This window comes from Talpa occidentalis, unplaced genomic scaffold, assembly GCF_014898055.3.
Source record: "Talpa occidentalis isolate TD23 unplaced genomic scaffold, MPIMG_talOcc4v2.1 talOcc4.16, whole genome shotgun sequence".
Taxonomy (NCBI): domain Eukaryota; kingdom Metazoa; phylum Chordata; class Mammalia; order Eulipotyphla; family Talpidae; genus Talpa; species Talpa occidentalis.
In genome coordinates this window covers 6814794-6882210 of record NW_023601653.1, presented here as the reverse complement: position 1 = coordinate 6882210, position 67417 = coordinate 6814794, and the positions used below count along the sequence as shown (strand labels likewise).

At 51.4% G+C, this 67417-nt stretch overlaps 4 protein-coding genes across 5 annotated transcripts; 1 reads left to right on the top strand and 3 right to left on the bottom strand.

Annotated features, from left to right (window-relative positions):
- Positions 1-18275: 18275 nt before the first annotated feature.
- Positions 18276-24285, bottom strand: LOC119248192 (apolipoprotein L2-like). The gene is made up of 3 exons (XM_037515169.1): positions 24252-24285; positions 21726-21852; positions 18276-19221 (listed from the first exon to the last, which is right to left on the bottom strand). The coding sequence occupies exons 1-3, from the start codon at positions 24283-24285 to the stop codon at positions 18375-18377; spliced, it is 1008 nt and encodes a 335-aa protein (XP_037371066.1). The 3' UTR covers positions 18276-18374.
- Positions 24286-32251: 7966 nt separating this feature from the next.
- Positions 32252-33022, bottom strand: LOC119248191 (apolipoprotein L3-like). The gene has a single exon (XM_037515168.2). It carries the CDS (start codon positions 33020-33022, stop codon positions 32252-32254), a length of 771 nt encoding a protein of 256 aa, XP_037371065.2.
- Positions 33023-45302: 12280 nt separating this feature from the next.
- LOC119248246 (apolipoprotein L2-like) lies at positions 45303-52753 on the top strand. 2 transcript variants are annotated; one of them, XM_037515223.2, is made up of 5 exons: positions 45303-45462; positions 47395-47504; positions 48531-48637; positions 49341-49464; positions 51211-52752. In XM_037515223.2, the coding sequence occupies exons 2-5, from the start codon at positions 47494-47496 to the stop codon at positions 52037-52039; spliced, it is 1071 nt and encodes a 356-aa protein (XP_037371120.1). In that variant the 5' UTR covers positions 45303-45462; positions 47395-47493; the 3' UTR covers positions 52040-52752. The 2 variants fall into 2 exon arrangements, with proteins under 2 accessions (XP_037371120.1, XP_054552037.1); XM_054696062.1 differs by lacking the exon at positions 47395-47504 and having other exon boundaries at positions 51211-52753.
- Positions 52754-58999: 6246 nt separating this feature from the next.
- Positions 59000-64768, bottom strand: LOC119248190 (apolipoprotein L2-like). Its single transcript, XM_037515167.1, has 4 exons — positions 64738-64768; positions 62831-62957; positions 60480-60536; positions 59000-59846 (listed from the first exon to the last, which is right to left on the bottom strand). The coding sequence occupies exons 1-4, from the start codon at positions 64766-64768 to the stop codon at positions 59000-59002; spliced, it is 1062 nt and encodes a 353-aa protein (XP_037371064.1).
- Positions 64769-67417: the final 2649 nt, after the last annotated feature.

Here is a 67417-nt window from a genome sequence, read left to right as displayed (position 1 = left end):
GACTCAGGAACGCCAGGGCTGGAGGAGCTGAGATCTCCCTCCCCAGTCCACTCACTTCACAGGGCAGAAGAGGTCATGTGCTCCACCCAGAGGGCCCAAGGTCATGCGCTCCACCCCGAGGGCCCAAGCATCCACCCAGCGAGCGACATGACTGTGGTCTGCCTGGGACAGCGCGAGCCAGTCACCTGCCACCAGCCCCAGCAGGCTGGCTGGAGACCCCAGGAGCTCTGTGTGGCCTGATGCCTCACTTCTGGGGCACTTGGAAGCCGCAGGACAATGCCCAGCCTCAGGAACTGAGCACGATCACCCCCATTTTCGCGATGAAGAATGGAGACTTGGAGAGGCGGGTTGGGGGAGCCTCTGTATCCCAGCGGCGGGTTTACCTTGCTGTGGTGCAGTCTCTGCTCTCCCTGGGATTCCGGCTTCCTCTTTTATGTCCCAGCAGTGCCCAGGTGGATCGATTTAGGTGAAAATGGCAGGTTTACATAACTTCCCACGGCGCTGGGAAAGCAGCTGGGGCCCACGGTTGCAGATCTGGGTGTGAGTCCTGTCTCTGCCTCTTGGTGCTGGGAGACTATGGCTAGGCCAGTTACAAAATATATATTTGTGACGAAGTAATAAAAGTCCATGTTACAAAATTCTAAAGTGTATACAGCCAATAACAAATCTCTCCCAGTTCTGCTCCCTATAGGCCTCGAGTTTGCCTTTCAGGACTTCCCTGTTTGTCTCCAGGTGTGAAGGGTAAACACGCAGGTGTGAAGGGCAGAGCCACTTGAAGGAGCAAGACCCAGTGCAGGCTCAAGTGTAATGGGAGAATGAAACAGGGTAACCTCTCGGGTCTGTGTTCTGTTGTCCTCCACCTTTTCCTCCTGAGAAGGCTGGGAGGGAAGATGTGGCTGAGCCTCCAAAGATGCCCACCCCTCGCGTGCCACCTCCCTGTGCAGGCAGGTGGCTTCTCCCCTCAATGCAGGCGTCTGGGCCTGGGTCTGGTCATGTGACTTGATCTGACCAACAGATTCTGCCGGAGCATCTCTGTGCCAGTTACGGTTCCAGGCCAAGCCTCGCAGGGCTGGCGTTTCTCCTCTGGCCCCTGGGAACCTGGCTGCTGGGCTTTAAGGAAGTCCAGGGTCTCCTGATGGGGAAAGCTGCCACTTGGAGAATGGAGGGAACGCGCGAGAGAGCGAGACACCATGTGGGGAGGGAGGCCCTGGGGAGAAGTGTGAGACCAGGGACAGCCAGCCTCAATGTCCCAGGAGTGTAGGAAGAAGCTTTCCTGGCCCTTCCGGCCCAGCATAAACTCCAGCTGAACCCAGCTGCCTAACTGACCCCAACTCTTTCCCATAAAATCAAGAGAAATGATAAATCATTGTTGTTTTAAGCCATAACGTTTTTGGGTGATTGGCTGTGCCGAGTAGAAAATGTTACACAGTTATCTACAGGAGGAGGTAGCCCTGTACCCTTCTACAAATGTAGGCTGAGACATGTTAAAGAAAAAGAAACTCCAAAGCTTCATTTTGAGTTGATAGTTGCTAACTCCCCTCCACCCTAACAAAGCCCCAAATTTGTACAAAAATCGGATCCTTTTAGGGGTGGTGTGGTTGAGAGACAATTAGCCCAGACTCCAGCCTGAGTGTGAAAATGGAATAAACCGATCAAGCTAATACTCTTTCCTATGACTGACTCATGAAGGGACCTGTGCCTCAATGATGCTAACAAGACATGCATCCATTCTGGGGGTGTTTCTGGGATGGATTTCTTAGAGTCAAGGAAAAGCAGCCTCTCTTTTTGGACCTTGGATCTGTAGCTGGGTGGTGAGGACGATATCTGGTAAAACGTTTGCAGACACTACCATGAAGGTAGAGGATGGTGGGGCAAAAAATGATGGGTCTCTGTGGATGTCTGTGTGCTACTCAATCAACCAGCCTGGAGCTGTCCCACCCCCAACTTCTCACCTAGTGACATGATAAATCCTATAGTTGGTCACGCCAGTTGAGATGAGGTTCCTCTTACCATGTACTGGAGGACATTCTTGTACATATGAGTGCACACAAATGTGCACACACACACACACACAGAAGGAGAGAGAGGGTCGGCATATTTCAACCTCTTTCCACTTTCCACTCCCAGCAGGAGTGATTGGCTCAGGGATGGACAAAAACCCCTCACCCCGTTCCCATCCTGTTTAGGGGGAACTCGATTACAGGGATTCCTCTGGTGGGCAGGGGTGGGTGAGGAGGTGCACAGCACTTAGAAGTGTCCCTTCCATGATCCTCCACATTTCAGGAGAATAAACATTACATGGCACATGCTTACACTGACAAGTTTTCGTTGTTTTTCTGAGATCCACATTTAACTGGGTATCCTGTATTTGAATTTATTAAATCAAGCAACCCTAAGCCATTACTAAATAATATAAAGTTTTCTGTATTTGATGACTGCACTGAAGTTATCCAAGATAATGGTCGTCTTTCCAGGAGACACGCTTGGGAGCCTTTGGGGCAAAGGGTTAAAATGCCTGTGAATTACTCTCAAATGGTTCAGCAAAAATGTTTATGGTAATGAAATTAACAAGAAGAAATGACAAAGCACATGCAGCAAAATGTTAACTAATGATAACTGTGGGCGAGGGCATGCAAGGATTTATGGTACCAGTCTTTCAAATTTTCTGCAAGCTGGACAGTTTCCCCAGATAAAATTCTAGGGAAAAACAAACAAGAAAACTGAGACGAGGCAGCAAAGAGCAGGAGAGGCATAAAGGCTTGAGTGTTTGGGCAGCTGCCGGAGCAGGTGTCTGCTGCTGCCCCACGAGCCAGGAACAGCATGGGTGTGGGCCAGCCAGGATCCAAACCAGTGAACTATTTTCCAGTAATTCCATCTCTAGGTCCCTGGCAGCAGCCATGGGGCAGCAGCGAGTGAGGAGGCCCAGGGAGAATAGGGTGAGTTTACAGGCGTTTCTCATTCTCTTATGATGATCTTTGACTATTGCCTCTGAAAGTCCCTTCCCGCCTTATTTCCATCAGTTTGTTTGTCTTTTTCTTGATTTGAGGAATCCCTTTTATATGCTAGATATTAATTATGTGTTGAAAATAGCTTCACTTACTTGAAGGCTTGTTTGTTTTTCCCCTTTCTGCATGGAAATGAATCATTGGATGAATTTTTATATAGTCAAATGTTTCCATCTTTTTTCTTGACTGGTTAGTGCTTTTTGCGCCTTAAGAAATCTCTCTCCATAATTTTTGCACACAACACTAATGATAAAGGACTGATCACAAAAATCTACAAAGAGCTGATGAGACTCAACAAAAACAAAGTAAATAACCCAGTGAAAAAATGGGCAGAAGAGCTAAAAAGAAACTTCTCCAAAGAGGAAATGCAAATGGCCAACAGGCATATGAAAAAATGTTCAGCATCACTTGTCATCAGGGAAATGCAAATCAAAACTACCATGAGATACCATCTTACACCAGTGAGAATGGCACATATTAAAAAAAAAATAGCAACAACAAATGTTGGTGAGGATGTGGAGAAAAAGGAACTCTCCTGAACTGCTGGTGGGAGTGCAAACTGGTCCAATTACTATGGAAAACTGTGTGGAGATTCCTCAATCTGCTAAAGATGGAGCTTCCATATGATCCAGCAATTCCACTCCTAGGTATTTACCTAGGACAGAGAAACATTAATTCAAAAGGGCACCTGCGGGCCTCCCCAGTGACGCAGCGGTTGAGTGCTGGGTTGCGAAGCTGCCCGCAGCCTCTGCGGCACTGGGTTCGATCCCCGGCTGCTCCCCGGCCACCGGAGGAGGGTCCCACAAGGCGCGCAGACCTCTCCTGCCGCCCGCTGCTCCCCTCAGCAGTGTACTTCGGTCCTTCTGCCTGCTCTGCTCCCCGCTCTGGCTCTGGTGAATCCTCTCACCCTCCCGTGCTTCTGACTGTACCCAGTGCTTGTATAAACAAACAAACGAACAAACAAACAAACAAACAAATAAATACATAAATAAAATAAAAATACATGCCTCTTTTAAAAAAATAAATAAATAAAAAATAAACAAAAGGGCACCTGCACCCCTATGTTTATAGCAGCACTATTTACAATAGCTAAGCTTTGGAAACAACCCAAATGCCCAAAAATAGATGACCGGACCAAGAAGATGTGGTACATATACACAATGGAATATTACTCAGCAATCAAAAAAGATAAACTCATGCCATTTGCAGCAACATGGATGGAGCTGGAAGGGATCATGCTCAGCAAAATAAGCCAGAAAGAAAAAGGAAAATACTGGATGGTCTCACTCATAGCAGGAATTTAGAAAACCTAAATAAGGGACCAGGAAAAAGACTAATTATAATAAAGTAAAAATCAAAATCAACAAGCAACTGTAAACCAGAGACACACTATGGGAGGGGAGGAGGGAGAAGGATCAAAACAAGGGGGGTGGGAATTGTATGGGGACTATAACCAAGATGAAAATACATACATTGTGCAAAAATGAAAAATGATGTAAAAAATATATAAAATAAAATAAAGAAAAAAGAAATCTCCACCTTAATATCATAGAGATATTGTTATTTTTCTTCTAAAAATTCTTAATATTCTGCCTTTGATTCTGGAATTGATTTTGTAATGGTTTGTGACTAGATCTACCTCCATTTTTGGAGGCGACTATTCCCCCATTTGCAGACCAGGTGGGAGACAGACTCCTGATGGAGAAGCCCACAATGTGGGAGGAGAGAGTGACTCACCAGAAGCGGTCCCGATGCAAAGGCTGATGTGGGTATCTTCCCAACATGCAGCAAGCACGGTGATCCTTAGGTGAGGCTGCAGGGAGGAAAGGTGAACCCACCAGGGGGAGGGGTGTATGGTTTCAGTAACCATGGTGATCCTGCAGGCGCCACAAACCCTGTAGGTTGTTGATGAATCGAGACACATTCCAAAGGTGGCCAGGAGTCAGACTGCGTGATGCCTGAGGTCTGAGCCGAGAACACAGCCCTCTCCTGCCTGCTCCCAGCTTGGCGCTGCCTGGACTAACTGGACTTGGGTGTCAACAGGCCCCAAAGTTGACCTGAGTCTGAGGTTGTCCAGGCTGCATGTGGCATGAAGACTAGGTCTCTGGGTCACAATGCTTGACTTTACTAAAAGTAGCAAAGGAACCACCATCCCCAATTTGGGCTTCACTGAAAACATGATCTCATGGCAATCCACCCAAGCAAGTCACTGTGGGGCCTGGGTCCCGAGGCAGCTGGCACTCCAAAGATGAATGAAATTTATCACTTGCATGGAGCTGCCGAGCTGCCAACGAAGCCCCTGACAATGCTCCCACAGCCTGTTTTTGTGGCCCCATCTCCTACAATTCCATTCCTTCCAGCTACACAGAACCACCCCCATGGGCTGCGAGCATCAACTCTTGAGATCTGGGGAAACACACTGTGGTCCAGCCATGGAATGGAATACCACATAGCCATTAAAAAGAAGGGGTACATCTGAACCAGCTGAGAAAAAAAGATGCCTATATGTTTCTTTTGGCTGAGATAAGGGCAGGGCCTATGCAAAGAGGCTGCTTTCATGACATCTTTGAAAGGAGATTGCTGGATGCTTACGTGTGCACGCCCACCGGTGATGGGGTTCATGGGGTGATCTCCTGTCAGGACCCCTGGGGGATATGACAGGAAAATGCTGGTGCAGCAGAAAAGCTTTTGCTTCTCTTTTTAGACTCTCTGTGCACTGCCATCCCCACCATTGACCCAACTCCGCAGTAGGTCTGGGTCATTGCATGGCCGGTGCAGCAGCAGGCTCCATTGTTTCCCCACTTTACAGGTGAGGGAAGTGAGGCACAGAGAGGTTAAGTAATTTATTTGAAGATACACAGCAACCAAGGGAAGGTGCTGGGATCAAACTTGAGCCATGGAGTCCCTGGGTTCCCCTTTTAGCTGCTAGGTGACATGTCTCTCAATGTATTACTTTTGTTATTATTATTTCTAGCTATTTTAAAACTCCACAGTGGTATTCTCTGTAGTGGGTCATATTTTACTTCTTTATATAAAGAAACAGAAACAACTCTCCTCTGATGAATTGCTCCATTATCTGTAATTCTTACTGTCCACTCACCTCCCTCCCCAGGCTCCCACCACAGCCTCAGGGGAAGCACAGGTGAGAGGAGAATGTGGCTTGGAGTCAGCTGACCCCCTTCTCACCCAGCTCTGCACTAGCTGTGGGTTGACCTTGGCCCACCCCCTCCAATCCCTGGCCTCAGCCTCCATCTGTAGAGCTGGGACAACACCAGAGCCCGTGACCTCCATGGGTCCTCCTGCTCAAGGATTCTCTGGCTCTCTCTGGTCTATTTTTGCCTGACACCTCTCCCAGGGGCCTGTGGGCCTGAGCTAATTTCCCTGACTGGCTCAGATCCAGGCAGCTCAGGTGCAGAGCGCCCAGCTAATGAGGCCAAGGTCATGGACCAGTTTGAGACTCTTGGAGAAAACCGTGACTCTGCTGCAGGACTTTGCCTCCTGCCAGTCACCAGTTCAGGCACAGCCGGCCCCGGGGGGATGCTGGGAATGGAGCTGACTCCAAAGTCAATCACATCAGCTGCTGGGAGCGCAGGTTCCAGTTGACCTTTGTGACTGCGGGGCAGTGTGTCCCCCAGTCAGCCGACAGGCAGGGAGTGTGTGGGGTGGGTGGGGAGAGAACCAGACTGCTTGTCGAGTGCATCCCCCTGCCTGCAGGCAGCTCAAGCCAGGAAGATGAGAATCAACTCTTTCTATAAAGCTAAAGTAGCAGCCCGTGCCAAGGCCGCCTGCTGTGTGGCTTCTTCCCTCGTCTGTGGAGTCGTGTCCACGCCGCCAACCAGGATGAGGTGAAAAAGGACTCTTCTACCTGCCACCAAGACAGGTGTCTGTTTTGTTCACTCCTGCATTCCTGGCACCCAGACCCATGCATGGGATGCATACAGTAGGAGCTTAACAAATAGCACTGAAGCGAATCAATTCACGTTGCCCTAGAGAGAGCTGTGAGCTGTGTTCAAAAGGACTCAGCACCACCGATAAATGTGTCGCTGTGTGAACGTCAGTGTGATGACACACACCTGGGTGGTGTAGGCTGCGACACGCCTAAGTGGATGGCAGACCCTGTTAGAACCACCACAGATGGTGTCTGCCACGGACTGAAATGTCATTAGCGACATAGGCCTGTGGCAGTGATTATTGAGTTCTTACTATATAACTCAGGCTTTGGGCAAAGCACACAGCATGTATCGACTCGTTTAATCCGCATAACTGTATGCAATGGGCACTCCCATTATTCCCTTTCCACGGCAAAGAAAACTGGACAGAGGTTAAGAAATGTGTTCAAACTACATGGATAGTAAGTCCAACCTCAGAGCCCATTCTCCTAATCACAACTAATCCTGCACTCCAGGACTTGCTTGGCGTGCAAGTATCTGTCTAGGAGGTGCTGGTGGCTAAAAAATTTATGAGGCCTTCAGTGGTTAAACCAGTACATCCTCACTATGAAATAGTACTCAGCAGTCAAAAAGAACAAGCTGCTGAGACAAGCAGCAACCTGGTTACGCAGAATATAAAAAAGCAAGCTCCAAAGTTTCAAACTATATGATTCATTCTTGAAAGGAAAAAAGTGGAGAAATGAAGGACAGATTAGTAAAGGGAGGGGCTAAGGAGGGGTGGAGGTATGAAGAAAGCAGTCCTGGCAATCACAGGGCAGCCCCACGAGGGATCCTGTGCTGAAGACAACATTCTGCAGCTCGACTGTATCAATGCCAACTCACTGTCGGTAAGGACACTTGGGTCCATGATGACCACGCACAGGACGGTGGTCCCAAGGCTCTGCATCTAGCCCAGGTGTGTGGTAGGACGTACTGTCCAGATGTGTAATTACAGTCTATGATGTTCTACAGGGATGAAATGGCCAATGACGTATTCCTTAGAACAGATCCCTGTCATTAAGGAACGTGACTGTGTCCTGGTTGTGATGCTGAACAGGAGGCCAAAGACTGCACTTGGGGCAACAGAACACACTTAGTAACGCACAACTCCAAAGTTAAAAACGGACGGCCAGACCAGTGTGTGTGCTTACATATAGCATTTACATGTTTGATGTATTTGCTGACATTTAAAGCATTTTGCAAGATATTACTACCGAGGAAAACTGGGTCAAGAGTGCATGGATCTCTTTTTATTATTTTGTATATCTGCAAAATGAAAAGTTTAATAAAAAGAATGGAGCTAGCTCCCGCCCTCAAGGGGCTTGTGTCTAGGGAATGAGACCCACCTGCCTGCCCAGGTCACTTTCACACATCACGGTGTGGTGCCTGCGGAGGGGACCCCGCCTGGCCGGGCAGGGAAGCCCTCCCATTCAGCCTCAGGGTGGGGAGCCCTGGAGGGTCAGCGGTCAGAGGGAAGGCCAAGGATATCCGAGGAGGCCGGTAGGGTGTGGGGCCTCTGGGTTTTCCTTTCCCCAAAGTCATCCCTGGGCCTGAGAGATCTCAGCCATTCCACTGCCAAAACACATGCAGGCGATTCCCCAAGTTGTACATAAAAATGTTAAGTGACGGACAAAATTATCCTCTTTACATTTTTCCTCCACCTTTGGTGCCTGCTGCTGCTGATCTGATAGAGCCCCCAGTGAGAGGAGAAAATGAATGAAGATTCCCTTGTCAAACATCACACCAGCGAGCCAGCGTCTTTGTTCAGCCTGTCAAGATCATCTTTCACGTTCAATTTAGTAAAAAGGCAGATGTTAATGCTTTTCCTGTTAAGAGATAATTTCTTTTTTAAATGCATGGATTTTTTTTTTTTTTTTCTTGCTAGGCCTAGTCCTGGTATATATATAGGAACAGCTTAGGGATGGAAATAGTGAGAGTTAGGGGGGAGGGCGAGTCTGAAGACCCTGCATTTGAAGCTCCTCTCTACCACTTACTAGTTATGGCCTTGACCTTCCATGCCCTTCAGTCTTGGTTCCTAGATCTCTGTGATGAGGCTGAGTCCACCCAATGGGACAATGACGAGAGACTCACGAGGTTGGGGCGAATTCATGCAAAAACATTTGCCGTAGGACCTAGTATATTGCCGGGCATGTAGGGAGTGCTCTGTAAGCGCTGCACGTATTTGTTTACAACAAATATGTGCACCTTTCACATAAGTGCCTTTCCCAGTGCTTTACAGATCGCCCAATTTCTGGGCCTCCCTGGAGGCACAAGGGGTTAAGCACCGCACTATGAAGCAATCTGCAGCCTCTACAGCACAGTTCAATCCCCTGCGGGCCAGGGAGCAACCCACATGGCACAGCAGACCTCTCCTGTCTCTCCCGCTGCTCCCCTCAGTCTGCCTGTTCTGTTCCCCACTCTGTCTCTGGTGAATCCTCTCACCCCCCGCATCTCTGGCCTGTACCCCAGCTCTTGTATGCACAAATAAATAAATCTTAAAAAAAAATAGCCCAGTGGCTTAGCTTAGAAAGCCAGGTCAGGCTAGGCTATGCTGCATGAATAAACACCCTTCTTGGTGGTTCCCAATGCACAGCTCTCAAGCTACCCATGGTGGTGCAGGGGCAGCTCTGTTCCTGGGGTCTCTCCTCCTGGACCCAGGAGGATGAAGCAGTGAGCTCTGGAGCAGAACTGGTGGTCGTGACAGAGGCAAGGGCTTCAGTATAGCAGGCTGTGGCGGGAGACGTTAGGTCCACTCAAAACACTGATCAGGTTACACAATGTTTTTGAGAACCACTATCAGCTCAGGCTGAGCTAGAAAGGGGGGTGCAGGGGTGGGGGGTGAGGGTGGGGGTGGGGGTGGGAGGGGCGGGCAGGTGACTCCCCCAGCAGCTCGGGGAGCCCCAGGGCAGTGCCTCCGTGGGCTCCCCCATCTGGCTCCCAGCCCCTTCCCGGAGCCAGGCCCCGCCCCACCGGCGGCTCAGGTGACCGCTGACGCCGCGAGGCCATGGGCTTTGTCCTCCGCCTCCTGCCAGCCCCTCGATGCCCGGGCCCATGGCGCCACCTCCTGGCCCGGCCTGCGCAGCAGCCACGCGGGTGGGGGATGCTGCTTCCCAGTCAGTCCACCACGGGTGGGCACCCCGCAGGCCCACTGCTCCCCACTCCCACCCTGCCGGCCTCTTTCAGGTCTGGACCTCAAGGCTTCTCTGTCCCTCCTGCCTCGGGCCTTTGCACAGCGGGCCCTCGGCCTGGAACGTCTGACGGTCACCCCCTCACCGTCCTCTGCAAGCCAGGGTCACCCGCATGTGTAAGCGCAGATGCCACCTCCTCCGGGATGCCTTCCTGGACTGTCCCGGAGTGAAGTGAAGTCCCCCCAGAAAGGGCACTTCCTTTCGTGCCGGGTTGGCAGGCAGTGGCAGGGATCCCACAAGAGAAGCCCCTAAAACGCTTCCAAACAGCAAACAAACGCTTCCTATTCCTCAGGAGCAGGACCCCTTGCCTAGCAAGCTGCCACGCATCCTCTCTGGGGCAGAGAGCAGGCGTCTCGCACACGGTGGCCTCGGTGGGTGTCCACGAGCTGATATAGGCACAGGTACCTCTTGACCCAGGCGGCCAGGAAAGGACCCTTCTGTGTTCTGCGTTTGCCGGGATGACACATGCTTCCCAGTGTCGAGGTGAGAAGTCAGACCTCGCAAATGAACCCTAGAGGCCCGGAGGGCAAAGGCCATAAGGCTGGGTGGGCAGTTTCCCGGGAGGCCTGTGGATTCCGGAGCTGGTTGTCCGCCCGGTGTTGCTGCTGATATATCAAAGGAGTCTGAGGAATCTAATAATGGTGTATGCATTCCGGCAGAGTAGGTAAAGGAGGGGCCACTGTTACTAGGAAACCCCACAACTGCTGCCTTTGGGGGTCACCAGGCATGCTCCAAGAGCTCCAAGAAACCATGCAGAGTCTACAAGACCCACAACCTCCTCTCCACCCCCAGGGGCACGGGATGCAGAAATAGCACGCAGATGAGGCTGGAATCCTGGCTGTGCCACCTTGGCTGAGTTATCTAAGCTTCCTGTGCCTCAGTTTCTCAATTTGTCAAGTGGGGACAATCATCCTATTTCAAAGGGTTATTTTGAGGATGAGGGAAGAGGAAGGCCCTGCGCCTCCTCCCCCATCCCCAAGCCCCAGGGTCACTGACCCACGAGGCCCAGCTGTTACCAACTCTGCAGAAGCCAGCTGCCGATCTGAGGACCGGATTACTGCCTGATAACCCCACCCTCCCTCTAGTAGCAAGATACATGCAAAAGGGAAACTGGGATCAGAAGGAGTAAGTCAGCATCATGCTCGACTTCAGCCCTACCCTTCGGTTGGCCAACTCAGAGGACAGTCCCCGCCCATACCTGTGCCCTGGCCCTGGCATGCACAGCTGCGTGTCCCTGGTTACTAAATGCTGGCCTCATGTCCCACCTCTCCTCCCACCCCAAGTCCCGCTCTGTGCACGCAGCCTGGAATGGAACAGGGGCTCAGTGAAGAGGGGGTACAACTCTTATTTTTGTTTTTATACTCGAATACCTCTAGTAGAGTGATGTCAGTACAACATGGGCTTCCCCAGCTGGTTAAAGTTTTGAAACCAATTTGGGGCAAGTCTTCAAAAAAAATCAAATAGTCAGGAGACTTGGGCTTACTGTCCAGCAGGACACACAGGAACTTGTTTTCTTCTGCCATCACCGTCAGTCCTGCGTAGCTCCCTTCTGCCCCGTCCCGGGCTGGGGGAGCTTTTCTAAGAACCTCTGGCCTCCTTCAACACTAAACTCTTGGGTGAAGCTGTGAGCGCAGATGAGGAAGCTGCAAAGATGTTTCCTGCTGAATTAAAATCATGGGCTCAGGAAAAAGGCTACACCCTAGATCTGATTTTGATTTTGATGAAAATAGTCTCTATGATAAGGCAAGGCCTACCAGGACTTGCACCTGGAAAGGAGCCCCAGGACTTGGCATGACCAGCACTGACTGCTGGGGATGCAGGGTGCGAATGTTGACGAAGCTTTGCCTGTGGGGGGATGTTTTTCATCAGGATGCCGATGGCCATGGTTAGTGCTCCACTGATGCGTTCCCATGGCTGTGAGGTGTCTTTCCCAACCTAGCCTTATCATGAGCCCCATTAGTTACGCAGGGTCTTGCAGGGGTTAAGGCTTCAGCTTTAACGTCAGCTAGAAGACCAGGAAGAGCTGCACCGACTGTGGTTTTCGCTGCTGTCCACCTCCTGGCCTGTGTGTTCTAGGTGACCATCATGCCATTCCCTCTACTGGCAACTCTTGATTCCACCACGGGAAAGATCCTGATTATCCTCCAAAGCCCAAAGCTGATGAAAACCTCCTGGGAGAAGCTGTCCCACGGCCTCCCTGGCAGAATTGACGGCCCTCAAGTCGGCACTTCTGTGGCAGTCTGGATGCTTCGATCTGGCTGTGATAGCAAACACCGGCCTCGGCTTCCCTTAGCCAATGAAAGGAAAGAGTTTGAGGAGAAGGAAAGTCTCAGTAGCTTAATTTGTTGACAAATTGAGGAGGGAAGCAGACTTGTGTCTGAAAGACCACTGTCCTCCTCTTTGGCCAAGGGGAAGGCTATTTACCCAGAGTTCCACGGGAGCAGGAGGGGGAGCAGGCCAAGGGCAGCACGTCCATCCTTGCAGCACAAGCATTTGGAGGTTTTGGTTGACACCGGTTTCCTTTCGCCATCACCTGGTGGTCAGCAATTCAGATGATATTGCCCCAAAGTGATGCTCCTTTCCCTGGTGTAAGGGCAGGAATGGACACAGAGCAGGTTTTCTATGATCCAGCAGACCGGGTAAAGGAGGAGTCAGAGTCCTCAGTGGTTTTGCAGGTTTTTTATTGGGATTACCAGGTACACAGCAGGCAAGAGTGCTGGGGGGTCGGTAGGCTAGCAGCCTCCCAGCCCCCAGCAGGTCTTCACTCTGGGCTCTCCGGCCTTCTCTTGGCTTCTGCTGGCATCCCTGTGACGCCGCCCTTAAAAGCCCAATCTTAACCCAGGTGAATCCCCTCTACCTAGGCCCACACCCTACTCCAGGTGCCGCCATCAGGCACGCATTCGGGACCGCAGGGTTCCCTCATCTATCCTAATTGGCGGAAGGGCAGAAAAGTCTGACATTTTTTCCTTACCCTACACCTGGGAATGGAAGAAAACAAAGTTTGTTAAACCTAGAGGGTAAATGGGAGAGCTTTTCTGGCAGGACAGAGACAAATCCTTTGATGTATCAGTTTCAGGTCTCCCATGCAGGTCTTGAGTTAATGTGTGCGTGTGGTGTGCGGGAGTGCTCTGGTTTCATTTGTTTGCATGGGACTGTCCCATTTTCCCAATACCATGTATTGAAGAAGTTACTTTGCTCCACTATAAGATCTTGGCTCCTTTGTTGTAAATTAGTTGACCATTTGTGTACGGTTTTATTTTTGGCCTCTTAATAATGTTCCATTGATTTGTGTCCCTGTTTTTGTTCCAATACTCAGCTGTTTTGATTACTATCACTTTGTAGTAGAGTTTGAAGTCAGGGAGCGTGATGCCTCCTTTTGTGTTCTTTTTTCTCAGGAGAGTTTTTTGCTGTTCACGATCTTCTGTAGTTCCTAATAACTGTTATGATAGTTTGTTCCATTCTTGAGAAGAAAAACAATGAGGTTTGGCTAGGGATTGCACTGGATTTGTATATTGCTCTAAGGAATATCGCCATGTGAGCTATATTCATTCTCCCAATTCATTTCAGCAATATTCATTCTTCCATCTCTTTGTGTCTTCTGTTTCTTTCAACACTGTCTTCTAATTTTTGCTGTACAGTTCTTTCACTTCTTTGATTAAATGTATTTCAAGATATCTAGTTCTTTTTGATAGTTATAAATGGCCTTGTTTTCCTGATTTCTCTTGCTGCTACTTTATTATTTGCTTATAGAAATGCAACAGATTTTTGTATATAAATTGTGTAAACTGCCACCTTATTTATTATTTCTAATAGATTTTAATGGAGTCTTAGGGGTTTTCTATGTATATTATCATGTCATCTGCACATACTGTCCCGTCCAGATGGTTGGGGCACTGGTGCTGGCAAGGGGCGATAGGCAGGAAGGAACCAGGGCAGTAGGGCACAGAATGGTCACTTCTAAAGAGCACCAGTGGCTCGAGCCTCCTGTAATTCTGTAGATGCCCATGCTGTGTGGTGGGATCAGCACGCCAATTCCGTGCACCCCCTGCTATGTCATGCCTAGTTTTTGAAGTCCCCAAATGTGGATGTGCACCCAAGTCAAGAACAGCAGAGGTGCTCGGTACAGCAGTTACCCTTCCTCTCACGGGGTGGACGATCACCCCAGTCACCCTAAACACAGTTCCGTTACAGTTGGTCCTACCTCTTTCTGCCGTGCAGCTGCTCTTGGTGCATGTGATGGTCCTGCATTTATCTTTCAGAGGTTGTTGACTTTGTTTAGTTACAGTTTGGTTGTCAATGTGTGGAGGAGGCAAGCCCAGCCACCTCCACTCTGCCACCTACTTGCCAGACTTATAATAGCAATTTCGACCTTTCTAATGATGAAATACAGTCTCCCATGTATAATATTGGATTCTGGAGAGTTGTTCTCTGCTTGTGATGTCACATTTCCTTGAGGATTCAAGTTGTCTGATAATTTTGCTACTTTAAGCTTCTCAGTTTTTGCATCAATAAAAAAATAAATTTCTCTTTAAATATCTGGATAAGCAACTTAATTATGTGAGTTTCTTCTCCTTTGCCAGCAGGTGGCGCTGTGGTCTCAGGTCCTTTGTCCTTTCCTGGCTTCTGTAGGTGCCCAGACAGGCAGGGTGGGGCAGGGTGGGGTCCAGCCTGTCTCAGTGTGTTTGGGGGAGGGGGTTCTGGATCATGTTGAGGCACCACCGGTATCCCTTCTCTCTGGCGTTCAGATCCTCGACTTGGCGAGGTGTCCACTTCATGAGGTGAGCACCAATCTTGGGTGGCAGAGGAGGGGAGCCCATAGTAGACTTTGATTCACGGTGGTTTGAGAGCAGAAACAACCCAAATGTCTCCAGCAGGATTAAACAAAACGCCGCAGAGCCGTGTGTTATTAACGATTAAAAAAATGAATGACTGACATGATGGAAATGACACTCAGAAGCACTGTGCGGGCAAAAGAAGAGTCTGCATCATCATATCAGTCCACACACACACACAATCATGCTATATGTGTATTTGTCACTGTGGTGACAAGGTGCCAGTCAGGTGTTGCCTAGAGAGAAACACATTAGAAAGTCAGAAGGAACTTTTGGCGGTGATATGCTTGTTCCTTATCTTGATTGTGATTGTGGTGCCATCTGCTAAAATTCTTAAATTGTGCACTATTTTATTGTTTATGCCTTTTTTCAATTGTACAGAAAAATTCACCACAGTGCTATTGGTTAAAAACAAGCCAGTTTGGTCTTCCCTTTCACAAATTCGGGTTTGGCGGCACAGCCACATCCCCCCAGATCCAGGGCTGTAGGGAGCGGCCAGTCTCTGCAGCGGGAGCGCACAAGTGGGTAGCCTGTGGGGATCTTTTGTGCGAAGCTGCATGAGGGGGCCCACAGGGTGGTGGGAGCCCAGGGGAGCATCGGAATTGCACTGAAGGATGAGGAGGCTCAGTGAGGACGTGACTGTGCTGAGGGAGTCGTGAAGGAAGGGCCAGGCTTGCAAGACAGCAGAGGGAGGGGTGCCTAGAGGAATACCCGGGGGTGTGGGGAACTTCCAGCACTTCAATACTGCTGAAGGGCACAGGGAGGAGGGAGAGACAGGAATGGGGTGATCATAGAGAGGCTGTGACTGGGAACTTTTATACCCTGAGTGTACCCTAACTCTGAGCTCCAGACAGAAGGGTCTCCTAGGCCCAAAAAAGGGAGGGGTGTCGGTAAGGCCTTGATGGGTGAATGGTGGAATAAAGAAAGGAAGGAAGGAGATCTGTGTCTCACCCCCAATCTTGGACTCCCGCCCATCCTGGCTCCAAGGCTGGCTCCTCCTTCAGTTCTTTTTTTGGGCAACACTTTCTCCTAGACTGAGCTAGACTTCAGCTCAGGCCCATGGACAGACATGGCCGTGGACAGGCACAGATCCCGAGGACACATTTAAATCCAGAAGAGTGGGCTCTGGCAGCCTGGCCAAGCATGAAGAGAATTCAGAAAAGGCCTGAGCAATCCCAGACTTGTCACATTCAAACTCAAGGTGTAGTAAACCAGATGAGGGAGCGGCTCCAGCTTGGAGACCGCCGATTCCATGTGTTTGATCTCCGTCAGCTGTTGGCTGGGCCCTCAAGGGCAGATCGTCAGAAACTAAAAATGGACGGACCCGTCTTGGCTCCCGTCCTCTCTGAACTGTGTACATTTTGAGTATGTTTTTATGCTCTGAGCTTTCCTATTCCTCTTCCCATGGATCCACTTTTTGTTCTTGTGAACCAGACTCAGTTTCGGTTGCTTGCAACCAAGGAAAGTCCAACTGATACAAGTGTTACAGAGGAATTGCATGAAATGCACCTTTAGCAAAATGGAATTCAACTCTAAGTACTCAGCGGGGGAAGGGTTCACAGGTCATTCAGTTACTGAGTGCCTGGAACACTCAACGTCCTTGTGACATCTATGAATGAATGTGAATTATCAAAAACAGATGAAGAATTGCCCAAGAAGTGTAACACACTGGGTGATCAGGCGAGGGAGTGGCCATGACTATTGATGTCGTTAGGAAGAACTGCAAGACTCAATGTGCAGGCCTCAGAGAACACTCACTGACAGGGTGTTTCGGGGCCTGACAAGTCTCTTGCAAGGTGGTATATGCAAAAGGACTTAAGCAGTGACTTAGGAGATTTTCTGGAATAATTTCGTATGTCCTCTGTCTCTTGCTTCCTACCTAGGCTCTAGTTATGGTCAAATGTTTGGCCTTTACATGCTCCACACATGGAAATACATGAAATTAATGTCCACCAGAGGAAGCTCCTCCCTCACCACTCAGAGATGGGCGAGATGACCAGAGGCTTCTCTAGTGCCGCCCTGGAAAGAATGAATTCGAGGACTCCGTGAAGGCTCCTCAGAAGGCCTCAGTAACCCACAGGGGTGACCACATCAAGAATGTTCTCAGATTGAATTCTCCTCTGTTGCTTGACTCCCCAGTCCTGGTTGAGCCTTGTTTGCACCTCTGCTTTCAGGGAACTGCAGGCTGGAATAGGCTACTTATCCCCCTGGAATAAGGGGGCATTTGGTGCTAGGAGTTATATGAAGCCATTGACGAGTTAGAAGGAGGTACTTGAGGGTTATTCTGGCCCAGTGTGGAGGATGGGCAGGGGCAGTACCACAAGGGAGGCCCTCCCAGAAGTCATTGTAGGAGTCTCAGTGAAGGGAGAGGGTCGCTGGGGTGAGGATGTTGCTGTCCAGCTGTCTCTCTCTGTCCCTTCTTTTATTGGAGATGCTCTCTCACACCTACAAACAAGCCCTTCTGCCCCTAGTTGACCTCATGTGCCACATGTCAATCCAGAACCCAAGGAAGACCATCAACACAACAAAGTCTCAGGGTATCACCAGATTTATTGAAGCGGTCTATAAAGTGCAAGTGGAGGAGAAACAGACAGTCATGAAATAACATCTTTGCTAGCAATTCCCCCAATGGGTAAGGAACCTGAGGCTCAGGGATGTGTAGCTCTTGATCACAAGATGGTTGATCTTGAGACACGTCAAGTTCCTTGCCCTGTGCTGGCATCTGGTATCATTCTCCACCCCACTCCTTTTAAAAAAAAATCAGTCACTGCTTCAACACAGCCTTTGGAATTTCACTGTCCTCAATTTCTCCAAGGACAACCTGGTTTGGAGAGCAGCAGTGATTGACCACTCTCCCACCCAATCTGCTGTTCTCACCACCACCACCACCACCACCAGAGGTCACTCTGTAATCAAGGTAAAGCTGCTAGAAGACAAAATACATTCACACTGGACAGCTGGGAGTAGACACTAAAACTAGGGTCAGGCCATATTTTCTAGCATGTCAGACCACGGGGAGGGTTAACAGAGGAGCCGCTGTTGCTTTCCCGTATCCCAACAATTTCAACTCTTTCACTTTCTCTCATCTTCAATTTTGTAATGTTACTGGTCTTCCCATTGCCTGTTCCTTCACCCCACTTTATTCTTGCCCCCCGTCTTGTTTAGTCCAAAATAAATGGTTTTCTTAACCTTCTCCCTCTAGTCTCCTCCCTTATTCCAAACTGTGTTCCTGCCTTTTCACATGCCAGCTTCATTAATCCTACTCTTACTCAGCTACAGAATTGCCAAACTCCTTAACACCCAGGTCCAGGTCTATAAACTTCATTTTTTGCTTTTTTCCACATGAACAAGGAACCGCCACACCTCGTCCAACACAAGTCCCTGCTCCTTGCGTGGCCCTGGGAGTCGCAGAGTCAGGAACTACAGCAGACTGTCATAGATCTGGTTCAGCTCTTCCAACTTCTTCTCTAGCTCTTGGGCCTCCTGCCTCAGGTTTTCAGCTGACTGTGTTTTTGCCCCTTTGTGCAAGTCCTTTGAGTTTTCCACTAGGCTGACTACATCCATCAGAACAGTGGCGCCAGCAGTGACTACACCGAAGATCCGGGCTCCTTTCGTCATTGCCAGAGCAGTGCCTCCAAAAGCTTTCTCGACTTGACGGGTGCCTTGGGCTGACAGTTTCCCACCAGACATGAGGCGTGCAGCACGGCCTGCTAGTTGAGGCTGGGATTTGACTAATTTGATAGCACGGGCGTTCTTCTGAATGCCATTCAGGCCCCTGAAAATCGTGTCTCCTATGGAAACTATCTTGGATGAGTGGTCACATAGAAGTTCCTTGACCACCTTCTCTTCATTGATTCCAGCTGATAGGGTATTAGCTTCAGCTTCTACAAAGGACATGTTCACCTTTTCCACGATGCTGGTGGACACAGTGGTCACAGTAGCTGCTGTTCCCAGTCCCACCCCAGTTGCTGTCAGTGCCAGACTGACCCCTGCTGTCACTGGTGCCAGACTCAAGCCAACAATGGTCAGAATGCCAGACACAATGCCGGTGGAGTTGGCCACTAAATTGGAGATGGTACAGTCCCTGTGTACCTTGTCTGCCTTATCTGCAAGTTCATGGAGCTGGGCTATGTGCTTCTTAAGCTGCTGCTGAATCTGAGGATATGATTTCAGAAACCGCTCCCTAAACTCCTGCTCATTTTTATCTTCCGTGGCTGTGTCTGTTATCAGACCACTCAGAACTTCATATATCACATCTGCTTCATCCCTGTAATAATGAAAGTCAGGTGCTAAAAACAGGCAATTTGCTTATATGCCAAATGGTCTCAATACTCACTACAGTTCAAACTTTAGAAATTATAGAGCTTTTACAATATGTCAAATGGAAAACAACTTTACAAGGTTAAAGAAGGTATCGATCAACAATAAATATTTCAAACATCATAGATGCTTCCCAGTATTTATTCAATCAGAAAATAAATAAGTAAAAGTCATTTTAAGATGCTCTTAAGTCATAGTAGGTATTTGCTCAAGGGAAGGTCAATACTAACAGCAGGTGTTTGTAGAGTAAAAATGAAGAGAAGTAGAATTGGAGCAGAAACAACTTTGCTCAGAGAATCTGAGTGTGCAGTGAAGAATTAAGCTGACCCACAGACAGCCCTGCCTTTTTTCTTGCCATTGATCTTGACGTCTCTAGAATGTCCTGATTGATAGGAATGTCTTCACTTGCTGTGCCCTTGGTCACTGATCTGTCTAGCACTGAGATATCTGATGAGGGCTTAGGGACTTGTGGTATCACTCCTGACCCCTGGGAGTGGCTGGAGGCTACATGTCCTCCACTTCTCATGTAGAAGTTTTCTCCTACCCCTCTTTAGCAAGAATCCTCCTACTCCTGATGTCCCCTCTAGTGATTGTCTACTCACCTACTCACTCTCCTTGTTGGCTAAAGAGGTCTCACTAGTCTCTCTCATCAATTACTATGGTCTTGACACTACCACAAAAGTCCTGAGTAAACTCTGTTGTACTGTTTTAACAAGTGTCAGGATAATGTTTTTCTTTAACAGGGTGTGCTCCACAGGTTGGCTATACTCCATGTGTATTTCACACACTCAAGGAGAACAGTAACATCTCCTGAGGACAAATGACAATATTTCAAATGCTCCTAGACTCTGTGTTTCTCCCTTTCATGATTTTGACAGGTATCTGTTCTTTGTAATTAACTGTATCTGTGAGCATAGCAGCTGTCAGTGAGTTCTGAGTTCTTCTAGGGAATTATTGAAACTGAGAGTGGTTGGGTACCCTGAAATTTACAGTTGGTGTGAAAAGTTCAGTTTGGGGGATTGTACCCTCAGTCATGGGAGTCTGGCACACTGGATACATAGAATTAAAAATAAATCAGAGCCAGAAGGCACAATAATGATTATTTTGCCTGTTATCTACTCTCTTCCAAGTTTGATGCCCATTGATCTTCTCAGTCAAATGTCACTAGGTCAAGTCATGGCCCCAAATGACTGGGAAGCAGGATATTTCTACTAACTATGGTTTTCCTTGCCCTCTCCAGATGCCTCTCTGACTTCTGACCCACCATCCCTGAACTTTCAAGTGTCACCAGCCTAACTCACACCTTAGCTGCTGACAGTTTTATTTTTGTGTACATACCCAGGCCATGTGCAACTTTATAGAGCCTCTTAACAAGCCAGGGGATGTAAAAACCCATCTCTCTGAATCACTAAGTCTGAAAGTCCTGCTTTTGTAGTAGGTGGAGAAATTCCTTTCTTCATTGGAGGGGACTAGGCAGTCTCCTCAGCAGCCTTCAAATTACACAAAGTTGGCAGCCTCACATGCTGACTATGGAAGTATCGCTGGGCCACACTGCCTTCCCATGGGTGAGGGGCTACTCTATGTAGAATAGAAGAGGTTTCCAAATAATAGTCAACACTTCCCCTCAGCCACCCAGAAAGATTATGGAGGAAACAATCACCTACTACTCTCCATGCCCAGCAATGGGAGGACCAAATCAGGGAGGAAAGAACCATTGGACCAGATGATTGTGTTTGATTCCCCACTGTTGACCACACAGTCAGCCTTAAGGCCTTCACCACCATCCTATCAGACTGAATTGATCTTGTCCTTGGATAGACTATAAATCTGAGACACCAAGGAATAAGTTCAGAGCCCAAGAGCTGGCAAGGAATAGATCAGGCCCTAACTCAACTCTGTCCAACTCTGCTCCAGCCTTTCTACTTTAAAGTACAGAAGGTTTCTGTAGTTTTTGTAGAATTCTTGGGGATTCCAGCCACAATCCCCAGGAACACACCTGATTGTGGCAATATTTTTTGAATTGTTCCAAAGGAAATTCTGCTTGGCTTTTATCTCTAGGAAGAAGGTTTTAGACCCTATTTCTCTCCAGAAAGCTTACAAAAAGTGAACACTAACTGTGCACTACTATGGGTCATTCATTATGCTAAGCACTTTACCTTCATTTTCTTGTTTTCTTCACAACAACATTGAACAGATAAGAAACTAAGGCAGAGAGTGGGTGAGTCATGCCAAGGTCACACTAATGCTCACTGCAGACTTCATCTCTTCTCAACCCAATGCCATGCACTGCCAGCAAATGGCATGGAGAACATAGTCCTCATGGATTGTTAAGGAGGAACATCCTTAACCACAATCACAGGGTACTGCCTGGATTAGGTGTGCCTGCTAGGAGGAAACCAGCCCAGTGAGGGACATCTGGGTGACATTCCTGGGACACCCCGTGGAGGTTACCTGGACAAAACATTTTCATTCACAAATGCCTCCCAGATTTTGGCGTCAGCCAGCAAGTCTTGTAGGTCTTCACTGCTCATTGTGTTCTGGATATACTTAATGGCATTCACAAGAAAGTCGCTGCTGTCTAGATGGAAAAAACAGAGAGGGTGGTTGAGGTGGAGAGAAAATGGTGTTGAGTCTCAGGGGTCAGTGATAATCTCCTGAACAGCTGTCACCTGGGTCCTTTGGATGGCGTCACCTGGTGTTATGGACTTAATTGTCTCCCTAACAGGCAGGTGTGTTGAAGTTCTGACACCTAAGTGGCTGTAGTTGGACACGGGGCATTCCAAGAGGTAGATGAGGTTAAGTGAAGTCATGGGATGGACCCTCGTCTGAAAACACTGTGTCCTTACAAGAGGAAGAGACCAGATCTCTCTCTCTCTCTCTCTCTCTTTAGACACACACACACACACACACACACACACACACAGTGCTGTGAGGACAGAGAAGTCACCATCTGCAAACCAGGGAGAGTCTCACCAGGAATGAACCCTGGCAGCAACTTGCTCTAGGACGCCCAGCCTCCTGAAATAATTATCTGATTTCTGGCATCTAGATGTTTTATAATTCACACGTTTTTATCCTTTAGAAGGAGAATACTGCACATAACTTACCCCTCCAGCAGGGTGAGGACAGCTCCCAGAACACGCGTGCCCGAGTTCTCACAGTGAAACCAGGGAACACGCACATCCAGTGGACAAATAATGTGACGACTGTGAACAGTCTCAGGTCAGAAGCTTGCTCGAGGCAAGACGACCGCCCACTGAGCTACAAAAAGATGAGTGGTTTTCGGGAATTGGAGATTATGGGATTGCAAATGGAGTCCAGGGACTAGCACACACAGGCGTGTCCAGGAGCATATGTGAAATGTGTCTCCTGCTCTACATGAACCAAGATGTGATCTTCCTTCACAGGAGACGAGAGTGAGACTCAGACGAGCGACCGCCCACAGCCGCCAGCTGAAGGCAGAACTGAATCCCAGGTCAAGGGTCAGCCATGTCTTTGGCGTTTGACTCCGAAGCCTCCTTGTCTTTAAAATAACTCCTGTCATGTCTGCATCCTACCCTGTAAATATGTGTGTGGATGCTGTTGCTATTGTAATTAAACCTGATGTTGCAAAGGGCCCACCTTGAGTAAACTCGTGTGAGAGAGGACTCCCGCTAGTCACGGCCTCAGGACAGGCAGAGGGGCTTCCCGGGGGGTGGGGTGCCGACTCTGGGCTCTGACCCTGGGGTCCACCTGCCCCTCCTCTCTCCCAGGATGTTGTCACAGGACTCAGCTTCCTACTGGCGCCTCTGAACCCAGCTGGTCGCCTAGTCAACAAGACACCATCTCCCTTCCTAGGGGGGTTGTCCTCAGGCACCCCTAGCCTGGCCTCCTGGCAAGAGGCCCACCTGCTGGGAAGTGCTGGCTTCTGCTCCCCCCACCCTCCCACCTTGCTCTCCAGCATGACTCAGTGCAATTGCTCTGCTGGGTGGGGCATGGGCGGGTCTGACTTGCTAGCCAGGGCAATGCAGTGAGGGGGGAGCCCTGGGAAAGTGGATTGAGGAAACCGAGTGCTAATTTTGCAGGGGGAGGGTTGTTTATTCTATTTTTGCTGCTGCACTGCAGGGAGAAGGAAACCAGGGCTTGGACGGAGGGCACCACAGTCCCCCCTCTGTGTGTTCATTGATGGGGTGAGGATAGAGGAGGGGAGGTCTGAGAGCCGAGCTCTGCAGGGGTCTCTGAGAGGAAAGGAGACCCTGCCGTGGGCGGGTGCCGGGTCTCGGGTGTGTGTACCCGGCAGACAGCGCGGGGGCTCGAACAAGCCGCGGGCAGAGAAGGTGCTGGGGGACGGGGCGTTTCCACCTGGACTCACACACTCAGACGGCGGGGACAGGACAAACACTGAGGCTACACGGTGCGGGTAGGCCCAGAACCAGGCCACATGTATCCATGTGTGATCCCAGGGAGCGCAGGGAGTGACTCTCCCCAGACAGGTGAGTGGGGTCAGGCGCGCCAGGTCACGCAGGTAGGAGGGAGCTGAGACTAGACAGGGGTCCTGTGGGACCTGCGAATGCCTGCAGAGGATAGTTGGTCTTCTAGATCCTGCCCCTAGGCAGGTAACTTGGATAAGGGTGGGAGGCAGGAGAAGCCCCCTGGGCTGCTGGTCCACCTGCTCTCTCTTCTCCTCCCCCCCTGCCTTGGGGCCCCTTTATTCTTCCCTCTACTCTTTACCAACATTCCTGAGGACTGTCCTGGCTTCTCTTCTGGGTCATTGGATGGGTGTCGGGGAGCGGGTTGCCACGGCACCTGGAGGAGGGGACCAGGGAGGAGATGCCCCCACAGACTCGGGGTTGGGGGCTCCCCTGGACACCTGTTGGGGGCTGCAGGTCACTCATCAATCCTCTTCACAGTTCTTGATACCCTAGAGGTGAACTCAGCCCGACGGCGCCACCCCCAATTCCGGGCCCAGTGGGAACAGAGAAAGAAGAGGCTGACTACCTGCGTCGTCCCCACCGCTGCAGTCTGGGTCCATGGCGCCGGCCGCGGGGTCTCAGGGCTGCTCTGCCAGCTCAGCAGCCAGAGTGCGGGTAGGAAAGGTTGTTTCACCCTTAAGAGAAGGAAGACAAACCATGCTCGGGCGTTAGTCAGCTGTGGCCGTGGGAGCAGCAGGAAACACCTGCCTGTGCTTCTCTCTGGGGGGCCCAAAGGCCAAGATGCGTTAACTGGGTGTTTCTCTGTCTCCTGAGCCCGGCTGCTGCTGTTTAGAGAGTTTCTCAATTCACTGTAGCTCACGCCAAGCCAAGTCAGATCCTGTCATGCAGGGGTGAAGGTAGGGGTGGGAGACCAGCAGGAGGAGACACCCCAACCAGGGAGGCCACCTGAGAGTGATAGAGCAGTCACAGCAAGCCCAGAAGAAAGGTGGGACAGAAGGTTCTGGAAGTTATTTGAGGTGGGAAGCAGCTGTGCTCAAGGTTAACAGTTAATGCTGAGGGGGCATCTGTGCTGTGAGACCCCCGGGGTCCCCTCTAATGGATAGGGGCTACCTGCCTCCACATCAAAATGGAATCAATGAGCAGAAACTTCCTGTTCCCAAGTGACCCTGAGCCCCGGTTGCCACAGGGCTGAACCCAAGTCTCACTGACCCCAGCCCCGTGTTGGGGAGACCGTGTCACTCCTGTGACCCACAAACACTTTTGCCAGAGTGGGTGTCACCTGGAAGCAGCTCTGGCTCCTCAGTGAGGCCTTGCACCCCGGCCCCGCCTCTGGGTCTATTTCCTGGGTCACAGCTTTGGGCAGGCCCAGTCCTCCTGCTTCCGGGGCCCTCCCTCCCTGGGGCCCTCCCTGGACGGCCTCCCCCAAAGCCCTGCTGGGGAGTGGGGGGGAGGGGAGCCCTGGCCTCCTGAGGAACTTCCCTCTCCCTCCTCCTCCCCGAGACTTTCATTTTTTGCAATAATTGCACACAGTGCTCCCCTTGTACAGAACTTTGCCCTCATGGGGATTATTCACTTAAGGCATCTGGAAGTAGTGACGGGGTCAGGGGGCAGCAACATATAAACATTCTCAAACCTAGAGCCACACTGTTATGTCAATACATTTTACCGATTCACAGTCCCACCCTGTGTGCGGTGTCCCTCCCGGCAGCCTTACCGGGTCCCAGTGATTAAAAAATCATACACCGAGAGCGAGAGGTTGCTCTCTCTATGTGTATATTTTTTCTGTTAGTTCTGCTTGTGACTATCCTGTGTCGGGACAGGAGGAAAGACAGTGAATATTGATTATTTTAGGTCCTTGGCAAAATCTTGCTGTTTTCCAGGAGGTTTTCATTCGCTCACTGGACTGTGCAGGTGGAACGTGGCTGTTCGCCCCCGGCTCCCGCCCGGCCGTCCTGTTTCCCTGAAGCTTCACCCCGCGTCAGAATGAACTCGATGCATCTCGCTGATGATTTTCATCATCCTGATGTAAAATTCACTGCTGTCCACGGGGCGCCCTGGGGGGTCTAGTCTGGAGTCCCCTTGATCATGTGAGGAACGGGCCTGCCCGGTGGGGCTTCATGTGTGTGAGGACCGTGGAGCTGCTGCAGGCTCTCTCTCACCTTCCACGCCACAGGCAGCCCGCGCACACCCTGGACATGTACCAGTTATTCTGGACGTCCAGCCAACCCCACATGGCTCATGGCCTTGCAAGGGCCTGGCGGGCCCAGCCCTGTGTCAGCTCTGGGGCCACGGGAGGCGACAGTAGAAAGGGGGTGGGGAGGCTGCGCTGCGACCACCCCGGCCAGGCAGGTGCACTGTGGATCCGGGCAGACAGGAAAGGAATCTTGGAGCCTTAGCCGTGTCTGTCCTGCCTTTCAGACCGAAGCAAGGGTCTGTGTGCGCAGGCAGGCAGGCCGAGGTCTGAAACCCGGGACCAGAGCCGGCAGAGCCCACGAGGAAAAGGATCGGGTCCCGGGTGTCACCAGACATGTGTAATGTGTCTGCCCCTCGGTCTTTCCCTCCCTGCCCTGTCTTCTCTGCCGTTCTTGGTCTGGCATAAACCTGTCTCAGCTCAGTGTGGATGCCAGTCTTGTTCCCCTAATGCTTGATTGGTATGTGGGGTGTCCCCTGGTCTAGCTGCTGAGTGACCAGTTTCCAAAAGGGCTGTGGGGGGAACAAGCAGGGAGCAGGGAGGCCCAAGAGGAAGCTCCTACCCAACCGCACGGCCCAGACAGAGGCCCCACGCCCTCCTCCTTGGCCCAAGCTCTCTGGAGGCAGCAAAACAGAGATTCTCACCAGGCATCTCCCTCCAAGGGGGGCGGGGCAGCTCCTCCCCTGGCTCCCTGTCCTGTGTCTCGCCCTCCCTGCTTGCCTTCCCCCAGACACCTGTGGACTGCCAGTTTCCTGTGCTCTGATATCACCCCAGCCTCCAGGCTTTTGCTCAGCCTGCTCCCTCCCCCTAGGGTGCTGCTGCCCACCTACCTGGCACTGTGAAAATTTACCTGTGCTGGAGGCCAGCTCAAAAACTTCCTCCCCAGCTTCCCACCCACAACCCCATCATCTCCAGGCTCCTTGAATGTTGCTCTCTCCTGGCTGCGGCTCCATTTGTGTGACGGTTCCGTCTCCATTCAGCCCTGAGCACCTCGCCAGGGATCCTGCGGATTCTCTGAGGCACCATATAAAACCAAACTAGAATGGAGTCAGTTACGTCAAGGACGGATTGGATTTGGTCAACACAGGTGCCTGAGGGAAACCTCAGCTCACCTGACAGGAGTTTACAGGTCTTCTCTGAAATCAGCAGAGGACCAGCCAGCCCCCAAATGCCAAGTCTGTTTGCATCATCACTGGACTTCCTGCCACTTACTCAGCTCACCTGATGCCAGTTTAGAAAGTCTGCTAAGCACCCAACCACCTCAAAAAGCCAAACAACCTCTGTGCCAATCACAGAAAACACCTCGTTGTGTACATTTTAACGTGGTCTTCAGTTCCAGTCCCCAGGTTGGCACCTGGCAATGAGCTTATCTGATTGTGCTGGTGGGTGTGAGACGCCAGCTCTGCCAGCTTCCTGCTCCAGTGCCTCCCAGGGTCCACTCTGCCCCCTGGCACAGCCGGATAGTCTGAGGTGGGAAGCCATTAGCCGGCCATGAAATAGCTTCTTCTGAATCAATCTACCTGATCCATGAAATACCTGACCACACAGTGGGGCCTCTGTTCACCCCCCTTTGAGGAATTGTTTTCATGCTGGTCTAGATGAAAGACTCATTCTAATCAAGCACAAATAAGACTTTGACTCAGCTTTTACACAAATAACCTTGGTGCTATAATGTTTTTTTGATAGCTCTATCAGGTTTCTGGGAGTTTCCATTGATTTCCTCATGTCTTACTCCAGCCATAATATTCTTATATGAGGAGAGAGAGGAAGACAGAGAGAGGAGCAGGAGGAGGAGCAGGATACGCTGGAGGGGCAGAGCAAGGAGGAAGAGGAGAGAAAAGAAGAAACAGAAAAGCTTGGACTGAATCAATCAAAACAAAGAGCGTCCACGGAATCGATCTACTTGGCAATCCATGGATCCATCAATCACTCAGCTGATCCCAAAAGGATCTGAATGTGAGACAGAAAGAAAAAACGACAGACACACCAGAAGAAATGCTTGCAACGACGCTGAGCTGAGGGAACCTCTCCAACCAAAGCACAAATTCCAGAACCATAAAGGGAAACGTTGATCTAGTTCACCTCTAAAAACATTAAACATGGCCGAGGGCTCCACAAACTAGTTGCACGCCAGGAAACACTAGTTGTGACACGTCAGCTGATAAAGGCAAGCTTGCACAGCTCCCACACACCCACACGAGACGGAAACCAAATTTTTTAAGAGAACAGTTTAGAACAAATGTCTCCCTGGAGGTGACGGGCCCAGGGCCACCTCCCCTGGGGGGCAGAGCACAGGCCAGAGCGGGCCTTTGGGTGCTGGTGTTTAGGGCAAAGGTGCTTTGATGGCCCCAGTGTCCAGACTTCTGTGTAACACGCAGACCCACGCGCACCCTCGGGCACCACATGCCCAGGGCCGCAGCTGGTCGGAGGGACAGAACCAGGATCCCGTGGGGAATCACCCTGGCGCTTCCTCACCCGCTGCTGGCTTCTTTCCAGTGAGGGGCAGGCTGCCTCTTCCTCCATCTAAACCCACAATGCACAGCAGGGGCCAGGGGCAGAGCCCCGAGATGACCCTGCTCGCTCTGCCAGGCTGGGGCCCAGCAAGTCTCCCCCTCTCAGGGCCTCAGTTTCCCCAGGGGACCTGCCCCAGCAGGCTCAGGGCTCAGAGTGGGTGACACAACCGCTGGGTTCACTTTCTCAGAAACCCCTTGATCCCTCCTGTCTGAACAGAAAGTCTCTACCCCCTGGGCCTCTGCAGCAGCACCCTGGGGTCCCTAGGCAGTCAGGCCGCGGGTAGAAGTGTGAGCTCCCTGCTCACCTTTCTGGTGTCTCCAAATTCCCCAAAGGCACGAGCACCCCAGCACCACCTTCTGTCACCTGCTCATGTCTCAGGGGTCAGAGACCTGGGTTTGCTGGGGGCGTCAAAGGGTTTGTGGACCCCTCGGAGTGGTCCCCCTCCCTCTACTGGTCAGGGGCTCGGGGAGGGAGAAGGCCTCTGGCAGGCCGGCCTCTGCCGCTCCCTGCGTGACTTTGGCCCATGCGCAACCTCTGAACTTTCCTCTTGGTTTATAAAGTGGTGACCACGATCCTTCTCTAAGAGCTGGCTGGGAGGGTGAGAAGGTGGGGTGAGGGTCCCCTTAACCAGCTTACCGGGACCACCCTTGGCTGGTGGAAGGAGACACGGGGCACTGGTGCAGCTCCAGTCACCTGCTGTGAGTCTGTGTAATGACCAGACACACCTCTGGGCACGGACACACTCAGGAAACAGAAAGCGAAACTCAGCAAATCTGAGCAGATAAAGATTAAGCTCCCCACACGGGACACTGACCTCCCAGTGCCCCCTCCCTTGCTGACCCACCAGAGAGGACCCCCAGACCTACCTCAGATCCTACTGGCTCAGCACCTCCTGCCTTGTTCTTCAAGAACTGCCGCTGATAGACCGTGGGACCCTGAGCACATGACTGTCCCCACCTTGTGGGTGTCTTACCCCTTCTTCCTTTCTCCTCCCCACTTCCCAGCAGGTCACCTGATTTACCTCCATTTTGGGCACTCACACTGCCCCTGAGGCCCAGAGGCCCTGGGCAGACATGTCCCATGTCTTGCTGCTGCTGCCTGGGGTCACAGACACAAAGCTACTCCACGTTTGCTCCCCTGGCTCCCACTCAGGAGCCCCTGCTTCTACCACCTGGAGACCGTGCTCATCCGTGACATCACCTCCTCTGAGAAGCCCTCCGGCATGCTCCCCCACGGAGTGCATGTCTAAGCCCTGCTCCTGTGGCACCTGGTGGGGTTCCCTGAGGTTACTGACCTCACTTGTCTCCTGGTCTCCCTTCCCCTGGCCAGCTCCCTCTGGAGGGACACATGGTGGCTTTGGTTCTGCTGACCAGCACAAGGAGGCCCATCTTGGTGTCAGGCCAGTGGATGGACACAGCCGGGGGAGAGGCTGGGGGAACTCAGCTGTTTCCTACCCTGGCTATGAACACTTGACACCAGATCTTCCCCCAGACAGACGCCTTGCAGGAAAAGGCAGCCCCAGCTAGGCAGGAGCATATGGGGGAGACAGTGAGAGTTGCTTCCTGCTCTGTCCTCCATGGTTGGGCCTGGGGGAGACAGCCCTGGGCTGAGCCTTCCAGGCATCTTCCCTGAATCCTCCCCTCAGCTGGGAGAGGGGCTTCCTTGCACAGATAATAACCTGGGGGCGCAGGTGCCCTGCTTTGAGGGGGCACAGGTGGGCGCTGTTGCACCTTTTGACAGGGCTGGAGGGCCTGAACACCCAGGGAGCTCAACCTGCCCTTCCAGGGGGTGTTTCCTCAGGGCAAATGTCCACGGGACTCCTGGTCACCCGCATCGCTCCACCTCTGGCTCTGGGTGGGGACAGAGCACGGTGGGCCTTCTCAAATTAGGAGCACTTGTAGTTTGGTCTGAAAATCACCCCATAAAGTAGGTCAGGAATATGGCCTGTGGGTGAGGAAGCAGAGGGCAGGGGAGAGGCGGGGCCTTCATCCAGCTCTCAGGGAGGAGCCAGGACTCAACCCCAGCTTGCCCTCCTGACCTGTGCCAGAGCCGCCTCCCTTTGCTGAGCTGTTTTCCTCTCTGCACACCCCGCCGTCTTGCTTCTCTTCCTTTTCCCCAGCTTGGCTTTAATTTTACAGCCGAAGGTAACAGGGTGACCCCACACGTCTAGAAATCACTCACGAGCCTGGGTCTGAGGGCACCATGCCCCCCTCACCCGCCACCGGGCACCTGGCGCCACAGCCCCGGCCCCGGGACACGGCACAGCGGCCTGCAGGCGGCCGAGCGCCCCCCCAGGAAGGCAGCGGGTCTGGCCCTTGGAGAAGGCGGCTTGGTCATACCCCTGGGGGTGAAACAAGGTCTGCCTGTGCCCTGCACAAGAGATGTTTTGGCCCCAGCTGGCCGCTGTGTTATGGGAGCACCCGCCCCTCCAGCCTCTGCTCCTTTCCCCACATCCTCCCCACACCTGCCTTCTTCGGGCTGTTCTCAAGGCGTGAGCTGCTGCTCCTTGTGGTATCACTTGCATTTCCCTTAGCATGAGTGACTGGAACAACTTCTCACATGTCTGTGATCTGTCCGGAGGCCTCTGGTGCTTTCCAGGGGTGGGTGAGGTCTGTCTCCTCTGTGCTCAGGGCCTCCGTGGGGCCCAATAGTGCTTGATCCTCTGCGGCTCTTATTCCTGCTCCATGTTTCTTGAGCCCCGATATAAGGTTGCTCCCCCCTCCTGTCACTCTCTAGTCCCCTCCCCCTATTCCAGGCTCCCCAATTCTGCCTTCCTCTGACCCACTGGCCTTTGCCTGAGCCCTGCCCACCTTCCTGCTCTCAGCTACAGTCATGCCAACCTCCCCCTCATTTCAGTAACACCCATTTTGAAGGCAACTCAATGACAGTAAAAGAGCAATTTATTTTTTTTTATTCTTTTTAAAGATTCATTTATTTATGCACACAAGAACTGGGGTACAGGCCAGAAGTGTGGATCGTGAGAGGATTCACCAGAGACAGAGTGGGGAGCAGAACAGGCAGATTGACTAAAATACACTGCTGAGGGGAGCAGCAGGCGAGTCAGGAGAGGGTCTGCTGTGCCATGCGGGCTTCTCCCTGGCTGGGCATCGGACTCGTGCTGCAGTGACTGCGGATTGCCTCATAGGTTGTGTCTTAACCCCTTGCGCCGCCAGGGAGGCCCAAGAGTAATTTATTAAAGAGGTTTCAGAGCCAAAATACCCCAGAGGTAGAGCCCAGTACCACATTTCACAAGAGACTGGTTTCTGCCCCTGGAGTCCTGCACCTTCACTATGTAACTAAGCCACGTGCACAGAGACATCACGTATTAATTTTTAACAAAGGTAAGGAGAGATCTAGTCAATTTCCAATATTTTCAGTCAGGAGAGGAGGCTGGTTTCTAACAAACTTAGTCCATTGCTGAAGGACAGAAACTACATGATTTCAAAGCCAGCCATCCCCGGGCCCTCAGCTGGGCAGCCAGAACTGTCTGTGCGGGGGAGATGGAAGGACCGGACCCCCGAGGCCCAAGGGGGCAGCAGGTGGTTCTCTCATTCTCTCCCTCTCTGCACCTCACCAGCGGGCATCTGACATCTCCTGGGCGCCTCACCCCAGGGCTCCGCACAGTGAACCCGCCATTGCTCTGCTGACTCCAGCCTCCAGGTGGCAATGTGGGCGGCAGCAGAGGCAGACATCTGCCACCAGGACAAACTCTAGGAACTGTCTTTTCTTGGTCCACATCCCCAACTCCCAGGCCCAGAGCCTTCATCTCGCCCTTTTTCTCCCTCCAGCAAGATAGCTCCACTCTGCGTTCCCCACACGTCTCTGCTCCCTGCACTGCCCGAGGCAGGTGGGGTCAGGTCTCACTGCAGATTCTGGTAGATGTCGTTGAGCTCCCGCAACATCTTCTCCAGCTCCTGGGCCTTCTGCCTCAGCTCCTTACCCAACTCTGACTTTGCCCCTTGTTGCAAGTCCTTTGACTCTTGCGCAAGGTTGACCGCATCCTGCACGAGGAAGACGGCTGTGAAGAGGCCACCTACGGCCCGGGCTCCTTTGCCCATCAACTTCCCGGTGGGTCCAAGAACAAGATCCAGCAGCCTGCTATTCCGGACCGAGACTCGGGCTGCTGCACTAAGGTTATTGTGCAACACCCTGATGGCACGGACATGCCTGGCAACATGGTAGACCACGCCAATACTTGTTTTTGCCAGGCCAACTTCACTGGCGCTCTCACGTAAAGCTTCCATGACTTCTTTGATTAGTGTCTGTATGTTGAAACCTCTTGCTTCCAGCTTATTTGCTTCAGCTTCTAGAGACGACATGTTTTCATTTTCCACGATATTGGAGGTCACACTGGTGCCAGCAGATAATGCTCCCAGCCCGAGCCCAGCCCCAGTCAGTAGCATGCTACCCCCTGCCGTGAAGGGTACAAGAATTAAGCCAAGTATGGTCATGGCACCAGACACAACGCCAGTGGAGTCGGCCACCACGTTGGCGATGGTACAGTCTTTGTGTACCTGGTCTGCCTTGTCTGCAAGCTGGTGGAGCTGAGCTATGAGCTCCTCAAGCTGCACCTTCAACTGAGGAAACACTTTCAAAAACATCTCCCTGCACTCCAGCTCTTTTTGGTGCATGTCGTTGTCACCTGGGGCCTTGAGTGTTTTCAGCTCATTCAGTTCTGCACGCAGAGCATCAGCCTCCTCCCTGTAACAGGCCACATGAGTGATTTAAAAAGAGAGAATTGGAGAGGATTTTCCAAATGTGTACAAATTGCCTATCGGCATTCTATTTCCTACAATGGAGATGTTCTTTAGCATTTATTTATCCATCAGTAAGGATTAATAAATAAAAGTCACTTTAAAGTGCTCAAAACTGTCACTATTTGATAAAGACTCTCACACTCAAGGGAGGGTCAACCCCATGACAGCAGGTGTTTGTAGAGTGACAGCTATGGAGAAGTAGGAGCAGAGCAGACACCTGCGCACTCAGAGAGTCTGAGTGATCTCGGCCTCTGAATGTCCTGATTGATTGAAGTATTGTTCTTTGCCTCGGCCTCTGGCCACTGGACAGTCTAATAATGTGATGTGTGTAGGTCAAGTAGGATCATGTGGCATCAGGTCTGGCCCCTTGAGGGGTCAGATTGCATAGGTCAGCGTGTCCTCAAGCCCCTCACCGCCCTGGAAAAAACCTTTATACAAGGAGGGTTGACTTGAAAAACACTCTTTCCTCGTAAACTTTTGTCTGCTCGTCTGGGACCTGCTTGTGAGCGGTACTGGACCTTCCCTTTCTGTGTCCAGCTCTTGCTGCCCTGTTTCCCCCAGACTTAGGAAGAATTCTGCTAATTCAATTAGGGAGAGTCCTCAGTATTGGTGAGGCTATCAGAGCAAATTCCTCACCGCCTCACTTTTGATGCCTGAGTCCTTCCCACCTTAGCCAGAGCCCTGTTGGGTTGTTGAGCAAGAATTGTCCTACTCTTGAGGTCCCCCCTAGTCATTTCCCATCCTCCGCCCCACTCTGTGTGCTGTCTGCCACCCCCACTGCCCGCCGTGGTCAGTCTGCTCTCTCCCCTGAAGCTGCGGCCCTGGCCACTGTCAAGCCATCCCAAGCAAGGTCTTCACACCACGCGAACAAGCGTCAGACTCTTTGCTGTGGCAGGTGAGCTCCCCTGGGCTCGGCCAGAATCTGCAGGAACACACGGATGGTGCCAGGATTGTTCTGACTTGTCCACATGGGAGTCCTGCTGACCTCATTTCCAAGAGGAAATGCCCCTTCCCTGGAACCTTTAGAAGTTAACCTTAATTGTGCACCTACTATGTGTCAGTCATGAGGCGAAACACTTTTGTTGTGTCATCTTCCTTTTCTCATAACAACATCGGACAGATGAAGAAACTAAGGCAGAGCATGGCGGGTCTCTTGCCAAGGTCACGGAACCTGCCTCACGCTGCAGGCTTCATTCACCTCAACCTGAGGGCGTCCACACCGGCAACTACATGGACAACATATTCCTCAGGGATTGTTGAGAAGGGACATCCTCAACACAGCCACAGGGTGCTGCCTGGAGGAGTTGTGCCTGCCAGGAGGAAACCAGCCCAAGGAGGGACATCTGGGTGACTTTCCGGGGCACCCCCTGGAGGTTACCTGGACAAGTGGGCTTCAGCCACAAATGTCGCCCAGGCCTGAGCTTCGGTCAGCAGGAACTGCAGGTCCTCCCTGCTCACGGTGCACAGGACATACTCAAGGACTTCCTTCAGGAAGCTGCTGCCCTCTAGCGGGGAGAACAAAGAAGGTTGAGCTGGAGAGGAAATGGTGCTGAGTCTCAGGGTCAGGGTGAATCTTCCTGAGCAGCTGTCCCTGGTGTCTGGATGGAGTCGCCTGGTGTTACAGACTGACCTGTGCCCCCCCCCCGAAATTCATATGTTGAAGGCCTGACCCCAATGTAACTGTGGTTGGAGATGGGGCCTTTCAAGGGGTCAGTGAGGCTACGTGAAGTCATAAGCTGATAACATGGTGTCCTTATGAGGAGAAGCGGTCCTACAGCTCCATCTCTCACTCTGCCTCCTCAACACACATGCACGCAGGTACACTCGTGCACACACACACACACACACACACACACGAGAGGAACCACCCATGGCCGCACCATGCTCCTGGCCTTCTGTTTCGGAATTAATTCCCCTAATCTGGCGTCTAGATGACTTTTGTGACAGAATTTTGAGCACTTTGAAGGAAAATACAAACCACACACTGCGTGTCACCTGCCCCTCCAGCAGGGTGAGCACGGAACCCAGAACACACGTGCCCAAGTTCTCACAGTGAACAAGGGTATTCGCACATCAAGTGGACAGAGAACGTAGCGACTGAATAGCCTCAGGTCAGAACCTTCTCACGGCAAGACGACTGCCCACGGAGCTACAAAAAATATGTCATTTTCAGGGTTTGGAGATGCTGAGATTGCAGGATGCGGGGCCACGGGCGTGTCTGGAACATGATGTGAACGGTGTCTCCTGTTCCGCACACCTACAAGGTTACCTGGACAAGGGACGCTCTTAACTCACAGAAAGGCCCCGGCAGGCCGCTGCTGGCCCACAGCCAAGAGCGGGAGGCGCAGGTTGCGTCCCAGGCCGATGCCCGGAACTGTCCTGGCATCCCCTGAAGTTTCCTTGGGTTTGACGCACCCCTGGGATGTCCTCGCTCTGCCTTTCAGTGGACACCGGGGCCTGCAGTGCTTGTCATTGAGAACTAATGTTGCAGAGGCCCGCCTTGAGTAAACCCGTGTGAGAGAGGACTCCTGCTAGGCACGGCCTCAGGACAGGCGGAGGGGCTTCCCCAGGGCGGGTGGACCCTGGGCTCTGACCCTGGGGTCCACCTGGCCCTCCTCTCCCCCAGGCTGGTGTCAGGGAACTCAGCTCCCCACTGGCACCCTCTGAACCCAGCTGGTCGCCTAGTCAACAAGACACCATCTCCCTTCCTAGGGGGGTTGTCCTCAGGCACCCCCAGTCTGGCCCCCTGGTGAGGAGCCCACCTGCTGGGAAGCTCTGGCTTCTGCTCCCCCCACCGACTTCCTCTCCAGCATGACTCAGCACAGTTGCTCTGCTGGGTGGGGCATGGGGTTTGGGGTGGGGCCTTGGAAGGTGATCTGATTTGGAAGATCTGGAAATGGGTCCGTGCCCAGGGAGGCCCACCTGATCTCAGGTGCTTGTAATTGGGTGATGGGCCAGGTGCTCTACACAGCCCGGGGGGAGGGCCTGCAGGCCGGGAAGTTTCCCCTGGACAAACAGGCCGCAGGTGGAGGGACAGGAGCACCACAGCGTGGGGCAGGCCCCGGCCCAGACCACAGATATAGCTGATGTTTGATTCTCACAGGGACACAGGAAATCACCCTTGCTGGGCATGTGCATTGGGTAAGGCCCTCAGGTCACATGGTGCCAGGGCCAAAGGCCAGATTGCAGTCCAGTTCAGCGGCCTCTGACCCTGGCAGTGAGGTCAGACTGACCTGGGGAACGTCCCAGGACAGGGGGCTGAGCCCCCCAGATTACTCCGCCGCCACCCAGGGCCCTTTCTCTCGCCCCTTCGGCTGTGCCACCCATCCCAGCGGGGGTGCTGGTCACACTTTGGGTCATCAGTGGGTGGAAGGGGGAGCAAGGACGTGAGCACTTGCTGCAGGAGCCCCAGAAAGGATGGGGGTAGGGACACCCTGTGGACTCAGGGTCGGTGACTCCACTGGCCGCACTTGGGGCTCCAGGTTGCTCATCAGCCTCCTTCTTGGTCCCCGATACCTTAAAGGCGACCTCACCTGCAGGCCCCACCCTCTATCCTGCGCCTCAAAGAGGAACCGGCCAGAGAGGGGGACGCCGCTACCTGGGCCTGCTGGGTTCATGGTGCTGGGAACGGGATCTGTTTCCTGACAGCTCAGCAGTCGGCGTCCAGGCTGCGGGGACGTGTCTCTTCAACCTCGGGGAACAAAAACAGATTGTGGGAAAGATTGTTAGCGGCCAGCTGTGGCGACAGGGTGCAGTGAGGGGACAGCTGTCCAGGGCTTCTCCCTGGGGGCCCACATGCAAAGCTGCACAAACCCAGCGTATTGAGTGTCTGAGCCCGGCTGCTGCTCCTTAGACAGGGCTGTGCGAGCAGGCGCAGGGCGGGTTCACTATCCATCCAGGCAGACGGAAAGTGGGGTCCCGGAGCCCTCCTTGGATTTTACGGGACTTTTTAGTGCTCTCAGGGACCTGCCCTGAGCAGGCTCGGGGACTCAGAGTGGGTGACACAACCCCTGGCTCATGTGTTTCATGAACACCTTGATTCCTTCTCTCTGACACAGCACAATGCTCCTCTGGGTGGGCCCGGGAGGGTCTGATTTGGGAGCCAGGGCCACGCAGAAAGGGCGCAAGGCCCTTAGGAAACAGAGTTAATTTGACAGTGAGGCTTATTAATGCCTTTTTTTTTTTCCTTTTTTGCTGCTGAGGTTCCAGATACAGAGGACATGAAGAACACTTAGGGAATATTGTGTGCAGCAGACACTGGCCCAGGCCACGCACCATTATGTCTGATCCTTATTGCAATGCAGGGAAATCTAACTTGCTGGATGGGTGAGTCAGGAACCCAGAAAACCCCAGCGCTCACCAGGTAGCATCTTCGTCTTCTCTGGCTGGTTCCTACTCTAGACCTAGGACTGGGGGTGGCACCTCCAGGCTGAGTCACCTCTAGAGTATCAAGACTAAGAAGGGGGCCGGTGGGCAACATGAAGACCCAGGAGGGTCAGGGTCAGTCTCCTGCTCCAGTGCCCACGGGGGCGTCTCCTCTCTGGGCCTCCCCTCCAGGAGCCATGGCCACCCGGTCACTTCCTCCCTCCCCTGCTGCCCATCTAATGACCCAGAAGTGAGGCCAGGAAAGCAGACTGGGAGGTGGGTAATATTAGGTGATGAGGGAGAAAAGAGGTGCTGAGGCAGAGCAGGGCAGGACATTGTGGGGAGAAGAGGTTGACCAGCAATCTGGAGGCTTCTGCCCTCTGGCCCCATCCTCACCTCTGCCCCGAGGGTGTTACCAAGAAGGCCATACCATCTTCTCTGCCAGGGTCAGAGGCCAGGGAACTGGACCCCAGCCTGGCATTTTCCCCCTCCCACTGTGTGACAGAAGCAGCTGTCAGGTACCCAGAGCAGATTCGCAAGGGTGGGACAACTCCAAGCAATTACCTTTTTTCCCTCAAGTCTATTGCGCCATCATTCCATAACCAAGACTAGTGTTTAAACTGCTCTTAGACCCTTGAGCATGAAAGAAAAAAATTAGCTAACTCTCTCTTTGAGGCTTGCTTTCACAGACAGAGGTGACCCAGCTGGAGCAACCACAAACAACCTTCTTGATCTCTGACCCCCAAGGTCAAACCAAACAGGGGCCAGGGGGTGTCTGAACTGAGGCGAAGGGCCTAACAACATAATTCAAAACTTCAGAGCTGGAAAATTCAGGTTCTCAGTACTTCTTTGCATATTCACTGCCCTGTGACTAGCAATGAACTTCAGCCAAATCCACATTTCTTTGCCCCTACCCTGCATTTCAGCAGGTAAAATTTTCTTGTCAACCCTGCTTTCCAAAGTCAATATAAATCCCTTCTCTCTTCGGATGAGGGTGTTCACTGGAGTATATCTCCTACCTCATTGGCAATGGATTGGAATAAACAATCTTTCTTTACTCAAAATCTGATGTCATGGTGTTGGCCGCTATGCACACCGTGCGGCAGCCCCACTGCTTGGTGACAGTTCCCTGACCTGGGTCCATTTTCAAAAGCAGATCTTTGCTCACAGACTTCAGAACTGAAACACTTGGTTCCCGCTGACTTTGATGCTTTTTACCCACCAGGTTCCAGGCAATTCCATCCTCTTTCAAAGCCACTTGCCTCCCTCTTGAACTTGATAGAGCGGTCTGAGGTATCTGTTTTCTAGGTTCCTTTGTAGTGAGGGGTGATTGTATGACCAAGTCTTGGCCAACAAGAGGGAAACCAGCTGAGGGGGATCTTGGAGGTCTTCAGGCTCTAAGAACAGGTGGGAGAGGGCACTAGCTAAGCCTCTTCATCCTTCTTCTGATTCAAATATTGCATTACCCTGAGAGTGAGGGCAATCAATGGAAATCTAAAACCAAGGAGTAAGATCCAGAAGAGCACACAGGCAGGAAGAGTTGGATCCTGACACCAACTATTTGTAAACATTGATCTCATCTCCCCTGTTCTGTACCATGCCTCTTGGGACTCTTGTCTTGAGCCTCACATGGGCATTGATGCCAACATTACTCCCTCCTGCCTGAACAATACGTGGGGTGTTCATCTTGGCTGGCCTGCTCATTGGTTAATTCCCAGAAATGCCAGGAGGATAGACAGGGAGAAACCCAGAGGATGCTTGCCCTGCTCAAATGCATGGCCCAGATAGAGGGGCCCACCCCCCTCTACTCCAGGGAGGGAAAGGGGAGACTTGCTTTGTTTTGTTTTACAAAGAAAATCATAAACCAAGTTAGAATACAATGAGAGACCAGGACCAGGAGGTACTATTTGCAATATTTTAGTAAACAGAAGGAAAACTTGCACAAAATCAAGAGATCACAAACCAGCATGAGACTAAAACTAATTTTCTTAATAAAGGAGAGACCTGAACAAATTGCTCCCTGAACAAATTCCCAGAGTGACACAGCTATTGAACGATAGAGCAAAGGCTGGGCCAGGTTTTACAAAGCTGTCATTTAAGCAAGGACAATGCGATGCTAATGATCCCAAAGTTTCTAAGCTATCCTCTGCATAAAGACAGATCTAAATCCACACTCCCACAGTTACATTCCCACATCTGCAGTTTGGATTTTTACGTGGAGATTACAAAGCCAGTACTGGGCCTCCCTGGTGGCACAAGGGGTTAAGCACAGCACTGTGAAGCTGTCCACAGCCTCTGCAGTGAGTTCGATCCCCTGCTCGCCAGGGAGCTACCCACATGGCACAGCAGACCCCTCCTGTCTTGCCCTCTGTTCCCCTCAGCAGTGTATTTCAGTCAATCTGCCTGTTCTGTTCCCCACTCTGTCTCTGGTGAATCCTCTCACATGCACCCCTGCCCACAGCTCTGGTCTGTACCCCAGTTCTTGTATGCATAAATAAATCTTTTTTTAAAAAAACAAAACAAAACAAAACCAGGACCATGCTGTAGACAGTCTGCGATTTTCCCTTCCTCCACTCTCTATACCCGGGCATCTTCCAAATTTGGGAGACACTGACTGCTTCTTAATCCCCCACTCACCCTTAAGGTTAGGATGGAGGTTCAGGACATCAGAGTCCTGTGATGTCCCTCTTTCCTCGCCCCCCTGGACTCTGGGCAATTCACTCCATTCTCAGGGCCTCAGTGGCCCTGAAGGAGTCAGTGCTGGGAGACACAGTGGGTGACACCACCAGTTGATTTGTTATATATCAAAAGACAACTTGATTCCTTGGGTCCCATCAGCCTGAGCATCTGCATCCTGGGGTGCCCATGGCCAGGCAACAAGAAGCAGCACAGACTCCCCTAGCCTTCTTCATCCCCTCTGCTGCCTCCATATTTCTCAAGGGGTAAGCACCCCAAGATCCACCATCCTTCTGGTGTCCTTGCTCATGTCTTGGTTTTAGCTGGCGGGGGCTGAGCTTTGTGCCCATCGAGCAGTTCCCCCCTCCTTGTACAACTACAGGGACCCGGGAAGAAAAAAATATAAGACAGACCTGGGTTCACCTGGATTTTTCCACAGCTTGATTTGTGGCCTTGGGACCAGTACCCAACCCCTCCAAACTCCAGTTTCCCTGGTCAATAACACAGGGACAGCAATCTTTTTCTAAGAGCAGCATGAGGAAGAGATGATGAGCAGTGAGTAGGACCTCCCTCCCTAGCTTACCAAGGAAACTTCCACCTCAGTTAGACCAAGATGCAGGTGGTCTTGGTGCAGGTCCAGTCACCAGCGGTGTGTCTGTGTAGCAATCAGACACCCTCTGGGTGTAGATATAGCTGGTAACTGATGGGAAAACAAACTCTCCAACTTCTCAGCAATTCACATCACACCAAGTCATTCAACAAAACACCCACAGAGTACCACTCTGCCAGCCCCACCCTTGTTTAGAAATCTGAGATTAGATTCATGGAGTTGAGGTACTGTTTGCATGACTTTAATGGGCCCTGCCCAGCTGGTCAAGTTCCGGGAAGGTAGAACTGTCCTCGACAGTCTGTGGGACTCTCAGAAAATTACTATTCCCACGCTGTGAGCTTGTTCTGAGCCCCTACCCCCCCCACTTCCCAGCATGCCACCTATTCACCTTCCAGAACTAGGCACAGAGAATATTATATCCTTACATGATTACTCAGAATTGAAGGGTTTCCTTCTCAGGAATCGCATATTAACAAAAGAAATGACACCAGCCTTGCAATAAATACTGAAGGAACTCCTATAACCCGAGAAGTGCCTCCTCCTGGAAGCAAAAAGACACCACACTATACAACATGGGGTAGGAACTTCACAATGGGCACCATCAGAATGAACTGGAGACTAAGCTGCCCAGCAGGTTATAGGCTTGATCCTCACACATACACCTCATGGCCACCCGGCAGTGGAACCCATCGATGAGACAAGCAACACTGGGAAGGGGAGTGCCAGCTGCACGGGGAAGCTGCTGCTCACCACACAGGGACCTGGGCCTTAGGACAACCTGCGGCAACATCCCGGGCCTCATTCCACAGAAGAGAAATCTAGGCCTCAGATGGGATGAAATGATTTGCCCCATAAATGGGGCGCTAGACTGGTCTCTCTAACTCTTGTTTTGTTTAGTCTTGTTTTCTGAACCACATCATGTCCTCAGAGGATAAAAATCTTTAAAATGCTTGCGCACCCTAAAAGTGTATTACTGGAGCCTGGCAAGGCGGCTGCGAGTAATACTGGGGCTTGCCTCCTGCACAGTCATGGCTAAGCCACGACAACAAGGACAGCAGCAGCTGAAAGGGGGACAGTCACAGGCAGAGGAGTGGTTGGAGAGGGGCAGCGAAGGCCAAATCCTGTAGCTGAGCGTCATGACCCCGAGAGAGAGGGGATTAGGGGAGCGGCAGCCGCTGCATGGAGCCCTTGCTGTTGACCCCAGGGCACTGGGTTTTTAAAAACCAGGCAGGGGCCTCCCCGGTGGCACAGCGGGTTGAGCACTGCGCTGTGAAACTTCCTTGTCGAAGACCAGCTCTGGCAAAATGTCAGGTCAGGTGTCCCTGAAAGGATGAGACGGCCTAGGCCAAACCTGAGGGCTGAGGGGGAGAGAGAGGCAGACACAGACACTCTTATATTGGTGCAAATATCTCCTGCTGAGGGTCTCAGGGGGTCTTCAGACGTTAAGGCAAGCAGTGGGATTACATCATCGTATGCATAGACGCAAAACAGAAACAATCAGCACATTCCTTTCCCACAGATAAATTGGCACCTACGTGTTTTTGAGAAAAGAAACGACCTTAAAAGTTAATAGATAATTAAAACTTAGACTCATTATTTCAGCCTAAACAACTACCTAGGTCAGCTCACAGTCCTTGGCACCACCCCGTCACCAAGGCTGCAATATCAGGAGACCCCTCTATCTATATGACCTGCAGCTAGAGACCAGTTCCTTCCCAGTAATCAGTTATTAGAACTTTTTTCTACCTAGAAACTCCTAGCGTTATCAACTTCATGATTCATTACAAGGCTTCTCTATGGAACTTCCATATAAGGACTATTATGGCCAGCTCTGAGTTGCTTATCAGGCATGCCCTTGCACAATAATTATTTCCCACTGTCAAGTGGGCCAAATTATTCAGTGTTTAATTTTTAAGCAGTAATTTTCCATGCCATATACTTACGATATTCTTATACGTATAATTTATTGCCCAATGTATATTCCATGAAGTTTTTTCTTTTTATGACCAAGAACAAAAAACAAAGGGATGTTTAATCTTCAGCCCCACAGTGTGAGGTACAAGGAATCTTCAGCCCCACGGTGTGAGGCTCTTTAAAAGTCTTCAGCCCCACCGTGTGAGGCCCTTTTTCTTCAGCCCCATGGTGTGAGGCTTTTCAAACTTCGGCCCCACCGTGTGAGGCCCTTTTCTTAGCTGCTTGCCAGTGTCTTACCTGGCTGGGGCAGCAAAGCCCCTGCACACTGCGCAGCCTCTGCAGCACGGGTTCGTTTCGGGCGCCAGGAGCTACCACATAGCGCAGCAGACTTCTGCCTCGCCCACTGCTCCCCTCAGCAGTGTCCTCGGTCCGTCTACCAGCTTTGCACCCCACTCTGTCTCTGGTGAATCCTCTCACCCTCCTGTGCCTCTGACTGCACCCCAGTTCTTGTATAAATAAATCTTTAAAAATAAATAAATAAAAACCAGGCAGTAGTATGTGTGGGCAATGAAGACAGGTGTCCTTACTGTGGCCAGAGGGAGAGAAAGGAGGAAAGCCTTTCCTCTGAGAAGGGACGATACCCGCCCCCCGCCCCCACCACACACACTGATGTGGTGGCCACAGCAGGTCCCACGCCGGCTCTCACCCGCAGTTTGGCTGCATGGTCCCCGGGAAAGCTGCGCCTCTCCACGGGACACCCCCAGGCTCCCAGTGGACCTTCAGCCTCTGAGCAGGTGGCTCATGGCCCGGGAAGGAAGCAGTGGGGATGCCTTCAACAGTCGGTGGGGAGGCCGGCAAGCAGTTACCAGCATTGGGGCCAAACTTGGCCCCAGAGACTTCTTTCATTCACCAACACTGCAGCTTGGGAGCCACCAGATCAGGCCACGTTCACTGCCACATGAGGCGCTCTGGGTTGGGATCCCGCTGCACAGTTTCCTTAAGCCCTTCGCCAAGGGGTGCTGCTTCTCTGGGTGAGTCGGAGCTTGAGGATCACCTCTGCATCCTCCTGATGAACTTGGGATATTGGGCCTCTCACCCATGTTCAGGTGCAAATTGTGAGTTAATTCAGCTGCCACCTGGGATTGTTGGGAGGGTTAAGCCACAGAGGTGGTGAGCTCAGGTCATGGTGCCTGGAACACAAACACTGGGTCCTGTTGCCCGTGAGCTTTCCTGACCCCCCTCCAGTGGGAGCTGAGGTTGCTGGAGGACAGAGCACTCTGACAATGGCAAAACCTGACAAATGCTTGTTTTAACTAAATTGCCAAATGGTCGAACTTGCCGACTCTGGGGCTTCCAATATTGAAAGGTCTCCTTGCGTAGAAGGGGAGCAGCCAGCAGGGGGCACTCTTCCCTGGGATACTGGAGGGAGGGGACTGGGATTTTGGGCCACACAGCTGCACACACATTCCCTCAGCCATCAGCACCCGGTGTGCTTCTCGCTCAGTCACCCCGACAAGTTGACACCCTCTCGGAGCAGCATCCGCGTCTGTGGCCGAAGGATGCTCGTGCCGGGCCCTGGCAGCAGGCCTGGTGGGCAGCCGATCAACTCCATGAAATCCTTGTAATCAGACTGCATTTCAACAAGATCCCTCAGTAATCTTGCAAGCAGTTTACCAGCATCTCAGCCAAACTTGGCCCCCAAGGCTTCTCCAGGAGCCTGTTCCAGTCCAGCTTTTTTCCTAGATGCCCTAGAGGCAGGGAGCACCAGCGCCAAAGCAGGAAAGCCAAATGTGACTTAGAACCCAGGACATTTTTTCCTCTGCGTTTCTTTGTATGTAAAATGGAGGCTTCGCTCCTAGATCTGATATGAGAAATAAATGGGCTCTTGTGTGAAAAGGTATCAGCACAGTGCCCGCCACACACGCAGACCTCCCTCTATGGTGGAATCCAGAAGGAACCAGGGTTCACTTTCTGTTTTCAATCTTTTCTGAGTAAATTTGACACTCGCCTTTTCGCAAAAGTCCTTCATTTGGGGAGAAAAAGATCTGGCGTGGCAACCATGGCAAATCCGCTCTGTTAGTCAGCAGTTGGGTGCTCAAAATTGTCTTTTGAGGTTATCTGTGCAGAAGCAGCAGAGCATGATGCTTGGCTACGTGTTGAACTCACTGACCTTAAGTTCCCAGAAACAAGATATAGAACTTGCTGACATGAAACAAAGAAGGTTGGAAGAGGAACAATATGGATCACATTCCGTGTGAGCACTCTCTCCTCAAGGAAGATCCAGACATTTGAAATGGGCATCTCCCCAGTGTGCTAATTTTTAACTATCCGATAGAATCCAGCTAAGTCTACATTCCTTTTGCCTTAACTCCCTCCCTAGCCTTCTACTTAGTCAACAAAATTTAATACTTCTGTTTTTGACGCTATTTCTCCAAAATCAACATAAAGCCCCTCCCTTTCCTGGACTGGAGGACAGATATGAGTTTTGACCTCTGTCCCCTTGCCAGTCGCCTAGCAATTAACCTTTTTTCTTTCAAGTTGGTGGTGTCATAATATTGGCATTATGCCCATTGAGCAGTGTGCCCCTTAGCTGGGTATCAAACCGGTGACCCAGATGGAGTGGCCACCAGGACTGATTTGTCTAGACTTTCTTTGACTGGATTGCTCCCACCCTGGTGTGGTGCTCCAGGTTGCCAGCATGACCTACATGTTGCAGAAAGAAGCAGTTCTAGAAACAGATGTCACATGGGTGAGCGACCTCATTATATGAGCTTGTAATTTTTCTTGCCTATTGGTCTACTTGATTACCATCCTAAAGAGATTGGTCTCATGAATAGTGTGGATTCAAGTCCCACCCCAAAGAGAGACCCTGGTGGGTTGAAGTCCCAGCTCTGAGACTCCTAGCAAAACTTGGATTAGTCCCAAGAAGTTAAGACAAGATAAAAGAGCAATTATAGAGGTACTTTAGGTCAGGTCCAGGGGTTCAAATACTTGTTTGGGTTTGAGTCTGGTACTGGTATCAGATAGTCTGGTACTTATCTGCATTTATCTGTGTTAATGTTTAGTTTTGTATGTTTGTCATGTATATTTGAGTGAATCTGGGACAAACCTGGAGGGCCAGGGGTTACCCCCATTGGTGGGGCCTCACTTGTGCACTTACAGCTTCAAGACATGACTCAAAACAGGCACACGGGGAGAAAAAAACAACAATAGTTATTTACATAGGGAGTGAGAAAAGGAAGAGGGGTGGGGGAGTGAGGAGAGAGAGATGATTGGCTGGTCCATGGCCAGGTACCATCACTCCAGGGGGCAGAGAACAGGATCCAAGCTGAAGCCACATGTTGCCAGCTCCCTTCTCCGGGAGCACTCCTTCCTGTGAGTTTAACTGCTGAAGTCCCAGATGCAACAATTCGAGCAAAAACTCATCAGGTCCAAACTGCCCTTTGTAGAAAACTCTCAAGCTTGCGTTCCATCAGCTAGCATGGGTCTTTAAATATTGTTAAGGTCTTTCTCCTGTTATTTTTCTAGAAAAAAAATTCTGTAAATGTTAAAAATCCGATGAAAATTTAAGATTGGATAACGTAGTGGACAAGGAAATTTGTTCAACATTATCACTTCCAGTGTTCCTGAACAACTAGAATGGAGAAACAATATTATATCAGGACAAATTAAATGCTTAAGAAGTTTCATGCAAATTTTAGGACATCGATGTTAATATTCATATATAAGGGAAGGTGAGACATTACCCTCAGGCTTCCCATTAAGTTCCAGGTTTCTGGATTAATGCCAGTAGGTCCAATTTGTCTAAAGCCTTTCCTATAAGGAAAGGAAAAAATTTTATGTAGAGTTTTGGGAACTCTACTGAGGTTTCATAAAATTTCATTCATCAATCAAACCAAAGACTATCAGTTTTTTATTTTTTTAAAAGATTTATTTATTTTTTTAATACAAGAATTGGGGTACAGGCCAGAGATGTGGAGGGGCAAGAGCATTCACCAGAGACAGAGCAGGAAACAGAACAGGCAGACGGACCTAAGTACACTGCTGAGGGGAGCAGCGGGCGAGACAGGAGAGGTCTGTCCCTCCATGTGGGTTTCTCCCTGGCCGGCCGGGAATCGAACTCGGCTGTAGTGGCTGCGGATCGCTTCATAGGTTGCGTCTTAACCCCTACGCCACCAGGGAGGCCCAGACTATCAGTTTTTTAAACTGAGGTTTCTGGGAAGTTTTGTGATAAGTCCTAGCAAAAATGCCCTTTAATTACCCAAGGATAAATTTAGCATTTACTCATTGCTAAATGATTTAGACCCTTCTCATCTTCTTCTATTAACTGTTTCTAAATATAACCATTTTCCCTTCCACCTTCCTCTTCAGTTCCACAGTTGGAATTCTTACCCTTATAAATTTCCAACTCCCATTCACCTCCTGCGCCCTCCACATGCGGCATGGACCCAATGCAAACGACACAGGAAAAAGGGGGAAAATTACACTCAACAGCACAAATTCAAATTTAGACATATTTCAGCCCAAACCATTCAATTCCAAATTCATTTTCATTAACTGAGATTCTGGGGTGCACTCTTAGTGGGGGGCTGCCCGTTGGTTCCACCCAGCAGGGTGTTCGTCTTGCCTGACAGTGCGCTCTCCAGCAGCGCTGAGTTTCTATTTGCTGTTTGGTTTGCAGGGACACCAGGGCCCCAGGATGTGTCAGGTCGTCAGGGAGACACACAGCTGGAAACTGGACCTGCACTAAGAACACCTGGAGCTCCTTCCAGCTCAGAGGATGATTCCCTGGTGAGCGGAGCAGGGAGAACACCCTCACCCCCACCGCTTTTTCACAAAAATGCTCTAGCGAGCGTAAGATCGCAGAGCAAGCAGTAGCAGAGCTCAGATTTGAGCCCAAGTTTGTCCAGCTATTTCCCCAAGCAAATCTGGAAGACACTGCTCTACTCCCTCTCCCCTCCACTCCACTCCACCTACTCCTTCTTCTAGTATAGCTCATTTTCAGGTAACTTTCTTAGAAATGATTGTGGATGACAACCTCTATTCACCTGTTAGCTCTATTTCTTCTGCCAGCCTTTTTTTTTTTTTTTAAAGATTTATTTTTATTTATTTATACAAGCACTGGGTACAGTCAGAAGCGCGGGAGGGTGAGAGAATTCACCAGAGCCAGAGCGGGGAGCAGAGCAGGCAGAAGGACCGAAGTACACTGCTGAGGGGAGCAGCGGGCGGCAGGAGAGGTCTGCGTGCCATGTGGGACCCTCCTCCCATGGCCGGGTGGCAGCCGGGGATCGAACTGGCGCTGCAGAGGCTGCGGGCAGCTTCGCAACCCAGTGCTCAACCGCTGCGCCACCAGGGAGGCCCACTTCTGCCAGCCTTTATTTTATTTTCTGAAGGTATACAATGCCCAACATTTTAAGGGAGGGCAGCAGCAAGGCCTGGGCTCCAGCAGGAGGGCTGTGCTGTCCACAGCAGGGCCATTGGCCCTCATGAGTTGAAGGATCTTGCAGAAGTAGGAGGGCCCAGTCTTCGGGAAATTGTGGCACCAGGAAATTTATCAGCAGAAGTGGTGTTCAGAGTTCAAGATGTCCTTTTGGGATAAGAGGAGTCATTTCTAACGAATGTGCACACATGGGTTAATATTTATGGGTGCAAAGGGAGCCTTCACAAACATGGAATTTGAACCAGGAATTCCTGGGTTCAAGTCCTGGGTCTGGCATGATTATTAAAACTTGATCTAACCTAAGTATAGGTGAAAACCTAAACTTGGTGATGGTTTTCTCCACGCGTGACTCTACAATTTATTTCATCCTCACCAAGGGTGAAGCAACACCTTTCCAGCCCAGGTGCAGAGAGTGAGCTGGCAAAGACAGACTCAGATCCTGCTGCTGGCACCATGAGCCAAGACAACCACACTCTTCACCCAGGTAGTCAGCGCCCTCTTCAGCTGGTTCTTGCTTGGGACTTAAAGTAGAGGGTGGCTCCTGGGCCCCTCCTCCAGGCTGAAGCAGCCTCTCGAGTATCAAGAACCAAAAAGGGGATTTATGAGTAACCTAGAATCCCCAAGAGAGGTCAAGGGGAACCCTCAGCCCAGGGGTCTATGTGGACAGCTCCTGCCTGCTCTTCTCCTCAAGGTGCCATGGCGACCTGCTGACTTTCTTGACCCCCTGTTGCTCAGCAAATTACCCAGGAGTGAGTCTAGAATAGTCCACTGGATGGTGGGGGGAAGAGGTGGGTAGAAGGAAAGGGCCCCCAAGGATGGACGGGGTGCCACAGGGAGCTGAGAGCAGGTAAACCCGTAAACCTGAAAGTTCTGCCCTCTCACCTCAGCCAAGCCCCCCTCTTTGGAGCATTACAAATGAGGTCATTCTGACCTCTGCACGGGTCAGCATGCTGCTCAATGGTACCCCAGTCCAGACTTGGCCACCTCCCATCTGTGTGACACTAGAGCCCCTAAACTCACCCAAAATGCAGTCACTGTGGGGTGAGGACTTCAGCATATTAATTTGTTGAGCGGCGCAGTTCAGTCCATAACACCATCCAGAGCACCAGGTGACAGCTGCTCAGGAAGATTCCTGCTGATCCCTGAGACTCAGCACCTCAATTTTCCTCTTTGTTCTTTCCACCTAGAGAACAACTTTCTTAAAGATGTCATCGAGTATGTCCTGTGCACGGTGAGCAGGGAGGAACTGCAGTCCCTGCTTAATGAAGCTAATGTCTGGGAGACATTTGTGACTGAGGCTCATTTGTCCAGGTAACCTCTAGCAGGTGCCCCAGGAATGCCACCCAGGTGTCTGTCCCTTGCTGGGCTAGTCTCCTCCTGGCTGTACCCTGTGGCTACGGTTGAGGATGTCCCATCTCAACAATCCATGAGGAATAAGTTGTCTGTGTCATTTGTTGGCAGTGAATGACCTGGGCTAAGAAGAGATGAAGGGGTGGGGGGCAGGTTATAGGCCCTTGGCTTACCCACGCTCAGCCTTAATTTCTCTTCTTTTCTTTTGTGTGTGTGTGTGTTATTGTTGTTTTTAAATTTTTAATTTTCTTACATTGTTGGTCACCTTTGTATAGTTATTGTTCCCCTTAGGTGCGGCCCTCCCACAAATATTCCACCCACAAACGACCACCTGCTCCCCAACGTCTCCTTTACCTGCTCCAATCACTCCAACTCTTCCCTTGCTGTGTGCCCTGACAGACGGCCAGCCCTCAAGCCTTGTTCTTTTCCTGGAAACTTGTCTTTTTTCTGGAATCTTGTCCTTTTCCTGGACAAGGACTTGTGCTCCTGGACAGCAGCAGACCAGGGTGCTCAGGTCACCAGGAGCAACTGGGACTTGTCTTAGTTTCTTTATCTGGTCAGTGTTGTTTTGAAGGAAATCAGATATTGCTGACTAACAGATTAGATTAAGAACCGACACATAATAGGTGCTCAGTTAATCTTAACTGGTTAGAAGTTTGCTGGGGAGAGATAGATCTAGGGCCTTCTTTCTAGAGCTAAGAGGCAGGCAGGACTTCCTTTGTGACAAATCAGAAAAATATGACATAACCATTGGGTGTCCTGGGGATTCTGACTGGGAGAAAAGCTTCTCCCTCTCTAAAGAATCTTACAAACACTGCAGAATCCTTCTGGTCTTTAAGAGGCGGTGCTGGGATGGGGTTGGAGGGTCCTGAGCTGTTCCTACCCACCTCTTGAGCTCTGCGCTTATACTCTGGTCAATGTCATCTGTTCCATGAGAATATGACTGATTTGGTCAGATATTAAGCAAAATGAGATTTCAAGAGCAGGAGATTCATACAGGAGTCTAGCTAGGACTGGGCAATATAAGTCAACAAAAACTGGATAAAGAAGTGACAGTTAAAACAAAAAAAAAATGAGATTCAGAAGAGCTAAAGTTTGCTCAAAGACAGTCTTTTAAACCCAAGCCTCAAGGTATAGAATTTAACTGGGGCTGGATCTCGGGCTACCCACATGACTGACGTGTGACCTCCAGCCCTTCTCAGAGGTGCAAACTTATACCACACAACCCCATGCCCCCATCACACAACATATTACTAGACTGTTCAGTGGCCAAAGGCCCAGGCATGCAAAAACTTTCCTATCCAACAGGACCTCTAGCACCCTGGACAGCCCCACTAGTAGCCAAGGCGCAAAGGGCAGATCCGTATATGGGTCAGCTTAATTCTTCACTGCACACTCAGATTATTTGAATAAAGGTGTGTCTGCTCCAATCCTACTTCTCTGTCCATCCACAGGGTCCCCACTCTACTTACACCTGCTGTGCTGACAGAGTTGACTTGCCCTTGAGTGAGAAGATGTCATTATCAAGTAGCTACTATGGAGAGCCTCTTAGGCTGACTTTCATTATTCATTCTTTGACTCAAGAAGTACTAGCCAGCATTTACATTGTATAGAACATTTTATGTTGATAGAAAAATTCTTTACAAATTGTGATTTCGCAGGTAGACCTGCAAACTGCCTCTTAATCAATGACCTTCATTGTTACAGGGATGAGGCTGAAGCACTACGTGAAGAGCTGAAGAAGTTGAAAAACACCAAGGTCATAAGTGATGAAGACATGCACCAGAAGGAGCAGGAGTGTAAGAAGAAGTTTTTGCAACTATTCCCTTTGGTGAAGGTGCAACTTGAGGAGCACATAGCCCAGCTCCGTGAACTTGCAGACAGGGCTGACAAGGTTCACAGAGACTGCACCATCTCCAGCGCGGTGGCCCACTCCACCGGCATACTCTCTGGCATCCTAACCATCCTTGGCCTGGGCGTGCTATCCTTTACTACTGGGGCCAGTCTGGCATTGACAGTAACCGGGCTGGGACTGGGAGCAGCGGCTGCTGTCACCAGGGTGACCACCACCATCGTGGAACATATAAGCAAGTCGTCTGTAGAAGCTGAAGCCAATCACCTGGAATCAGCTGACTTTGATATAGTGCAACTGGCCAGGGACATTCTAAATAACTCATCCCAGTTTGGTTTCTTAAGAAACAGTTTTATGGCTGCATACCGCATTGCAAAATATATTCAGTCCATCAAGATGACCCGAATCAACCCCGGGATAGCAGCTGAAATCTTGGTCCAAAGCGGCAGGCTGGTGGAGAGTGCAGCGGGGACCACTAGTGTAGTAATGAGCGAAGGAACCCGGTTGTTTAGTGGGGCCACTGCAGGTTTCTTCCTTCTGATGGATGTGCTCAGTCTTATGCAAGAGTCGAAGAACTTGCAACAAGGGGTAAAGACGGAGCTGTCTGAGAAGCTGATGCAGCAGGCCCAGGAACTGGAGATGATGTTGGAAAAGCTCAACCACATCTACAAGAGTGTGCAGTAGGGCCTGACCCCACCTCCCCCGGGGCAGAGAGCAAAGACGTGTGTGGGACACAGAGTGGAGCTACCTTGTTAGAGGAACAAAGAGGGCGAGACGAAGGTTATGGTCCTGGGAGTTAAGGCTGGGAACTAAGACAAGACAATTCTAGATTTTGTTCTGTAGGCAAAAAATAGTTTCTGCCTCTGCCCTGTCAGTGCCACCTCAGAGGTTGGAGTCATCAGAACAGTGGCTGGTTCACTGTGAAGAACCCTGAGGTGAGAAACCAACGAAGTGTCAAAAGTGTCCACAGATGGCTCCCCTCTTTCCCAAATTCCTCATGGTGTTTGTGAACCGCAGGAAGTGAGAGAACTGCCTGGTTGCACCCTCATGTCTACAGGGGTACTTTAGGATAAGGTCCTTCCATCTTGTCAAATACAAAGAACTCTGACTGAATTGGCTCTGTGAGATCAGGTGATTCCTTTGTAGTTAAGTGTTGTGTTTCTCCTTTATCACTTCACTAAATTTGTTAGAGAAACCAACATCCTTTAGTTAACTGAAAATGTTAGAAATCAGGTAGATGTCTTCTTTCCTTTGTCAAGAAAAAATAATCATGTATTCTATCTGTGCATCTAACTTACCATATAAAATATGGCCAAACACTCTAGGGATGGAAACCAGTCTCTTAGAGAAGTCTGATATTGTTCTCCTGGTCCTGGTTATCAGTTTGACTCTGAATAACCTTATTAATAAATTTATTTTATTCAACTTTAAATTTGCTTCCTAGCAGTCATTGACAAGGAGGTTTGCATTTTGTACGGAGTGTAGCAAGGAGGAGGTAATGCAGAGGCAGGTGAGTCAAAGAGAAAGCAGAAACGTGGCACCTGGAAGAAGGTGAAGGTCAACAGAGGAGCTGCTGCGGGAAGAACTTTCTCTTTTAAACTGAAGAAGTCGCCTGGACATGACTAAAGAGGTCTAGAGGAACAAGCAATGAGAAGGCAGCAATGAATTACTGAAAATGGGAGAGAGCTGGGGAGAATTGTTGGCGGGCAGGGGATGCAACACCAGCTCCTCTGTTGACCTTTACTTTGGTTTGATGTCTGAGCGAGAGTGGTCTTTGCCTGGGGTGGTCTCCAGCCTGACCTTTTCAGGATCCACTCACCTTTGTTTTCAGCAGGCATCTGAACAAGGCAGTGATTTTTTTTTTTTAGGCAGCATGAAGTTTATTATCATTATTAAAAAATGTTTTACATTTTCAATTCTTGGCAAAGGAAACAAACTACAACATTATTAGGGAATGTCATTCAGACTTTTAAAGAGCTGTGCACAAAATGACTTTTCTCTGGTCATGGGTATGTCCTGGCGGCAGGCGGGAACCACTCTCACGGATCAACTTCCCTCACACACGCAGTTCATAAAATTATTTTAACTGAAATATTTACCTTGTTATATATATGGACAAAGACAATATATATATTATTTTGTTTCAATATAAGCTATACAATATAATTCCACTCTCTTCCCCTTTTAATGGTCAGTGGACACACGTAAGACGTGTCTGTCCTTTTGGATAACCAGCGTTCTGTTTGCTCTCCACGGCTGGGGCTAGCACCTGCGACTGGGCAGATCTGCAAGGAGTTCCGATGCCCTTCGTCTATGCCTCTCGTCCTCCTCCTTGGCGTGACCCATGGAATTGCACTTGGTCTCAGAAGTTCGGCTTCTCTTGACCTTCAATGCATGCACTTTTTCAAGGGCCGCAACTGTCCCTCCGGGCAAGTCCACGGCAGTCTTTCTGTCAGCTACTGTTAGCCACTTGCTAATGCCACTGCACACACTCAGCTCCCCACTGGGGTGTGGTCATGGGCTTGTTTTTGCAGCTTCCAGGTAATTTTTGTATCCCTCAAGCAGAAAGAGAAGAGGAAGCTCTAAAAGCACTTGACTCCTGAAAGCCCCCCTCAGGTGTATAAGTCTGCATCCTTAATGGTTTTCTTCATGGGGCTGAACTTTCTGGTTCTCATCCAGCAGCTCTTCTTTCTCATCTTCAAAAGAGTCAAGCAATGATGCCAGGCTTCTCCGACCTCCACTGGGCCCATTCTCCCTCTCCAGAGTCCCAGGGGTCTGCACACCTGCTTAGGGCAAGCTGCCCGTTCTTCAGACAGTTGCTTCTTTCATGGGGGCAGCTTTTGTGCAATTAAACTGTGAAAAAAAATTACAAGATGGAAAAGGATGATCATCGTTTTCCCACCTGGTAGAACCTGGGGTCCACATAAAGCTCAGGGGTCCCCAGTAGTGGAGTCACATCGTTGTCTTACTCCTGAAACCTGGCCCAAGGTGTTGGTCTCAAGCTGCTGGCCTCACAGCAAAGGTGGCAGCTGCAACTCAAGTGTGTCATTGAAGCACCACAAGGAGGAGGTGGGGGGCACGCCCAGACCGGTCCATGGCATGCTCAGGTCTGGGAAAGCAAAGGTGAGGTTCCTCGCCACACCCCACACCCCCCTACAGGGTGGTAGGAACTGGGAGCTTCAGCCTTCCGGGCAGTGATTTCTTGATGATGGTGATGGTGATGATGATGATGATGATGATGATGATGATGATGATGGAGATGATGATGATGGAGATGATGATGATGATGGAGATGATGATGATGATGGAGATGATGATGATGATGGAGATGATGATGATGATGATGATGGAGATGATGATGATGATGGTTATGGTGATGGTGGAGAGGATGATATGGTTGGTGATGACGATGGAGATGATGATGGTGGTGGTGGAAATAATGATGATGGAGATGATGATGATGGTGATGGTGGGAGGATGGTGGTGGTGGTAGCAAAATGGATGGAACATTTGGCAAATCGCTGGTGCTCTCTAGGGCCAAGATTTACTGCGGCACCCCTGACTCCAATGAAATTCCAAATGCTGCATTGGAACAGTGTTTAAATCGAAAAAAGAAAGTCTGAAACCAGATGCCAGCAGGTCACGGAAACACTGTGTTGAGACCAAGAAGCTTGTATCCAGGAGACTGTACTCTTGGACCAAAAGATCAGGCCAAGGGATGAGAAAGAGGAATGAATAATAGGGGTACAAACCCTAGTGGGGGGACTGATTCAAGAAACCCCTGACTTTGTGCTGCTATATAGAGGGAACCTCTCGGCCATGACACAGATACATGTGCAACCTTCTCAGACAAACAAAATTGTCTCTTTTTAACCCATTATGGATGTGGTGATCCCATATTAAACAGCAAGGCCCCTCATCCTTTCCCCAGATGGAGACAACACGCAACATCTCCTCCCACTGCAACTTGCAGTCATGGAGTGGAGGACCTCAGCCTGCTGCCAGTGCTTCCTTCCCCATTGGGCTCCTGTCCCAATGCGTGCACAGATACCACACGCATTGTTGGGAAGCAAAGAGGTACAGCGAAGGCCCAAACCACCACTGACCATTCTTCGCTGTCACCGACACAAGCCTTTAACTGGCTGTTCCATGCACTGTTCCTCTGACCTACAGGCAAAATCCCCTCCTGTGGAACCTGCTATTCCTGCCTCTGTCATTGCTGAAACTTTCTATTAATGCTGCTGCTTGTCACGGTGGTCCAGGAAGGAATCCTAGAGGATCCCTTGAATTCTATAGCTCCGCTCCTCGTCCTCCCATGGAGCAACCATGCAAGTTTCTCTGGAGAATGAAGACCAGCTAGGACATCCAGCCCGATGACCTCTTTGTCATCTCCACATCAAAGAGTGCGAGTGATCGGATATGGCTAATTCCGTGACCCCACTTGGCTTGCTTGCCCAGAGGGAGGTTTCCCCTCTTCGCCACTAAAGGCGTCAGACAGCGGGTCACACGCATTGAAAACACCATTTTTGAATGTTGCTGTGCAATTACGAGTGCTTTCACCTTCATCTTAACATCATAATTCCCTTAAATTCATAAAACATGGTGATGGGAGAACATGTGCTAAGCCCTGGGTGTGGATTCAGAGCATGGCCCATGGGACCGGGCAGCGCCCAACATCTCAAGAATGTTCTCCAGCTGCCGGGGAGCTGAGATGCCCACAGAACAGTTCTTTCCAGTCTTGGGCGCTCACCTCTGGGACTGAGGGTGCTTTGGTCCCAAGTCAGCCTGGATGAGGTGGGGTCCGGTTGCGTGGACACACGTAGCCACGCTGTCACAGAGCCCGCTTTGGGGTCTATGGGTGCCCATGGAAGGGGTAACATGCAGCCCCAGGGGACTGCTGGTTTCTGAGAGTGGAGACCTTCTCTGAGCATCCCCGCTAGACAGGAGGCTTTCCTGCTTGGGTCTCATGTTGACAGCTCTGTCCACCTACCTCTTCTCCACATACCTGTCACCAGGCTCAGCTCTAATCTTTTTAACATCCTTGCCTTCCATCCAGAATCTTTTCCCCAGGAAACAACGAAGACTCTGGTTGAGGACAGCACTCCCCCCGGGCAGAGTGGCCTGGGAAACACCCCGTGCTGCTCATCAGGAACACCCTAGAGTGTTCCACAGCCACCGTTTCTGTCTGAGGGCAGAGGATCTGGCAGAAAGTTCAGCAAAATGTGAGCGAGACCAGGCATTAATGACTTGGAAGCACCTCACCTGCCTTCCTGGATGTTTTAGTGATGTTGCTGACTGAAATTGGAGCTGCCCTCTCCAACCAAAGATGTCGACCTTTGGGCCTCCATGGTGGCCAAGTCACGAATATGTCCTTGTGTCAAATTTGCCTCCTTCCCTGCCCCCAGTCCTACCCTCTAGACCCTTCCATGATAAACCCTGTGTGAGTAAGCCTTGTTTCCACTTCCTCTTCAGGAGACACAGGCCTCTGAGGCTGCCCCGAGTCTCTGGGCTTGGTCCTGAGAGTACTGGGCAGCTGGGGATAGTCCGAGCAGGGACGTGAGAAGGTCTATATTTTGAAGGGTCAACATGGCCGGCGTGGAGGAGGGTGGGAAGAGAACAGCGAACAGGAGACTCTCTTGGCAGCTCTGGCAGGGTCCACATGACACAGAGGGAAGCCGGACGAGGATGCTGCTGTCTCACTGTCTCTCTGGCCTCCATGCCTCACTGGCCTCTCTCACACCTGCAAACAAGTGCTTCAGGTCTCAGCCACCTTTTTGGTCCCCGGTCCTTGCGGGCCGGGAGCACACCGGTCACTCAGCCCAGCGGAGCACAGGCCGTGTTTATTCCAGCAGTCTATAAGACACAGTGGGGGAACCAGACAGATCTGAACTATCTCGTCCCGCACCTGCCCCCCTCAACTGAGGAGAAAGCAACTCCCATAGTTGTAAGGTTTGAGTCACACAGGCTGGTTTCAGGCGTTGCAAGTTCCTTGCCCTGTGATGATTTCTGGCTTCAATTGTGCTGTTTTTTTGTTTCAAATGACCTGAGCTCCAGCACAGCATCTGGGATTTCACTGCAGCCTCAAGGTCTTGGTGCTCCCTGGTCTCAAGGACAAAAGAAATTGTCAAACTCTGCACCCCCTCTGCTGTCACCACCGAGACCATCATCACTGTTTCGCCTCCGTCCTGGGCCGGATGGGTTCATGGTTGATCTGGGCGGACAAAAGAGGATTTTGGAGACTTTGGTGATTTTACAGCCCCTTAAGGCTGAAGCAGGGCACCAGGCACACAGGCAGGCCAGGCAAGGAAGTGGCAACTGAGTCCCCAGCCCCAGAGTGATGCTGCTGCTGAGAATACCAGAGCTGAGGAGCCCCTTTGGCCCCCTGCTCCTTGGCCCAGGTGTTTGTGCTTATTTATTCGCATGCCCCGTGCTCTCAGCGCAGGTGTCCACAATCACAGGCACGCATGCCCCAGGCCCACACTGCTCCCCGCGGAGAGGCATCCCAGGAGGGTTCGAGACCACGGGTGGTAGCTGTGGAGGCTGCTCTGTGGAAGACCCTGCACTGCAGAAGTTTCATGGATGGGTCCTCCGGCAGGAGGTGAAAAAGACCTGAGTCACTCCATTTCCCACGCAATCACCATCACCACCACCATCAAGAATCCCTGAGTAACATTTTCCTTACATATACAAAAGCAATTACCAAATTACAAACATTTTAATTAAAAAATGAGAGTACAAAGGAATTCAAAGAAAATGTTAAAAAAAATCTGATTATACTTGTAGGAGAGGATGGCTTCCTGAGTAAGACGAGCCATCTGACTGCAGAAATGTGGAAACTTCTGTACGGTAAAAGATGTCATAAATAAAAATTAAAAGCAAGCAACAGACTGGAAAACAGCATTCACATCTCTCGTGCTAAATATATTACATGGATCCATCTCTAGCATGTGGAGAACACCCCAGTATAAGACAGGCAAATGGTATGATAGGCCGTTCCCAGCAGGGGATGTAAAACCAACAGATCAGTGAAAAGATGCTCAACTCACAAGCAGGAAGTAGTATTCTTATGCATCAAATTGGCAGAATTTAAAAGACAATATTGGTAAGGATGTGGTGGTGGGGGGGTTTGGCCACTTTAACATGGTCTTGATCAAAGTGTAATTTGGTAATTTCTGTTAAAATTTAAAAAGTACATCTGCATTTCCAAAAATAATTGCATAAAAATAAAAGAAGTACACAGATGTATGGGGGGGGGGACCAGAACCCCTGAGTAAGACAAAGCCCTTGAAAGCAAAGGGGCGTCCATGCGGGAGGGCGGCCTGGAGACCGCAGGGGGAAGACGTCATTCTTGCTGGGTCAGTGACCCAACGGGAGACTCACCGGAGCAGGCGCTGTCGCTTCTCAAGTGCCTCCAATTTTACTGATAATCTTCAGCTTCCTCTATATCGTGCCCCCGTGCCGTGTCCACTCCAAAATGCAGTCTCCCCCCGCTCCCAGGCTCCCAGTTCCGCCGCACCCCAGGCAGTCAGTACAGAAATGTCCAACTCCTTCCACCCAAGCCCATCCCCTCTGCCCCCCTTTCGTCCCTCTCCCGAGCGCCCTCCTCTCCAGTCCCACATGTCCCTGCTCCCTGCACTGCGGAAGTCACGGGGCCGGGTCCTGCCGCAGACTCCTGTGGATCTGGCCGAGCATCTCCAGCATCCTCTCCAGGTCCCGGGCCTGCTGCCTCAGCGTCTCAGCCGACTCTAGCTTGGCCCCCTCGTGCAAGTGCTTTGAGTCTTTAACAAGGAAGAACACATCTACCCCCAGGAAGAAGACTGTGGAGAAAATACCCATGACTCGGGCTGCTTTGCCCAAGGCCTGAGGAGTGGCTTCAAGGATTATGTTGAGGGGCCTGGAGCCTTGGGCTGACATACGTTTACTGGACAGGAGGCCAGCTACTGCCTGTTTAATTTTGGTGAAATTGTTGAGATTTTTGCACTTCTCAATGTCTTCCAGACCGTTGATAATATTCTCTACTAGAGAAAAAATTTTGGGTATGTCCTTATTTGCAATCTGCTCCGGCAACTCCCCTTTGTTTTTTTGATCTGATGCCATGGGTTGGGCTTTAGATTTTAATGATAACATGCGCCACTGTTCCACAATGCTCGTGGACACCTTGGTCAGAGTGGTGGCTATCCCCAGCCCCATCCCAGTTGCACACAAGACCAGGCTGGCCCCTGCGGTCACGGGTGTCAGTGACAGCCCCAGGATGGTCAGGATGCCGGACACAATGCCCGTGGAGTTGCTCACCACATTGGAGATGGTACAGTCTCTGTGTATCTTGCCAGCTTTGTCTGCAAGCTGGAGGAGCTGAGCTATGTGCTCCTCAAGCTTCACCTTCATGTGAGGGAAGACTTGCAAAAGCTTCTCCCTGCCCTCCTGCTCTTTTTGGCGCATGTCTTCATCACTCAACTGGCTCAGCTCTTCCCGCAGCGCAACTGCCTCCTCCCTGTAACAGTGAGGCCAGTGACACAGAGAAAGGGATTGCTCATCTGCAAAGTGGGCACAACAAGGCCTATCCTGCACAAATCAGTGCTTTCACTATAAATCAAATAGAAGAAATGTTGTAAGAGTGAAGGATTTTTCTATGAACAAATATGGTCCGTACATTATTGATGCTCCTAGTATGTATTCAGACCGAGACTGAAGAAAGGAAAGTCATGTGAAGATGCTCCTTCTCATGCCCACCTGGGACCATGCAGCTGTTTCTCTTCGCCAGCCTTTTCCCTTTGCAAAGCAGCAGAGCAGGCTCCTCCCAAGGCTGCCCTTGTGTCTATGCAGGCCTCTATTTTAGCAAGCCAGTCCCTTTCACCCCTTCAGGGGCAGCTCTCAGTCCTCCTGTCTCTGTGCAAGCATCCTTTCCTGCCCTTCCCTTTTATAATATACCCAACTCTTTCAAAAATTAAAAAAAAAAAAAAAGCTCTTTAGTAGTAGGTATTTGATGAAGGCCTTTCTACTCGCAGGCAGGTCAGCCTTGCCACCACAGCACGTGTGTGTAGAGTGAGAACTCTGGACAACAGGGTAAATTGGAGCAGAAAGACTCATTTAGAGAATCACAGTGTGCAGGGAGGAATTAGCTTACCACAGAGCTGCCTGATGTGCCTGGCTGCTGAGCGTGATCACCAAGCCGTAGAATGTCCTGAGTGACAGGGTGAGTTCACTTGGGTCATGGCCACTGCCAGGCTCACAGTACAAGAAATGCTGGGGTGTGGGGGTGTTCTTGGGGGTGATGTGATACCCATTCCCACCCGGGACTGGAGGCTACAGGCCAGTCATGTGGGCAGCAGGTGATCAAACCCCCATCAAGCTGTGTACACGGAGGCTTGGGGTGAAGGACCTCTCAAGTGAGAAGAATTCAGTGACTCTGAGCCCCTCTCCTAACAAGGCCTTGACTTTGGCTTCTTGTGTCCTGCCCCTCCTCACTTGTATTACCCTGTCTTAGCCAGAGTCCTGCTATGTGTATTTAGCAGAATCTCCCCACTCTTGATATCCCGTCACCCTTGATATCAGAGCAAGTTCACATCCCCCACCTTTGGTGGACAAGTCCCTGACCTCTAGTGGAGCCACTGTCTGAGCAATGGTCCTGCTGGGTCAGTGGAACGTGAATCCTCCTGCTCTCATCCTCTCTTCTGGTCAATTTCTACCCATCCGCCCTCCTCACTCACTCACTCACTGACTATTGTACCTGTCTTTGCTGTTTTCAAACCAATCTCTCTCCTCTAGTGCAATGGACTGGAAACACGCTGCTTCTGTATCATTTCAACAGTGTCAGAAATTTTTTTCCTTTAAAAGGCCAAACTCCCCTGGGTGGCAATGCACCATCCTCCTGTCACACACTGAGTCCAGGACAGCAAAGTTTCCTGAGGACAATGGAAGTGTCACAGCTGCAAGCCTCCCAGACTATGAGTTCACCCTCTGCTGATTTTAGCCTATATCTTCTCTCTGTAGTAAACTGCAAGTGCGCATAACAACTTCCAGTGAGTTCTGTGCATCATCTAGGGAATTCTCAAACACAAAAGGGATTTCGAGGACACCCCTTTTGCAGCTGACATGAAAAGTAAGGGAGTTCTTGGGGCTTCTGCCCCCAGATTTGGAAAATTGACTCACCTGGGCATTAGAATTATAAAATCCCAGAAATGCAGAGCTGGAAGAAACCCTATGATTATTTTCCTTCTTCTTTTCTCTCCTCCAAGCCTGATGCCCATGGCTCGTTCCCACTGAGGGAACTGGGTGCATTGAAGCCATTTGGACTGGGAAGCAGGAGGTGTGCTGCTCACCTGGTTCCCCTCAGTCTGCCCATTTCCAGCTCTGATCTGACACCACCCCTGAACTCTCAGTTCATCAGCCAAACTCACCTCTTCCGTGCTGAGAGCTTCACATGCATGCACATCTTGTAAGGGGGACTTTATGGAACCTTTTAAGGACTCAGGGAATGTTAAGAACCAGCAGCACATGTTGCAAAACCTGACAAGGTTTGTACCTGCATGCTGGTGGGGGAAGCACTTCTCTGTCTAGCAGGAATGGAGGAGTCCCCTTAGCATCCTTTAGTTACCCAAAAGTGGCACCCACTCATGCCGATGTTGGAAGTAATCACTAAGGCAACCAGCCATCATGTGGGTCATGAGTTTTTCTACATAGACCAGAGCAGGACAGTCCAGACCTCCAGGTAGTGAATGGAGGATAATCTCCTAGGGCCCTTGATGCCCAGCATTGAGAATATCAAATTAGGGGGAAGAGAAACATTGGTTGGGATGACTGCATTTAGTTCCCCACCTTAGCCCACTCTAAGGCCTGCTCCACAATCCCATCAGCTGACTGGTATTCCCATTGGACAGATGTCCCATCTGAGATCCAAGGCTCAAGTCCAGAACCCAGATCTGAAGAGGGATAGATGAGGTGCCACGGCATCCTCCTCATGGACCTGAAGGTAGAGTTTGTAAGATTCCTTAGTAGGCATAAGAGGTTCTAGCCAGAAACCACAACAAAACAAAATGACTGTTTCAGGTGGTATCTGACTTGTCCCACACGGAAATCCTGCTTGGTTCACGTCAGCAGCAAAAGACCTTTGGCTCCTGTCTCTTCTCAGCAACTTTGTAAAATGCTAATTTAATTGAGCATCTCCTGTGTGTCAGTGACCAGTCTGAGCACTTCATTATCTGTTTTTCCTCACAAAAACATTGAACAGATTAAAACTAAGGAAGAGGATGGGGAAGCCACAGGCTGAGGATACACAACTCCCAAGTCCCTCCCCCACACCTCATCTCTTCTCAACCCAGCAAATGACATGAACAACACATTCCTTGCAGACAGTGTAGAAGGGGCATCCTCAACACCGACCACAGGGTACTGCCTGGAGGAGGTGTGCCTGCCAGGAGCAAACTAACCCAGAGAAGGACATCTGGGTGACATTCCGGGGCACCCCCTGGAGGTTACCTGGAGAAATCAGCCTTAGCCACAAATGTCGCCCAGGCCTGAGGGTCAGTCAGCAGGACTAGCAGGTCCTCCCTGCTCACTGTGCACAGGACATACTCCAGGACTTCCTTCAGCAAGCTGCTGCGCTCTAGCGGGGGAGAACAAGGAAGGTTGGGTTTCTGCCTGGGCAGGGGTGGGTGGGGTGCAGAACCCTGAGCTCTGAGCCTCAGAATCACCTGCATCTCCTCTCCCCCAGGCTGGTCTCAGGGGACATGGCTCCCCACTGGTACCTTTGCACCCAGCTGGTCACCTAGTAAAAAAGACACCATCTTCCTTCCTAGGGGGGTTGTCCTCATGCGTCCCCCCACCCCTCTATTGTCAAGGAGCCTGCCTGCTAGGAAGCTCCTGGCTTCTGCTCCCCCTCCCACTGCTCTGCAGCATGACTCAGCACAATTGCTCTCCCATGTGAGCCCTGGGGTGGGTCTGATTTGGTAGCCTGGGCAATGCAGTGACAGGTTGGGAAGAGAGCATTTAAGAAGCACATAAGAAGCAAGCCAGCTGCTAAAGGGAGACCGGAAACCAGGGCTTAGACAGAGAAAACCCAGGGCCCCTCTTCTGTGTGTTGCCTGATGGCGGTCAATGTGGAGGGGGATGGGCTGAGAGCCAGCGTCTAAAGGGGTTTCTGAGTTCAACACAAGGAGTCCCTGCCCCAGGATGGGAGCAGGTGCTTATGTTAGGGGGAAAGGATGTCCTAAAGCTAATTCCATACAGGCTTTGTGGACCCCACCCCCACTCCAGACCAAAGCCATCAAGACATTGGGAAAGACAAATCCCATCACCACCAAAGGGAAGGTGGCTGGGACCTGAGGGTGGGGTTAAGCAGCCAGGTTGGTATAAAGCCAGACACATGGGCTTTGGAGGGGTCCCCCCCATTTTGGCTCTCCGCCAGCTCGCAGCGTCCGGCCAGCTCTGAGAGTGACTTTGGGTTTCCAGGTCGGCGGATCGGGTAGGATGCATAAAAGACTTTATTTCCCTATTTTCTCCCTGAGTTGTACATTTTCCTTATTTCTTTTTTCCCTTGTAAATAAACCTTTTATTAACCTTTGTGTGTGCCTGCAGTGGAGTATTCATAAGTCCCTTGTAAGCGCGCGGGTGAGGACCCACAGCCAGGCAGCCCGTTCAAAATCGGGGCTACTCTATATCACTTATATTCCAAATAGAGTAAGTGCCCGAACAAAGACAGGGGTGGGGGGAATCTGGGGCTTGGGGGGCTGCAGATGGGCTCTGCGAGATGGGCATTTCCCCGGGGCTAACGGATTCCAGGCAGAGGGCCAGGAGCAACACCTAGGTGACACCATGCGGGGCGGGCCCTGGCCCAGGCCACGATTGTATCCATAGCTCAAGTCTGAGTCTCCTAAGAACACGGAGAACTGCTTTCCAGGGACAGGTGAGTTAGGTAAGGTGACCCAGGTAACACAGTGCAAAGGGGGGCAAAGGCCAGACTGGGGTCCAGTTGAGTGACCTCTGAACCTGGCAGAGAGGTCAGAGTGGTCTCCTTGGTAATTCCCCAGGGGCAGCGGTGAGGATGGTGCCAGAGGGCAGGAGAAGCGCCCAGCCTTGCTGGTGTACCTGCTCTAACCTGCTTGCCCCATCCCGGCCCCCTGTCCCCCTCCTCCCCACTGCTCCTGTGCTTGTCCTGGCCTCACTTCTGGGTCATGGAAGGTGTTGGGGGGAGGGTGGGAGGAGCAGGTTGCCAAGGCACCCAGAGGAGGGGCCAAGGGGAGTTGCCCCCACAGACCCGGGGTGGGGCTCCCCTGGCCTGCTTGGCCTGCAGTGGCTCATTAGTCTTCTTCCTGATCTAGAGGGGACCTCGCTGGAGACCCCACAATTCTCAAGCAGGAGCCAGCCAGAAAGGAGGAAGCTGCTACCTGGGAGAAGCTCGGAGCCTTCTGGGTTCATGGCGCGGGCAGCGGATGGCAGAGTTCCTCACGGCTCGGCGGTCGGCCTCTGGGCTCAAGGAGTTTTGTTTCACTCTTAAAAAAACAAAGCTGTATTCTTGGTGCAAGCCAGCGGCTGTGGCAAAAACAGGGTGAGGGGGCGGATGTCTGGTTACTCAACCCTCGCAGAGCCCCAAGTCAGGGCCCTGCCTTCCAGGTACCAGGGGACACCCCGACAAGGCTGCCTAAGAGTGACAGAGAAGTCACAGCAAACCCAGAAAAAGGTGGGAGGGAAGCATCTGGAAGTATCTGAGATGGCAGGCAGCTGTGCTCACGGCTAACAGCTAATGCTGAGGGGTGTCTATGATGTGAGCCCCCGGGTCCCCACTGACGGGCACATACACGGGAGGGGCGACCTGCCTCCATCAAAGTGGAGCCAATGAGTAGGAAGTTCCTGTTCCCAAGCGACTGTGAGCCCAGGTTGCCACAGGGCTGCCCGATCGGGCTGAACCCAAGTCTCCCTGACCCCGGAACCATGTTGGGAGACCACGTAGCTCCTGTGACCCACAAATGCGTTTGATCAACCCGCTCCTTCTCTACATTAAAGGCACTGGGTGGGGGAGGGGGCTGTTAAAATCCTGGACCCCCACCCGGGGCTGCCGGGGCTGGGTGAGGATCGTGGGCCCAGCACCTGCCTCTCTGGACTGCGGTTTCCCTCCCGTGCAGTGAGAGGAAACAGAAACTGCCTCGGCCCACAGCCCCCCCCCCACCCCCAGGCCCTCCCTGCTGACGCCATTAAAGGAGCAACCCTAGATGCCACATCGCAGCCTCCCTCGGGCTTGGGGAGAACTGCCCAAACAATTCTGTGGACCCCCCACATCCCCACCCCTCCTGCTCCCCTGAGGCCCTTGACCCCTCCATGTCACCGGCATTGCACAGCCCCTGACCCTGGAGCTCGGCACACGGGGCGTGCTGCCGCTGCTGGGGGAGCACAGGCCCCTCACAGGACGGGGAAGGGCAGGAAGGACAAGCTGTGGCCAGCGCGGCTCCACTCCCCGCAGACCGGGAGCCCAGGGACAGCCCTGAGGCCGGGAGGACTCTGGTCCTGAGCTGGCAGCGCAGGCTCCTCCGCTCCGACCAGGGCCTGGCTGGGCAGCTGCACCGCGAGCGGCCGGGCCCAGTGTTCTTCCTTGGGCCCCAACGCCGCCCGCAGGTGAGCAGCTGCAGCTGTGCCCGCTGTCGTGTGTGGGCCTGAGTAGGGTTTCCTGAAAGCCTCCCCCATCCCTCTGCTTCCTCTTGTGCTCACCAGGAAACCAGATTAGGGGGGGTGGGGGGGGTGCAGAGTCCTCAGCGTTGAGTCCCCAGTGAACCCTGGCTGGGGTGTCCGAGGCTCTTCTCTCCTTCCACGGCCCTTCACCAGCGCCCAGAGACAGAACCCCTGGGAGCCTCCCTGTCCACTGCTCCCGGGGTGGGAACCGACCAGGCACAGGAGGACAGGGGTAGGAGGGGCTGTCACTCCTTGGTAGGGGTGCTGTTATGTTACTCCCCGGCCCCCCTGTTCACTTGCACCCATTTCTGCGGGGCTGGCCCAGCACACGGGGGCTCCTCCCTAAGGAGGTGCCTGTGCAGGGTGTGGCCAGCCAGCCCCTCCCTGGCCCACAGGGATGGACGAGGTCCCTGCTGGCTCTGAGTTTGGGGCCACCCTGCTCGGCTCAGCTCTACCTGGCCAGGGATAGAGGCTCTCAGGTGCCCCGAATCAGAAAGTCTCCCTGGGAAATCCCCAAAACGAAGAGCCTGGGGCCTAGAAGGCTGTGGAGCTGAGTCCTCCAGGGAATCCATTCTGGAGTATTTTGGATTATTCCAATGTCTCTATTCTTGAAGTAGCCAGGAGGGTTGTTTGAATTTGGTTTTCTTTGTCTTTGTTTTACTTGTTGCTATTGCTTTGCTTGCAGTCCTGAGTCTGAACTGACAAGGAACTGGCACCCAGTGGGCTCTGCGTCCTCAGGCCCCGGAGGGGGGCATGGGTGGAGTTGAGAGGGTGCAGCCCCCCCCATCAATGTTCTGAGTAGAGGCTGAGCAGAGGCTGCTGTTGGGCAGGGCCAAGGTCAAGGACATCAGGGCCTGGAGAGAGATGGTCCTTCCTGCTGCTCCCGACAGCCCCTCAGCGACATCCTGAGATTCTCCTCCGGGCACCAGGGGCCCATCGAGCATCTCGTTTCCAGCTGAATACGCCAACCAGAGGGAGACTGGCCGGGTGGGCTTGGGATTCACGCAGTGGATCCATCCTTCCCTCTTGTGTTCAGGGCTGATGGGGGAGTTGCTTGGGAACTGCTGCTGTTTTGTGGCCATCGCCAGGCCGGGTAGGTTCACCGTCAGTTCTAGTGATTCTGAAGAGAATTTTGGAGGCTTTGGCATGATTTTCACAGGTTCTAATGGTACCGGGAGAGAAGCCAGCAGGGAGACGGCAGTGCGAGCCCCTGGGAATCTGTGCCCTTCCTCCGGCCCCCTCCCGTGACCGCGCCCTGACCCCGCAGCCGGCTCTGCGTGACGCCACCCTCATAGCCCGACCTCCAGGCTCAGGTGTGCACACTTGCACATGCGCACACGCCCATGCTCAGGTGTCCACGGTCAGGCCCGCGTGCCCCACGCCTGCACACCCTCTACGTTAACA

Coding starts and splice junctions, on each gene's coding strand:
- LOC119248192 (XM_037515169.1), bottom strand. CDS start 24,285: ATGGACCCAGACTGCAGCGGTGGGGACGACGCAG. Junction 21,853..24,251: donor CAGCGGTGGGGACGACGCAG/GTAGTCAGCCTC, acceptor TTTTCCATCTAG/ACAGCAGCGACTTTCTTGTG. Junction 19,222..21,725: donor AATGAAAATGTTTTGTCCAG/GTAACCTCCACG, acceptor TCATTATTACAG/GGATGAAGCAGATGTGATAT.
- LOC119248191 (XM_037515168.2), bottom strand. CDS start 33,022: ATGCACCAAAAAGAGCTGGAGTGCAGGGAGATGTTTTTGAAAGTGTTT.
- LOC119248246 (XM_054696062.1), top strand. Junction 48,638..49,340: donor CAACCACACTCTTCACCCAG/GTAGTCAGCGCC, acceptor CTTTCCACCTAG/AGAACAACTTTCTTAAAGAT. Junction 49,465..51,210: donor ACTGAGGCTCATTTGTCCAG/GTAACCTCTAGC, acceptor TCATTGTTACAG/GGATGAGGCTGAAGCACTAC.
- LOC119248190 (XM_037515167.1), bottom strand. CDS start 64,768: ATGAACCCAGAAGGCTCCGAGCTTCTCCCAG. Junction 62,958..64,737: donor AGGCTCCGAGCTTCTCCCAG/GTAGCAGCTTCC, acceptor CTCCCCCGCTAG/AGCGCAGCAGCTTGCTGAAG. Junction 59,847..60,479: donor GCACATCAGGCAGCTCTGTG/GTAAGCTAATTC, acceptor TCACTGTTACAG/GGAGGAGGCAGTTGCGCTGC.